Source organism: Pan paniscus, chromosome 1 (genome assembly GCF_029289425.2).
Source record: "Pan paniscus chromosome 1, NHGRI_mPanPan1-v2.0_pri, whole genome shotgun sequence".
Classification (NCBI taxonomy): Eukaryota; Metazoa; Chordata; class Mammalia; order Primates; family Hominidae; genus Pan; species Pan paniscus.
This window is the reverse complement of record NC_073249.2, coordinates 92,291,184-92,363,272: the sequence shown is the minus strand read 5'-3', so window position 1 is coordinate 92,363,272 and position 72,089 is coordinate 92,291,184. Positions and strand designations below refer to the sequence as shown.

Genomic DNA, 72,089 nt, shown 5'->3' with positions numbered 1-72,089 from the left:
AAAATTCTTCAATCAAAAAATACTGTAAAATTGATTATTAAAATTAATAACATATCAGAAATGTCTTTAATTGGTTGGTTCAAAAACCGATTTAAAATTCTTAAATGACCTAAAAAAGTTGGCCAAAACAAAACAATAAAACTGGACTTTAAAACACTTAGAAGGAGAAGGGCTGTTAGAACAGGTCTTTAGGTAAAATGGTCTTAGATAAATTGACCTGAAGGCCAGTTGGAGAGGTCTCAGGACAAAGCCTGTCTGAGGCCCAAGCTGAAGATGCAGAAGGTGACTCAGACCCTGTCTCCTGGATCTCTCAGGGCAATGAGCAAGCCAACATTCTCCCTGGGAAACAAGGAGCCCTAGGCAGAGAGTGCAGTGGAGAGAGCTGGAGAAGTGCGAAGAGAAGGAGCAGAGTCTGAGGGTAAACCAGAGTGCCAGAGCTCTCTCCTGTTGGTCCTCTCTACCTCCACCAGTCCTCTGACATCTCTGCATGGGTTGCCATGCACCCTCCTAACTGGCCTCCCTGTCTCTGCTGTCTTCCCCCCTCTCAAAGCACCTTCCACAAAGCTGCTGTTTTGAGCTTTTCAAATGCAGTTCTCTTCTGTTATCACCCTGCTTAAAACCAAACAATGCTCCCCACACCCATCCCCACATAATAAATCACACTCAGGAAAAGAAGTCCAGTCCCCCACAGGAACTGATCACTGGCTGCCTCTCCAGCCTCATTTCCTGATACTTTTTTCCCCATGTGCCTTGCTCCACATTTGCTACCCTTCACCTCACCCACCTGGTCCTTTCTATCCTCCTTGACATATCCTGGCGGCTCTCCAGGGACTACCCATCTCCCACACCTCCCCTGCACAACCGGCAATTCCTCACCTAGTGGGAGTGGGTTGTGGGTGAGGGACTCCAACATGGGAGATGGAAACGCTTATGAGAAGAGACAGAGTTGACTGAATTGAGTGTCCAAGACGAGGTTTCCAGTCAGTGAAAGATGGGGAACAAGCTGCCTCCCTGGCTTCCAGCTCCTTGTTCCTATCTTCTCTCTCCCCTCCCTTGGCTGATAAATCCATTGCATAGCTTTCTGAGTAACATCATAACACTATAGCCTCGTCCGATCTGTTTTGGCACAAGAAATGGAAGACTGTTCAAATTACATCAATAAAGAGGGTTTTCATCTTAAAGATACATAGAGCTCATAGGCGTGAAGATCAATGAAGGAATTCCTCTGGCCTTCATACTCGCAGGAACTAGATAGATGTTGGGCACTTTCCTTTCTCCATCAGGGGCCACATAGGCTGTCATCTTCCACTCTGTATGTTCGCATCTCTCTCTCTCTCTCCTGTCAGCTTTATTCCCTTGAGCTTCTCCACACCGTAGGGTACATGGCCTTCAGCAGCTATGGGCCCATCCAATTAGAGGGCAAAGGGGCTTTCCTGGTCCACTCCACAAGGACAATCCCAGAGAAGGACTCTTATTGGCTAGGCGTGGCTCACATGCCGACCCCTAGATGGGTCACTGGCCAGGGAATAGCATCCTCTGATTGGCAAGGCCAACCAGGGTCAGGGTGTGATCGTGTAAAAACACAAGGTTGGAGCAGAAGAGGAGTTGCTAGAAAAAGTAGAAGTACTACTAGCTGGTTTCTCTTCATCTTGCTTTCCATTTCCCAACAATCCATCAGTGTCCAAATGAAACCTTCCAACAACAATTGTCATTCCCCGCTGACTGCAGAACTAAGCACTCCTCTCAGCCCTGGGCGCCTCCAGTAAGTGATGCTGTCTTTTCCCCTTGTTTCTAGCTAAATGCATTGTTCCTCATGTATAAGCTCTTTCTCTCTTCCCTCTTGGCATTCGGAACTGTCATATCTGAAATAAAGATTTTTCTGATCCTGTCAAATGAGCCTTTCCATTTGGAAGTCTCAACATTCTTTTTTTTCTAATTTTTAATGGATCTTGTTTCTCTCTGTCTTGTGCTAGAGTATCTCTGTGTGGTCTACTTTCCACTTGTCAGCAGAATCGGCACCCTTGGTGGGGCACTGTTTGGTGTCCCCCAAGTATCTCATACAGCTCCCAGTAGGCATTCGGGAGTATCCTTTTAAACAAGTAGATTTAAGCAATATTTAAAGGATTCCTACAGAAACATACCTACTTTTTCTATGCTTTTTCTTATCCAAGCCTGACTAATATTCCTTCACCTATTGAAAAGAGCATATAATAAAATTTCATATAAAGCAATTGGTGTATGAATACTTTAAGTGCTAAAGAGCATAAGCTTTCTGAACACCTATGGGTGTTTCAGTTACAAAGTAATAGACATTCTTTTTTGGCTTTATATTTAAATTATTATCTATTCATTAGACCAGGTCTTTTAAAGAAGCTACTTAAAAATATGATTTTTCACCAGACACATGTTCAATGAGTCTTGGAATGGTCTGGTGATTTAGATTTTTAATAACTGCCCTAGAGAAGTTGTTGGCAAACTATGGCCACAGGTCAAATCCAGCCCAATGTATTTTTTTTTAAAATAAAGTTTTATTGAAACACAGCCACATTCATTTGTTTACATATTTTATTTGGCTGCTTTTGCACTATAAAAACAAAGTTGTGTAGCTGTGACAAAGACTTCATGGCCTGAAAAACTTAAAATATTTACTATCTGACCCTTTACAGAAAAGTTTGCCTACCACTCTCTTAGACAATTCTGCTGACACAGCTGGTCCATGTAACTTCGTAGGGTTAGGATGAGTATTAAATGAGTGAATGTAAAGCCCTCAGAGCTGTGCCTGGAAGCATGCACCTGCCAAATAATGCAAGCTATTGTTCTGTTTTCATCTGCGAATAGAATAAATGACACTAATACATTTCCTAATTATACCATCTTTGCACTCCCATAATAAACCAAACTTGATCATGATGTATTGTGAGAGTATATTTGCTAATATTTAATTTAGGGATTCTAAGTTCTCTATAACTGATGTTAACCATGGCTTTGCAAGTGTTTTCTCTTGTTTTGTTTTGTTTTGTTTTCGATATTCTCCTTGTCTGACGTGAGTATTAAACTATCCTTTCAGAATGACCTACTATATTAAACTATCCTTTCAGAATGACCTACTAACCGGGCATGCTGGCAGGCACCAATAGTCTTAGCTACTTGGGAGGCCTAGGTGGGAGGATTGCTTGAGCCCAGGGATTTGAGGCTGCAGTGAGCTATGATTGTGCCACTGCAGTCCAGCCTGGGTGACAGAGTGATACCCAATCACTAAACAAACAAACAAAAACCCTATTCTTTCCTTTTTCTCAGCTCTGGAACACTGTATATAACATAATAATTTTATTTTTCTTGGCCATTTAGGAGTCCTCACTCCTAAAACCGTATGTGCTCCATGCCCTTTATAAGGACAAATCTTTGGCTACCATTTTAATTTCTTCTAGGGTTATGGGTCCATCATACATGGACCTCCCACAGCTTAGTTTGAGAATCACTGACCTAGAATACACAAATAGGGGCACAGCAGGGATTGGAGCTGTCTGCCAAGAGGAACCCGCAGGGATTCTGAGCTCAGAGAGGCCAGGTGGGATGCAGGGTTGGGTGAGAAGTGGGGCTGAGACAGCCCCATCCCTTGAACCACAGAAGGCCGCCCCATCAGCCTCCAGTCTGCCCACCTGCACCCAGTCCCTGAGTAAGACCCTTCCCTGCTGTCCCCTGTCAAATGTCTGCTGCCCCTTCCACATGCAGCTCACATGGCCCTGGGGAGCTGGCTCTGACCTGCCCCAGATTAATTAGGGGCTCTGGGCTCCCCCAGTACTCATAGCAAGTTGTCAATCATCTGTGATGTAACCAGGTGCCCTGGCTCTGCCTGCCCTGTGCTGATGCAGGACCAGGCCCCACGAAGAGGTGAGGTGGGGAGGCCCTCACTCTCAGTATCTTAGTGAGCTCAGCTCAGGCTGCCACAGCAAAGACCACAGCCTGGGAAGCTTAAACAACATATGTTGATTTTCTCACAGTTCTGGAGGCTAGAAGAACAAGGCTAAGGTGCCGGCAGATTGGGTTTCTTGGAGGCCTCTGTCTTCCCCCAGTGTCTTAACCGGGTCTTCATGTGCGCCTGCTTAAACTCCCAATCTCCTGTTCTTATAAGGACACCAGGTGTATTGGATTAGAGCTCACTCATTTGACCTCAGTTTACCTTCCTCATGTCTTTAAAGGCCCCATCCCAAATACAGTCACATCCGAAGGTCCTGGTGCTTAGCACTTCCATCCCCAGCTGCATTCTGTGGGGAACAATTCAGTCTGTAACACTGAGGTTCACCCTGGTGCAGGGTGGGCACCTGAGACTGGGGGTTGTGCTGCCCCACCCCAGTTCCAACCCTGCCTGTGAACATCCTGGGGTTGTCAGGAACACACAGGAACAAGACAAGCAGCTTCCACCTAAGCTGCAGGCGGCAGCCTGGACTGATTGTCATGCAGCACATATTTACTGAGCACACCTGAGCCTGGCACTGGAGGAGACTTCCCTTCCTGTCCAGTCACCACCTGCTACTGTCACTGAGCCCCTAGGTGGCTTCACAGAGAGCACAGCCTCACCCAGCACCTCCCCTTCTGACAGACACCTCAGCCCACAAGGAGCCCAAGCCACATGTCCTGTGGTAAAATGAAGGAGAGCTCCTCTTCCTTAAATGTTATGAGGTGGCCCTGAGCAGTCAGGTGTGAGCTGTTGTTCCATAGCTGACAGCGCAGCCCACCCTGGCTGTGTGGTGCCCACCTCCTTAGGAGCCAGCAGGGCTCCAGCTCAGGGCTGGGCCCCAAGACACACTCCAGCATCAGCCATCTTGCTTGCCAGGGAAGGCACCTCAGGTGCAGGTTGAACTTCTCAAATGCAGTTTTTTACCCTCAGCAAAGAAAAATGAGAGAGAAAATAACAGTTTAAATCGTACGGCAATTCTGCCACAATAGAATCGACTTCGTTCAAATACCTAAAGCCTTGGAGCGAATATGGGTTGGGATTTGTAAATCCATGGTTCCCTTGGTCCATCTCTGTTCCCACCCACCTTTCTGGGTGCCCATGGTGTGCTTGCATCTGTTTAAAGGCCAGCTCTCAAGGAGCAAAGAGCCCTGGTTTCAAGCATTTGCCAATTTGTGTGTGGCTGATTTCAAGCTACCAACATCATGACTGTGAATATTGATTTGGGAGGAGATGCACAAAACCAGCTCACAAGTGGTTTGCAGCTGGCTCCAGCACACACTGTCTGTGGGTGGATCTAACATTTAAATATGAAGGACACATTTTTCACATAGCATGGCCCCTAAACACCAGCCAACCATTTCATCAGGAAGAAAATGCAGTCTCTTCTAAAGCAGGAGGAACTCTAAGGGATTCCCAAGAGTAATTGTATTTATTTTTCTATTTTTAAAATGTTATTTTTATTTAATTGACAAAACCATGTATATTTATTGTATATGACATGTTTTTAATACATGTACATTGTAGATGGCTGTATGTAGCTAATTAACATATACATTACATCACATACTTATGTTTGTGTGTGTGTGTGAGAGATAAGAACACTTAAAATCTAATTTCCTGTAAATTTCCAGGAATACAGTGTGTTACTATTAGCCATAGTCACCATGTTTTAAAATAGATCTCTTGGACTTATTATTCTTCTCTAACTGAAATTTTGTATCCTTTGCCCAACATCTCCTCCCACTCCCCTGCCTCTGGTAATCACCATTCTACTTCCTACTTCGATGACTTCAACTTTTTAGATTTCATGTTTAAGTGAAGTCATGAGGTATTTTTCTTTCTATGCTGGCTTATTTCAATTAACATAATTTCCTCCAAGTTCATCCATGTTGTCATAAATGACAGAATTTTCTTCTAATGGCTAAATTGTATTCCACAGTGTATAGATACTACATTTTATTTATCCGTTCATCATTTTATGCACACTTAGGTTGATTCCGTATCTCAGCTATTGGGAATAGTGCTGCAATAAACATGGAAGTGCAGCTATGTCTTCAACATACTAATTTCACTTCCTTTGGATATATACCCAGAAGTGGGATTGCTGGATCATACGGTAGTTCTGTTTTTAATTTTTTGAGGACCCTCCATGCTATTTTCCCTAATGACTGTACTAATTTCCATCCCCACCAAGAGTGTACTTGGGTTCTTTTCTTCCACATCCTCACCAAAACCTGCTGTCTTTCATCTTTTTGATAATAGCCATTCTAAGAGGTGTGGGGTGATAGCTCACTGGTGTTGATTTGCATTTCCCTGGTGATTAGTGACTTTGCGCATTTTTTCCTATACTCATAGGCCATTTTTATGTCTTCTGAAAAATGTCTATTCAGATCCTTTGCCTATTTTTTAATCAGATTCTTTGTTTTCTTATTATTGGGTTGTTTGAGTTCCTTATATATTTTGGATAGCAATCCCTTACCAGATGCATGGTTTGCAAATATTTTCTCGCATTCTGTAGATTGTTTCTTCATTCTGTTGTTTCCTTGGCTGCGCAGGAGCCTTTTAGTTTAATGTAATCCTATTTATTTCTTTTTGCTTTTGTTTTCTTCTAGTAGATTTATAATTTCAGGCCTTATATTTAAGTCTTTAATTGATTTTGAGTTGATTTTTGCACATGGTGTGAGATAAGGATCCATTTTCACTCTTCTGCATGTGGAAATCCAGTTGTCCCAACACCAGAGTAATTTTAACTGTATTTAACTTCCACCTTAAAACTTAATTCTTCCCTCCAGTAACCAAAGGAAAGGCATGGTTACTTCTCACCCGCCCTTCTTCTTCACTAGGCCGTCCAAGCCCAGGCTTACAGGAGTTCCCCTATCTACCTCCCCACCAGACTAAAATTTGAGGGCATAAAATGATTTTATATTTGGGAACCCAGGATGCTTGGAGGCAGGACTTGGGAACCAGCGGGACACTGATTCCATTCCTGCTTCTACCGCTAAGCTCTGACATCCAGCAGATCCTCAATGGCCTCATCTGGAAAATGGGATAATACTTCCTCTGCAGGGTTGCTGGGAGGACTAAATAGATAGAAGAAAGCCCCACGCGGACGGGCGCAGTGACTCACGCCTGTAATCCCAGCACTTTGGAAGGCCGAGGCGGGCGGATCACGAGGTCAGGAGATCGAGACCATCCTGGCTAACATGGTGAAACCCCGTCTCTACTAAAAAATACAAAAAATTAGCCGGGCGTGGTGGCGGGCGCCTGTAGTCCCAGCTACTCTGGAGGCTGAGGAGGGAGAATGGCGTGTACCCGGGAAACGGAGCTTGCAGTGAGCCGAGATCGCACCACTGCACTTCAGCCTGGGCAACAGAGCAAGACTCCGTCTCAAAAAAAAAAAAAAAAAAAAAAAAAAAAAAAAAAGCGCTACGAACAGCACAACACACAAAAAACAACAGGGGATCTTCTACTCCCTGCCTTCCCCCATTCTTCCTAGGAGAGACAGGGCTGAGCCATAGTTGGACAATATCGCCACTTAGTGGCTGTGGTCAGAATTGCCCAAAAGACCAACAGTTTCTGGATTTGAGGAAAAAAGGGAAAGCATTTAAAGAAGAGGTGTTGGGATTCTGAGAGGCCATTTGGCATGATGGAAAGTGACTGGGCACTGGTATCTGGAAAACCAGGTTCAGGTCCCAGCCTTGCCAAATATTAGCTGTTTGATCCTAATCAAGTTACGTAACTTCTCTAAGCATCAGTTTCCTCATGTGTAAAATGGAGACAAGAATTGTCATCTCATTAGATTAACTCTGGGTAAGTGTTTATTGCCTTTCTTTTGCTCCTGACCCTCTTCCAGCCCCCTCTCCCCATCCTGATAAACATCACCTTCCTGGCTCCTGACCCCCTCAGTAGTTCTCCTGGCCACATCTTTTCTACTTTATTTTTCAGATATAGAACCTAATTTCCCCCTAAACTCTTTACCCCTTATGGGGAGAACCTCAAAGTCTACAGTTTTTATCCTCAGTATCTTAGGTTTAAAAACTCTAAATTCTTATACTATTTAGTAACAGACTCCTGGTGACACAATTCTTATACTATTTAGTAACAGACTCCTGGTGACACATTCGTGGTGATAAAATTATGTGGACAATGATCTCTAAAGCACAAAGCAAGTTACTCATTTATAATAGAAAAGATACTCCTGTCTGGGGATGGGTACCAAGTCAGCAAACCAAGATACTCCCCATTAATAAGGGAGTATCTTCCAAATAAGAAGGGCTCTTGCTGGACACAGACTCGGAGATGGTCAGGGTGAGGGACTGTTTCTCCCACATTCAGGAACAATCTGAGACTCTGTGACCCCGGCTGGAAACACCTCCCTGGTGGGCTGATGCCTGTGATCCTGCCCCGAGGACACGTGTCCACCAGCCTCGCTTCTGCGCTGACCAGCACCTTCCAAGTATTGAGCCCTCCCTAGATGGGCTAAGCCATAGTCGACTGGTCTGGGAAAGCCCGGGCTTTAGAACTGCACAGAACTGGGTCTGAATCTCATCTTCCACTTATTATCTGAGTGACCCGGGACAGATTGCTGAACTTGCCTGAGCCTGTGACCTCATCACAATAGGGCACAAGCACCCACTTCAGGGAGTGTCTGCGCTGAGTAAGTGAGGCCCTGTGCTTGCCCAGTGAGGTCCCCGGCAGATGGTCAGCCAATGCTCCTGTTCTGAACTCAGCGTCTAGGAGATCCTTCCTCCACTCTGAAGGTGCTGGCTTTACCACCAGACCAGAGTCCAGGGCGCCCCCTCGTGGCGCTGCATTTTCCAATTTTTTTTTCTTCAAAATAAAGCTATTGGACCGGATCGGTGGCTCACACCAATCCCAGCACTTTGGAAGGCAGCAGAGGGAGGATGGCTTGAGCCCAGAAGTTTGAAACCAGCGTAGGCAACACAATGAGACCTCGTCTCCACAAAAAAAAAAAAAAAAAAAAAAAAAAAAAAAAAAAATCTAAAAATTATCTGGGCGTGGTGGTGCACACCTGTGGTCCTAGTTACTTGGCAGACTGAGGTGAGAGGATTGCTTGAGCCAGGGAGATCGAGGCTACAGGAAGCACTGATAGCACCACTGCACTCCAGTTGGAGCAACAGAGGGAGACCCTGTCTCAAAAAAAAAAAAATGTCCTTGAGGATAGGAAACCCCTGAGGATAGATACACACTAATTCTTTTAGTCAACTTATTTCTGCATTTTAAAGTATGAACCACTGAAAACCATTTACAATGAAAGAAAATTTTAAAAGTGTATATTTATAACACTTCCCTCCACACCCCCAGTGGATTCTTCACTCATCAGAAAGAAATGTCATTAAACCTAAGCAAATGGAAAAGCTGAATAGATTACGTATTTGTTTCCAAAGGACTAGAAATAACAGGTTATGAAAAAGGCAGTTATTTCAAATGAACATTAAGAAACCATGGCGAACTGTATAAATGTGTGCCTAGGGTCACAGTCTCTGGGGTAGAGTTAAGTGTGTGGCATGATCCCAAGAGCCTCACCAATAAAAATAACAATCAGAGATAAGAAAAGGCTAATAATGAGGCAGAAGCCCTCACTCCTGTCTGGGATTTGGTTAGAGAGTGCAGCCCTGTTCTTGCCAGGACCCTCACTCGGCACCAGCTCCATCAAGGAGTGGATGTTTTCTCCCCCACTGGCCTTCAGAGACCTTCATATTCTGCAAATGATGTTGGCTGCTGTTGCCAAAGTCCTCAAAACCTCCCTACACGGGAGATGGAAGAATTTCTCCTGTGCAGAGATGGCTGTCCCCGGGGCTGAACACTTCCATCTCCTGAGATCTACCCTGAGTGTCCTCGTGATCTGGAGGGAGATCTGGCCTCTGCCCATCACACCCATGTAACCACTCTGCTCTCTGCCCACCCCTTCTTTCCCCTGGACCTCCTGGTCAGGGAATGTGTAGAGGAAAGGAAGGAAGTCCACTGCCCCCATTCCCTGTAGGGTGGGGAGATGCAGGAGAGCCCATTTATTAGAATCTAACCATGCAAAGAGCATCCCCACTCCCACCCAGAAAAAATGTCTACTACTAATTGATTGGCCTGGGTGTCCCTATCCTTGGGGCTTTGAAATAGGTTTTATCCCTTTTGGAAAGCTGTCCCCACCAAAGGACAAAATCTGCTCCTCTAACAAATTTATTTGCAGGCTTCTGAATAATCTCTGGGGGCCCTGGGCATCTGCTCTACGTGTTTACATCTGGCTATGTGCTCCCTGGCATATTTCATTCAGTTAACAGTTATTTAGTGCCTACTATGTACAAGGCAATGAGGCTAAGCACTTGATATGCATTATCTCAATTCCCAAAACAACTCTTTGTGGTGGGTATAATCAATGTATTCACTTTATAGATGAGAAAAGCAAGGCTTAGAGGATCAAAGGAACTTAAGACCCAAGGCTGGTAAATACTGGAGCAAAAATTCAAACTCAGGTCAGTCTGGCCCCATATCACTTGTTCTATACTTCCAATACAATCTTTAAAAAGAAAACAGCTTTGATTGGACATAATTTACATACCATATATTTCCCCATTTAAAGTGTACATTTCAATACTTTTTAATGTATTCACAAATTTGTGCTGCCATCAAAAGAGTCCATTTTAGGACATTTTCATTACCTCAAAAATGTTTGTATCCTTCAGCCATCCACCCATTTTCTCCTATTCCACAGCCCTGCGTAACCACTAATCTAATTTCTCTCTCTATAGTGTTTCCTATTCTGGACTTTCCTCAGCCCTGGGTAACCACTAATCTAATTTCTCTCCCTATAGTGTTTCCTATTCTGGACTTTCATAGGAGTGGAATCAAATAGATGTGGTCTTTTGTGACTGGTTGCTTTAATTCAGCACAACATTTCAAGGTTCATCAGTGTTGTGTTATAGTTCAGTTCTAATATCCCATTATATGGATATACAATATTTTATTTATGTATTCACTCATCCATTGTTTGTTTCCACCATTTGGCTATTATGAACAATGCTGCTATAAGCACTCATGTGCAAGTTTCTGTGTGAACATGTGTTTTCATTTCTCTTGGGTACATGCCTAGAAGTGGAACTGCTGGATTATACGGTAAAATTCTATGTTCAATCATATGAGAAACTGACAGACTGCCTTCTAACACAGCTGCACTTCGCCATCAATGTATGAGGGCTTCAATTTCTCCACATCTTTGCCAGCACTTGTCATTATGAACTTTTTGATTCTAGCTATCCTGATGGATGTGAAGTGCTATCTCAAGGTTTTGGTTTGCATTTTCCTGATGACTAATGCTGCCAAGCATCTTTTCATGTGTGTACTGGCCATTTGTATATCTTCTTTGGGGAAATGCCTATTAGATCATTTGCCTATTTGTAAATTAGGTAATTTGTCTTTTTATTGTTCAGTTGTGAGAGTTTTTCATATATTCTGGATAAAAATACCTTATCACATATACAAATGCAAATATTTTCTCCCATCTGTGGATTATGTTTCCACTTCCTTTTAAAAAACTATGTCCATGTTTTATTGTATTGTTACATTCTCTACCTTTAAAAAAATAGTTTGAACCGAAAGGTCTTGAGGGCTTAAGATGGGGACCCTGGTAGGGACTGACCACAGGTGCCAGAAAAGGATTTGCTCAGAGTCTTCTTAGAAATCTTCCGTTTTTCACAATTCCAGGATGGGGTAAAAGGTGATAGTTTCACTCCATATTCCCAGATGGGCTCATCTGATGATGAGAAAACAGCCCTTCATGGAGCATATGTATGCAGAGAGAACCCCATGTTAAAAATAACTGACACACATAATCTTTAATTACAAACGATAAATGCTTGAGAAGCAAAACACTGCAGATCAGATGTAGTATGAAGGAGCTGGGAACTGGGAGGAAATGGACGTGACATTCCAGGCAGAGGGAGTGGTGTGTGAGAAGGTCTGAGATAGGAGGGAGCAAGTGTGATTCAGGGGCTGATGGCTTCTATTGAGGTCCAGTTTACATCCAGTACAATTCATCAGTTTAAAGTATATTAACAAAGTTTCCTTGTGTTTCTTAGAGAAAAATTTTAACTTTTCTACAACTGCATATTAGATTCACGTACTGTTTTTCTTCTTACATGGGAATGGGGGACAGTCTGGCCTGGTCTGTCATTTTTCTGATGATATCATGAGTCAAACCATGTCTCCCCTTTCTATTTGCATCTTCCCCCTGGAACTTAAGTTGAGAGAGACACATGTTGATGTTGATGTTCTCTGCTTAGCTACTGTGTAGACACAGGTGGGTTGAGAGGCTGAACTGTGGGTAGCTATATTCTGAAAGCTTAGTTTCTGCGGTCTTTCTCTGAATTTGTTGGAAACATTTGCACTTCACGTCAATCTCCAGGGCTTATGCAGTGTTTTCCAGTGATGGTAGTACCCCATTGATGTACATGTCTGTGAGTGTGCATGTGTATTTTAATTTCTGAAAGACCTACCACCTTGGTAACCAGTATTATTTGTGTTACTACTTCTGGGAGCAGAGCCTAAAGAAAACAGCAAGGGCTGGGTGCAGTGGCTCACGCCTGTAATCCCAGCACTTTGGGGGGCTGAGGTGGGCAGATCACAAGGTCAGGAGTTCTAGACCAGCCTGGCCAGCATGGTGAAACCCTGTCTCTACTAAAAAAACAAAAATTAACCAGGCATGGTGGTGCGCATCTGTAATCCCAGCTACTCAGGAGGCTGAGGCAGGAGAATCACTTGAATCCAGGAGGCGAAGGTTGTAGTGAGCCGAGATCAATTCACTGCATTCCAGGCTGGGTGATAGAGCAAGGCTCTGTCAGAAAGAAAGAAAGAAAGAAAGAAAGAAAGAGAGAAAGGAAGGAAGGAAGGAAACAGCATGCTCATTGCAAATCCTTCTGGGGTAAGGATGAAGAGCTTTGCAGAAACTACAAAGTTTGTTTCCTGAAACAAAAGGCAGAGCAGGGTATCTTGGCTGTTACAGGGCTGAGATTTGGGTTCACTTGGAATTGAGCCATTCTTCACTCTTGAGATGCTTACTCAATGCAGATCAGCTCCCACTGTAGATGTTAGAGAGACCTGTAATTACAATGGAATATTTGGAAATTTTTCTAACAGATGCCTAGCCACATCCTCACATTTCTTGTTGTGTGCAGCACCACTGTGGGAAAGAGCTGGTAGCTTGAGTGAATTAATGGGACTCTTCTCCTTATATGTTAATTTGCAGAGGCTAGGGAGGGATGGAACCCACACATGGATTCCCAGCTTCCCAGTTGTGCTCCCAGGATATGATGCTGTTCTGCTTAAGACTCCTTTCAGAGCTCGCGCCGGAAGGCCCAGACCTGTGATGGCTGAGCTGAGCTGAGCAGGGCAGGGCAGGGAGGGTAACCCACGTATTTGGCCTCATAGTTGAGATCCTGTGTCAGCAGCTGATGGTTCTGGGGTATGTTGCCTCTGATGACAAAGCTGGTGGAGGCAGGTGTGTTGGGGCCTTAAGACTACAGGGGCCTCCAGGGCAGGGGTAAAGCAGCTGCACCACTTGACCCAAGTTGCACGTGGTGGCAGTGTCAGGAAGGATGGAGCAGACCTGGTAGTTTCTGCTCCCCAAGGTCTGGCTAGCTCTCATTCACTGAAGGACACAAAGAAAATATTAATAGCTACTACAATAGTTTGTGTTTATATATAACTCCTTTAGGGAAATATTTCAAAGGTAATTAGCATTACAATGAATCAATACAGCAAGGGATTGTGGAAAATGGGGTATAAGTGAATTCAATTATTGGAGTTGTATTATTCAATGTATTGCCACATTAAAAGGATGGGTTGATGATTTTTAAAATAGCTAATTTTTAAGTAGGAGTTTTAAAAATTACTCAAATGATGATCCATCATGTGTACAGTAAATAGACTTAAGTCCATGACCAGTAGACCAAAAAGATGTGAATGCACATTAGTGATGTTAAAAAGTCCAAATCACCCATTTAGTTCCAGTAAAATAACATTACCTAGCACATTATATTAACTTGAATTTTATTGCTTTGTTTCTATTTCTATACTTTTAATTTTATTGTTTTGAGATAAGCATAGGGTGTATAGATTTTGTGTTTGTATGCCTTTGAGTAATGTGATAATAAAACAATTTAAGTCAAAATTGGGGTTCAAAGGGCATGATGTTTCACTTTTAACAGGGGACTCATTCTCAGCCCTCACGCTAGTGTCAGCCACGCATAGTGTCAGTGACACCTAGTGGTTCAAGCAAGAACTGCAACTTCATTGAATGGTAGACGATTTCAAAGAAAAACAGGTTCTCCCTTAGATAAGCCTCTGGATCCCTTTGATGAGGTGTTGAAATGAGGGCCTACCAGTCCCTGGTGTCTCCCATATTGGCCTGTTCCACACTGACTCGTCACCTATTTGAAGCAACTTTATGGAGGAGAGAATGACACTTCGTAAACTAGGAACAGAATGTAGATACAAATGATGACTTTTAGAGTGAGAAAGTTTTCAGGAAGACATTTCTAACAATTAGAGTGGTTCAACAATGTACACCACGAAAGCCACTAAGCCATGACTTTAGGATCACTTGGCAGCCTGCTGGGCTCATTCATTAGCTAAGCCATCTACATCACACCAACCTCACAGAACACACAATTCAATTTTTTTATATTTGTAAATTTATGAATTGCTACGTGCTACAGAACTTCAGGCAATTTATGAATGGTCAAATCCACTGATTACAGAATTCTAAAGGTCATCATGGTCTTTACAATGCTCTGTCCTCAGCAGCCTGTGCGTGACCCATTCCCATTACCATGCCTGCTTTCCCACCCAAGCTCAAGGCCATCCTGAAAGAGTTGCTTGCAGCATCATAGAGGCACCAACACCTCTGTATTCTCATAATTGTCTTTCTGAATCCTGGGATTGGGGACAGGGAGAGGAAGAGGGGAGAAGTGAAAATAAACCGAGCTTGCAGCACCTTCAGCACTAATCATGAGGTCTGCTGCTCTCTAACTGCTTCCCCACAGTTGTTTGGTGCCTATGGCCTCAGAATCATGTAGATCCTCTTATAAGATCATAGTTCCTATCAACTGTTCTATAAATAACAACTTGAAATGTTATGTTTTCCCTTTGAGATATCCCTTCAGGTCTTGCATACTGATGAAACTACTGACTCAGTGGGTCTGAATGATCCCAGGAGCTGCTGAATAATCAAAATATGCAGTTTCCAAATGCTGATTATTTCTCCCCCCTTACCCCAACCAATCAACACCACCAATTTTCTGGCCTCTCACCCTCCACTATATCCTTAAAAACCCCAGCCCAGAACTTCTCAGGGAGATGGATTTGAGGATCTTCTTCTATCTCCTCACTCAGTGCCTTGTGATCATTAAACGCTTTCTCTGCTGCAAACCCTGCTGACTTAGTGTAGGTACTATTAATATATTCATATTTCCATTTTAGAAAGATGTGAAACTACTTTTCATAAGTTGTCCAGGCACACCCAGTTAGAAAGTGACAGAACTGGGCATCTGTCTGCAGAGCCTGCACACTCAACTTCTGTTCTTAGACTGTGTCTCTAGATGGTGGTCACAGTTATGACCCACAAACTTGTCATCATTCCTAGGCCACACAAAACCCTTCCAATCTTTGTAGGATATTAGACCCACCTGTGTCTCCAGACAGACCATCCCTGTCTTCAAATGGAATGCCTGGAATTTCATTCAATTATGCTCTGCAGTGTTGCCAGAGGTTCCTCAGATTGGCTCAAAAGTCAGCATACTCTCAGGCAAAAAGGTTGCAGTGTCACTTGATTCCAAGGAAACTCTTGTCAAGTTTAGGCAGGTCACACATGGGCAGGAAATCAAACATGAAGAGGATGGTCAGGTTCCCCAGCACAACATGCCCAGGGAGAGAGCACCTGCCACAAACAGCTCAGGTCCAGGGGAATCATAGCTGAGAATCAAAATGCAGAAATCATTTGCATCTGATCTTTCCCAATTCTGGAAAGCCTGGAATCCAGAGCCATCATGATCCCCTTAATTTATTAGGCTGCCTCCTTCATTTAATGAGAATTGTCTTGTTAACCCCATTCTCAGGTCTGTAGAACCATGACAGTTGTTGTTTTCAAATATCTCCTTTGAATACAGGTTCTTCTTATCTCAGGATCACCATAAATCTCCTCTTTGTAAACAGGACTTTGGTCACAGTCATACTTGGAATGAATATCTCATAACCTCTTAACTGCATTTTGCCCATGACCTTGCTAATTTTATCACATTTGTCTGAAACAACTTTATATTGCCATCGCTCTTCTTCCTGGCCTCTGTGGATTTTTCCTGAGGTCATCATAGTTGAAGGGCTTCACCCTTGTGAGGGTGTTTGTGTGTGCTATGCCTATGTTATCATTGAGTTTGCTCTGTAAATCTATGGCTCAAACTCCTATGTCTCCAACTGCACATATTGTGACACATTAAGTACAAGGCCACCTTTGACTCCTTCATCATCACAAAGGTGCAATTCTTTCCCTATCTGTTTGCAATTTGGAGCACATCTGTTCTTTTCTCTAGGGCAATGACTCTCAAACTCCAGGATGCATCAGAATCACCTGGAAGGCCTGCTGAACCACAGATTGCTGGGCCCCACCCATAGAAAAAAAATAACAGAGAGGGGGGTGGGAGGGGATAGGACGAGAGGGGAGAAAAAAAAAGAAACAACTAGAGTTATCACATGTCATAGGGTCAGTGGTGAAATATGTACTTATTGTCTGTCAGTGGCAAAAGCTTTCAGGACTTCTGTCACTTCACTGCTAACAGTTCCTCCAGCCTCTGCTTGGTTAATTCCAGAGAAGGAGAAACCCACTGCTTCCCAGGATGGCACCTTCAGCCTTTGGGAGCTGAGATGAGTCACACCCCATGAGGGAGGCAGGAGTGACAACCTGGAAGTCAGAGTTACCTCTGACGACAACTCCTTCTCTTATGTCCTTTGGTTGTGAACCTCTTTTCCTACCATGGTCTCTGGCAGCCACTGATGTGTTTGCTGTCCCCACAGTTTTGTCTTGTAAGAGTGTCGTCAAAATGTAATCATGCAGTTTGCAGGTTTTTTTGAGAACAGCTTCTTTTGCTTGGCATAATGCATTTGAGAGTCATCCATGTGAGACAGCCAGGTGGGAGGGGGCTCCTCAGAAAAACTCCAACCAGCCTGCGCACTAGGGTGGAGCCACAGAAGTTTGTGCTCTTTCCAGTGGGGAGGAGTCAGGCCCCTCCTCTTCCTTTGTGGAACCTGGGATGTGAAGGGTGGGAAGGAAATGCTCCAGCAGGGACTCTGGCCTTCCAAGAGTTCTTCTTTGCCCCTTTTCTTTCTTTTTACCCAATGCAACCCTGTCTTACTCACCATTTAAATTGTCTGCAAGCCTGAATTTTCATGGCCATGGGACAAAGAACGCTGTTTTTAGCTGAACTAAGGAAAAGTTATGCAACATTTTTGGCGCACAACGTTGGGCCAGAAAAGCAGTGAGTGAAATGGGGACTCGAAATCTCTCAATGTTGCTCCTAAGCCTTTTCATCCTTGGACTTCTGAGGGTGGGGGAAAACATGCCCCCAACCCCCTTAGCTCCTGGGACTTTTCATGGCATTTCCCTTCCTTTTTCAGGACCTACTGGCGAGCAGCAGCTCCCTGCTGCTCTCCCCTCCCTGCCGGGGCTGGGATGCATGGCCCAAGGGTCCCGCACGGCCAGTTGGCTGGCATTTTCTACCATAAGCCGCTGGAGACTTCCCCTTCTCTGTCCAAGCGGTTCAACTCCATTGGACAGTAATTAAGCTTTTCTCTTCGTGGGGAAACCACTTGCTTAAGAATAAGAGGTTCCTCCCAAGATTTTTAAACTATTCTCTTTTTCCCTCTTCTCTACCCTATCAGCAGTTAAGTTTTAAGCAAGTTTTTTTTTGTTGTGTTTTGTTTTGTTTTGTTTTAGAAGACGTTTTACTAGGCTAAGTCCTCCAACTATCACTATCACTGTTTGTACTCTCCATAAAGTTTTGGTTGTGAAAAAGAATCTCATGGAGACTGGGTTTTCTTCTGCCTGTGTGTGTATTGTGTGTAATGTCTGTAAAAAGAGCTCTAATTAATTTGTCCTAAAGAAAGACAAGTGCTTGAATCAAGTATTTTTTTAAGGGAAGTTAAAAGTTGTGGTACCTTTCAGTTCATGTGACTTTAATCTTTGAGAAATAAAAGCAGCCTTAAAGATTATTGGTAAAATGCTTGTGTCATTAAAATGTAAATAGGTGAACTAAATTATGCAGGTCAGATGCAAGGTTTGCTAAGTGTTTTGAGGTTACAAACTGCTCTTTGGATTTTGAGAACTGTCTGTCTTTCCTGCTTTACAATTGGTAGGGCCTAGGCACATATGGAACTAACCATGCCCTTAATTTAGAAGGCAAACCTTGGCTGCAGTTAGCATACAATTAAAGCAATTTACCAAGTTTTACCTTAAAGTTAAAAATGTCTAGGAGTTAATTGAAACTACTAGAAATAGATTTACATGCAAGGTGTGTAAGAACAGTAAAATTTGTTTCTAAGTAAAAGGTTATAAGAAGGCATGGAAATGTAAACTTTTGCCTAGGATTAAAGGATTGTTTTGAGTTAGATATGAAAAGCTGAAAGTTCATAGAAGTGGTGGAAGAATTGTGGAAATTAATCTTGCAGAAGAGTTCTCTGTGTGAACATACTAATTAAATTCAAAGGGGTTATAAAAAGTTTCTGCTTCTTTAAATTTCTAAGTCATCATTTTGGCAAAAAGTTTATGGTAATCTAGAACTTTATTCAAGTGTTTTAAACACATTTAACAGCCTTCCCAAAATCAAACTTAAGTTTCAAAATTGTCTTTCCTGACACCTAACTTTTCAGATGTTTCAGAGGGCCCCTGAAGTGTCCAGAAAAGACAGGTAAACAGGATTATTTGACATGTTTAGGTACATGGGGTTGCCAAAATGATGTTCAATTTTCTTTAGGTTATATCTTGGAGAATAATGCTAATATATGTTCCAAAATTGTGTGGAATTTCTAAAATTCTAATTTCTGAATTCGGAGTATATGCTATCAAACATAATTAAGGTTTTTTATATTAAGTTATTGTGAACCACGGAGATAACCAAACCTCTTTGTCAATTATGTTTCTAACTATAACTGCCCTGGACATTTTGCTATTCACAGATAATTGTTGTTTTGTTTTAATCCTTTAAAAGATGGTTTATAATGAACTATAGAATTTTAACAGGTACTCTCAAATACAGGCTTCTGATAACTTTAGAGATTATAATACTGGAATAAAGGAAAACATACAGGATTCATGAAGAGCTGAAATGTTCATGAATGTCAAGCAAAACAAGAGTTAACTAAATGGACTGAACTTGGAAAGCTGAAGCAACCTTTTTGACTTTTGCTTAGAATATTGCTGGTCCTTGTTTTGTTTTTCAGAGTCAAGGAAACTTATTTTGATATAGTTATAGCCTTTAGTAATTAAGTAAGGTGTGTCGATGAAAAGAGTCGAACTCTGTAAAATATTTTAAGAGATTTATTCTGAGCCAAATATGAGTAACCATGGCCTGTAACACAGCCCTCAGGAGGTCCTAAGAACATGTGCCTAAGGTGGTTGGGGTACAGCCTGGTTTTATATATTTTAGGGAGGCATGAGACATCAATGAAATACATTTAAGAAATACATTGGTTTGGTTCAGAAAGGCAGGACAACTCAAAGCAGGGGCTTCCAGGCTATAGGTAAATTTAAATATTTTCTGGTTGACAATTGGTTGAGTTTATCTGAAGACCTGGGATTAATGAAAAGGAATGTTCAGGTTAAGGTAAAGGATTGTGGAGACCAAGTTTTATTGTGCAGAGGAAACTCTCAGATAGCAGACTTTAGAGATAACAGGTTGTAAAATGTTTCTTATTGGACTTAAAAGGGTGCCTGGCTCTTAGTTGATTATCTCCTGGGTCTGGGAAGCAAGGAAAACAAAGAGGAAAGGGGATTTTCTATAGAATGTGGATTTTTCCCATAAGAGACTCTGCAGGTCAATTTCAAGGTATGGCAAGAAAATATACTTTGGGGTTAAACATTTCGATTTTCTTCCTTGTTATGCCAGAGTCAGATTGGAAAGTAAGTCATGATATACAGGGTTAAAATAAAGCCCATCTGATGAGAATTTATAGTTTGTAGGGCATGACTCATTAGACCCTTTGGGTAGGAATTTGGGCAAGATAAAGAATCAGAGCTTAGTCCTCAGGTATATACATGTTTGTTTCTCTCTGCCTGGTTCCTCTAGACTTTGGAAACTATCTGTGAGTATTCTTATGGCAATATAGTTTTTTTCGTCAGTGCACGAAGAATCCGTTTTTCTTTTGCAACAGGACCCAATTAGAAAAAATGGTTATTCTACCAAGGGTTTGACTGGAAGGGCATACTTCCCTTTAAGGAGTCAAGCTTGACTTACAGAACCAATAAAAGCCTCATGGAAGTGTGGCCTCACACCCTCCCCTACACAGTCTCTGTACAAGGTTCCTGACCTGTGGTCAGTAAAGAATGTGACTTTCTAACAGGTCTAGGAGCTCCAAGTTTATCTTGGGATCTTAAAAGGAGAGGACCACTCAACTCACAGGTATTCGAGGATACAAACCCATGGCTGGTTTGGTTCAGCTTTAAAAGGTCTTATCTGAGATGCCTTGTGGAACAGAATTCCATCAAGTCCAATCCAAAAAGCCTATGTAGAAATAATTATTCTTGTTGTACTTTATGGAAATAATCAGGCCAAGTATAAAACCAAAGTCTATTTTGCAAACCCTCAGTCCTATGATGATTTGTTTTTTAACAAACATGAGGACTACAGAGAGAGAAATTATATTTCAAAGCTTATCATATATTTGTCATTAAATTCTAAACACACTAGTTGTTTGTAAGTTTTTGCCTACATTTTAGGATAACCCTGCTTGTTCCTGTGAACCAACCAGCAATCTCCAGCTGCAGCTCAGAAAGAACAAGAGGTATGGGTAATGTAGAAATCTGGATCGATATTCTAGTTCTGAGCAATTATCCTGCAAATCCCGCCAGGTGATGGGAATAAATAGGATGCCCATCACGTGAAGGTTTCTTTTTTGGGAAAGTAACACCAAGGGAGCTAACCAAAGCCAAGGACCATGCACCCAAATCCTAGCAAGCATAACTGTAGCCACCAGTTATCTAGGTGCGTCACAAGACATCCTTTTCTTTCCCTTGTTGGAGGAGGACTCAGTTCCACAGTTGCACCTTAGCATTTGGCTTATGATAAGGAGTCCATGCAACCCCCTGGGAAACATTTTTGTCCCAAACTCAATTCCAAGCTTCAGGTCAATGCTATAAGAAAGAGAACTGGGCCGGGCATGGTGGCTCACGCCTGTAATCCCAGCACTTTGGGAGGCCGAGGTGGGTGGATCACGAGGTCAGGAGATCGAGACCATCCTGGCTAACATGGTGAAACCCCATCTCTACTAAAAATACAAAAAATTAGCCAGGCTTGGTGGTGGGTGCCTGTAGTCCCAGCTACTCGGGAGGCTGAGGCAGGAGAATGGCGTGAACCTGGGAGGCAGAGCTTGAGGTGAGCCGAGATCTTGCCACTGCACTCCAGCCTGGGTGAGAGAGCAAGACTCTGTCTAAAAAAAAAAAAAGAAAAAAAAAGAAAGAAAGAGAACTGGATCTAACAGATCCAGAGGCAGGCAGCTACAAAGGTTAAAAGGCACAGCGCAGGTGAGCGTGGCTAATTTCTGCTGATTAAGCCAACCCCGAGCTTGCTATTTCATGGATAAAGGCCACGTTAATGTCCATGGCATAAATGAGATCTAGGGAACTCCAAGGCTACCAACAGCAAGGGAGATACGGCATACATGGGTAAGAGTGGATGATTCCCACCCCTAAGGGCCCCCTGCTTCATGGGTGCAAACCTCTTTTGCACTCATGCCAGACCTGCCTAAGTCGCCCGGACTTGGGGATGCAAGGACGGAAGAGGAAAGAGGACACTCTTCCTTCTCTCCGTCACATCCCCGGGTATCTGCTAGGAAGAGAAGGGAGCCAGGGATGTCTGCTCCCCTCTTTCTAGATGGGTAGCCATTCATCTTCAGTCTGTACCCCTTCCAAATGCATCCTGAACCTCTGGGACTCCTTTAACAGGTGCCTCTTTTTTTCCTTTCTCCTTCTCTGTCCTCTCTTCACTAATAGGTAATTGTGTCTCTGTACTACAAGACACTCCCTTCAGATGCATCCTACAAACTGGAAAGAGTTAATTTCCCAAACCTTAAAATGGCTGCCATAGGATTGGGCTCAGGGGAAGAGAACCCAGAAGCCCAACATGCTGGCAAAAGGGTAAAGTATTTTAACCAGTTGGGCTTTTGGCCTCCCTCTTCCTGTGCAAACTGGTAAAAGGCCTCAGAATTTTTGAGCTGTCCTTAACCCTCCCCTTGTTTCATTTGGATACATGTTTTCTAATAACATAGTTTGTCTCTTCTTGCCTTCAGGCCATCAAACTCCAAATAGTCATGCAGCTGGAGCCTCTGACAATGTCCCCTTCTGCTGGGAAACCTTAAATAGACCTTTGAGGGAGCTCGGACTGTTGTTCTCCCCAAAACAGCATCCCCTGTCAGCAGGAAGCAGTTAAGCTGGGTCTTCATCCTTATCCTTAATCTAACAAAAGTTTGATGTACTTCTTTAGAAAGGGGAACGAGACAGCCAGGCGGGAGAGGGCTCCCGGGAAAAACTCCAACCAGCCTGCACAATGGGGTGGAGCCACAGAAGTTCACACCCTTTCCCTTTGTGGGGAGGAGTTGGGCCCCTCCTCTTCCTGTGTGGAACCTGGGATTCCAAGGCAGGCGGGAAGTGTTCTAGCAGGGACTCTGGCATTGCAAGAGTCCCTGTTTGCTCCTTTTCTTCCTCTTTACCCCAAAAAACTTGTCTTACTCACCATTAAAATTGTCTGTGAGCCTGAATTTTCATGACCATGGGACAAAGAACCCCATTTTTAGCTGAAAGAAGAAAAAGTCCTGCAACGCATGTTCTTATGTGTTTCTGGAGTTTGTTCATTTTTTTAGTTGCTGAATAGGATTCCATTGTATAGAATTTGTCCAATTTGTTTATCCATTTCCCTATTAAGGGGTATTTGGGTTGTTTCCAGTTTTGGGTGACTATAAACAAAACTACTAAAAATATACTGTATAGGTTCTTCTGTAAATCTCAGCTTTCATTTCATTTGGGTAAAACCTAGGGGGGAATTTCTGGGTTGTATAGCAAGTGTATGCTTAACTTTATAGGAAATTGCCAAACTGAGAAGCAGTTTCTAAAATGTTTATGAATATTTTAGTCTTCAGAGCTGTGCAGGGTGGGCACTGCTATTATTCCACTCCCAGGTGCTCAGCTCTCCTGGTCTGAGCAGCTTGCTGCAGTCACAAAGTTGGCACGTGGTGGATCTAGGGAAGGTGTGCTCAGGCACTCTCACTTGATGCAAGTACTGCTCTCTGCTTCAGTTTCTGTTTTCTCACTGGCTTCCTTTGCTTTCTCACAGTCTCTGCCCTCCTAACGCAGGCTGGCCCAGCCCAGCCTTCTGTGAACCTCCTCCATCGGGACATTTTCCCCGTGGTGGTGCCATCTGGGGCTGCCCATGCCCTGAGAACTGCAGCTGTGTGCCGAATGCCGGCTCTGCTGCTGGCAAGCCACTGGCCTCCAGCTGCTGCCTCCCTTTGCCCCATTCCCTGTCAGGGTCCAAAAGAGACAGAGCAGTCAGCTCTCCTGGCTACTCTGCTCAGAGCCCCGCACAGCCCAGGGACCTAGTGACACCTATTGGCCATTTGTTAGAACTGTGGCTGCACTTGAGTTCAATGTGCAACAAGAAGTCTCTGACGCAGCTTCACATTGAATAGGCACATACGTGGCAAAAGGATACGTGCTCATGTTTAAAAATTCAAACAGCTGGTACAGACATACAATAAAAAGTAAAGTTTCTCCTCCCTATAGCTCGCGTTCACTCCTGTGATTAGTGTTTTCTGTTTTTAGTTATCTGGTCAGCACACAAACATAAATAACATGATAATACATGGAAATCCTTGATTTATCCACTTTAGATAGTGTGTTAGTCCATTCTCTCTTGCTATAAAGACATGTTTGAGACTGGATAATTTATAAAGAAAAGAGGTTTAATAGCTCACGGTTCTGCAGGCTGCACAGGAGGCATGACGCTGGCATCTGCTCAGCTTCTGGGAGGCTTCCGGAAACTTACCATCATGACCGAAGGCAAAGTGGGAGCAGGTGCATCACATGGCCATAGCGGGAGCAAGAGAGAGAAGGAGAGTGTAGGGGGAGGTGCCACACACTTGTAAACAACCAGATGTCACAATAACTCACTATTGTGAGGACATTACCAAGGGGGATGGTGCTAAACCATTCATGAGAAATCTGCCCCGGAGATCCAATCACCTCCCACTGGGCCCCACCTCCAACCCTGGGGATTAGATTTCAATATGAGATTTGGGCAAGAACACATATCCAAACTATACTAGATGGTGTCTATTACCTACATTGTAGGAAAGATGAAGAATTTAGGGCATTATAGGGCTTTCCTGTCTTCCTGTCCCCTTTACTTCCTGGTTTCAATCTATAATATGACTAGGTTTTTCTAATGGCTAGATTTATGCTTTAAAAAAAGGACCTAAATTTCAGTTTCTTTCTTTTTCTTCTTTTTCCTTTCTTTTTTTTTTTTCTTGAGACGGAGTCTCACTCTCTCGCCTAGGCTGGAGTGCAGTGGAGAAATTTCGGCTCAATGCAACCTCCACCCCCCGGGTTCAAGCAATTCTCCTGCCTCAGCCTCCTGAGTAGCTGGGATTACAGGCGCGTGCCACCATGCCTGGCTAATTTTTGTATTTTTATTAGCGACGGGGTTGTACCATGTTGACCAGGCTGGTCTCAAACTCCTGACTCAAATGATTCACCGGCCTTGTGAATCAATCCCAAAGTGCTGGGATTACAGCTGTGAGTCACTGCACCCAGCCAAATCTCAATTTTTTGATGTATTATTTTTAGAAAAAGTCTATATTGATTCTCCACTACACACACACACATACACAAAGTTAGTGCATGTAGACTTTCCTCTGCTTTCCACCTCCAGAGTTCTGTGAGCCATAATATCACTTTTGTGTTGCACATGTTTATAGAATTTGAATACTGAAGTAGCCATAATTAAGTGTTCTGTGCTTGAAGTTGATTCTAAAAATTGAAAACCCTTAAACAGTATTTAAGGCATTATTATTATGTAAACACGAGTCACTGCAGAACCAAGTACTGTGATTAGGCCCACGGAAAAGGAAATAAAATACTACGTAATTAAACCTTGAGCACTCAAAGGAGAATGTTCTATGAATAAAGGTCTCTTTTCTCCACTCCATTAATTATCCAGTTACCCACACTTCAGTTACTTCAAATTTGAACAACGACTTTCTTAGACTGCCTTGTTTTCCCTGGATTTCTAATTGTCATTCTATTTGCTGTAATTTTTATTGAAGAATAACATATCTCATCTGATTGTTTAGAATTGACTTAGACCTGCTTAGAATCTTTATTCTGTGTTCTTATTTCTATAATTTCTGGAGTGGAAGTGACTTCCTCTGGTGGAAGTGGAGCAATCTTCCCCAAATCCTCTGACTTTTTGGATGCATTGTTTTCTGGGGCAGCTGTGTAGCTGTCAGCTTAGAATTTTTTCTGGGACACCTGAGTACTACATTCTCATGGATCTCGTGACATTTTCTTTCTTAGATTTTATTTTTATTGCTGAAGTTTAGATTTGCTGGAACATGTGCTACATCAGTATAACATGGTGGTTAAGAGTGGGCCTTCTGAGTTTGAAACTGCTTCATATTAGTCCTGTGGCCTTGGATAACTGGATCTCAGCACTGTGGCATCTTCATCTGTAAAACGGGCACAATGCAGCTCTCTTATAAGTTATTTTGAGATGGAGTGAGACAATATATGTAGTACTGTTAGGACAATGACCAATAAATGATAAATCTAATATTTTGGTGGATTTTGCAAGGGAGAGGAGTAATGGGGTGTGTGCTCATTTGGCCATCCTGAATTGGCAGACAAGACATATTTCTGAAGTAGTCAAGAAGGCCCACCTCATCACTATGCACATCCTCAATGCCCTCATGCCATCCTCGATGCCAATGACTGACATGTACATCTCCAGAGCTCCCTCCTGAATCCAGTCTTCTGTCACTGACTGTCTCCTTGACATCTCCACCTGCATGTCCATTGCTCAAAACCAAACTTCTGATCCTCTCCCCTAACTTGTTCCACTTACAGTGTTCTCCACCTCAGGATGGAGCTGCCATCTTTCTAGAATCTCAGGCCAAGTATTTTGGAATCATGTTGATTCTTTTCTTTCTCTTGAATCTTCATTTAATCCATCAGAAAATTCTGGATACTTTAGCTTCAAGATATGCCCAGTATTCCATCACTTCTGACCCCACCACCATCACCCCATCTCAACTGTCATAATCTCTCACCTGGATGGTGTAGTGGTCTCCTAACTGGCCCCCCTGCCTCCACGTGGCTCTCTGCTGTCTAGCCCCAAACTTGCTGGGTGTGATCCTATTTTATGCCCTCTTCTTGGGGCACTCCTCCCTCTGACTCCTGTATGCTGTCCAAATGGCCATGGAACATTTCATGCCTTTGTTCAGATCACCGTCTCTGTGAGGACTTCCTCGACCACTCTTTATTGTTGCAGCCTCCTCTGGGCATCCTAACCCTCCTATTTGGCTCTATTTCTTCTTTTTCATGGCGCATGCCACCTTCTAAATCATGACATAAGTTACATACTTATCACGTTTAGCGTTCCCTGTCTGTTTCCCCTGCTAGAATGTCAGCTCCTTGAGGGTAGAATTTTTTTAATCTGCCTTGTTTACCAATGTATTCCAAGTACTTAGTACAGCAAGCACCTGGCTCTGTTGTAGGTACAGAATATGAATACATATGAATAAGAATTCTCAGTTGTAGGCAAAACTGAGGATGTGCATAGTGGCAAGGTGGGTCTTCTTGATGACTTCTCAACAATTCTCAGTTGTAGGCACTGAATATGAATTCATACTAAATAAGAACACATACTCAGTGAAGGAATTTGCAAATGATAGTGAGGAGCGTGGAGGAGCTCCCACACTGCCTTGCCCCACAGTTTAGCTACTGAAGGTGACATCTGAAGGAGGCAGTTTGGCTAATAAGTACAGGGAGCAGACTCTCCTTAAGGGTAAGAGTGACAGGGAGGTCACTTTCAGAGTGCAAGAAGGGTGACAGGAAACATGAGCATGAGCAGGGCCTGATGGTCTCAAGGGTCCCTTCCAGCTCTAACCTTTGGTGATTTCAGGCCAGGTGAGGTGCTGAGCTCCCTGGCCCCAGAAGCATTCCAGCATAGGCTGGCTGATGTCTCAGCAGGGATGCTGTAGAGGGGCCCAAGCATGAGAAAAGTACAAGAAGTGGATGCCCTTCAAGGCCTTCTCTAGTAATAAGACTTGAAAATTAAACAACTCACCCCTCCCTGACCACTCTCACACCCCAAAGCCTGAGGCCTGGAGTCCCTGGGCCAGCTGGGGAGGGTCCTCCTGAGCTATTCCCTCACCCTCCCTACGCCCCTGTTACCCCATGGTTATGGCCACAGCACCTCCTCCTTCTTCCCTTCCCATGCAGAGCTCATTCTATTTTTGGTGAGGCCAGGTGACAGTGACCCTGACAAAGAGCACAGCTTGGTCAGATGGAAGGAAGGCAAGTGAGGGGCACCTGCCTCTAAGCCTTATTCTCCCATGTCTTCCCCCAGCTCTCCTCCATCCACCAACATGGCCACAAGGCCGCCTCTGGACCAGATCTATCCATCGGGTTTGCTCTGTGGTGCCCCACTTGGAGACACAGGTGGACGTGGTGTTCAGAGGTGTGGGACAAACACATAAGATGGACGAGAGCAATGGTGGAGAGATGGGAAGGGAGGCTGAGGCCGGGCGTGGAGGACACGTCCCTGAGGCACCCAGCAGCCTGAACACTCTCATTTTATCTCTTTTCATCAGAGTCCTTAATCTCTTAAACTGCCTGATGCCAAGAAACGTAGAGCTGCAGGATATGCTGGGCCCCACCCACGAAATTTGTATTTATTCACAGCCTTCTTATAAGCAAATATGTTCTTTTGTCAATAAGCCACCTGGAAGAGTGTCTCTGGGGACATCACCCCTTTGCTTTTATTTCTCTGGAAAATGATTAAAGAACATTCAAATCAGAAAGATTTTATGAATTTATGTAATCCCTGAAATGTTGAGTTTATGCATTCCCACACCTCCCATCTAATTATCCCATTCCCCTCACATGAAAAAGAAGACCAGATTATTTTCCATCATTTTCTTCTGAAGTATGCTTTTTTTGTTGTTGTTTTTTGTTTTTTGAGACGGAGTCTCGCCCTGTCACCCAGGCTGGAGTGCAGTGGCGCAATCTCAGCTCACTGCAAGATCTGCCTCTGGGTTCATGCCATTCTCCTGCCTCAGCCTCCCGAGTATCTGGGACTACAGGCACCCGCCACCACGCCCGGCTAATTTTTTATATTTTTAGTGGAGATGGGGTTTCACCGTGTTAGCCAGGATGGTCTCGATATCCTGACCTCATGATCCACCCGCCTCGGCCTCCCAAAGTGCTGGGATTGCAGGCATGAGCCACCGTGCCTGGCCCTGAAGTATGTTTTTGCAATTCAGCAGCTGCTCCACCGTAATGATGGGGGAGGGACCAAGAAAGGCAAACAGAAAGCAATGCAAACTTGGTAACAAACACAGGCACCTCCCCACCTGCTTCCGTGAACATCTGCATAGCGTTCTCAAACCTTACCTCCTTCCATATGTAATTCAGTCAAGCAGCTGTTATTTCTTTTCCAGTTTTATAGATGAGGTAACCAGAGCTCAGAGAGGTTAAACAGCAACGGGCAGTGGCCTGTACAGGAGCCAGGCCTTCCGGCTCCAAGTCTTGTGTGCTCTTTTCCTGCTTCACAAATGCCTCTCCCCAAATAGGACTCTGTGACCCACGATACTCACTGAGGACATTTGGTGAAGCGACTAAGCATGGACTCCAGGGATGCACAGTTCTAGCTCTAACTTACTATTGTGTGATCTTAGTCTAAACTAATTTCTTTAAGTCTCAGTTACCTCATCTGTAAAATAGGGATGTGGCAGGCCAATTCTCCCTGATAGTCACACAGACAGGACTGCATGACAGTCACACAGACAGGCCTGCATAGCACCCCAGCTACACAGACAAATTTCCACAGCACTGCCTTAACATTGAGCAAATAGTTAAACCTAGGGAAATCGGTGCCCAGACATCAAAGCTGGAAATGAAACATATGGTCAGTAGGAGCCTTGCATGGGCTTCTCCCTAACCTGGAGCAAGCCAAAATAATAGAGACAGTCACAGATTCCTAGTGCCAGGACCTGTCTCTGGTCAATGAAATCTGAGACTAGTCAAGGTAACAGAGGCAGCTGTTTGAATAGATTCATTGGAGAGTCTAAGACAGCTCTCCGGACCAAGCCGTAAAGGAGATAAGAGAGAAATAATTACTCCAGTACCACAGTAGACAGGCCTTGAAGGTATTGGAGGCCTTTTAATTGGACTTAGCAAGCTTTTTTTTTTGCCTCTGACCTTCTAGTTGAAACAAAATTAGTTACCAATAGACTTAGGTGAATGCTATACTGCACAGAGGCACATAACCCCAACCTATATAAGCACTGAGAAAACTGTAACACTTTGAGTTGGACTGATAGAATTATCTCTGACCTTCTCACTGTATCTGGTTACAGCAATAAATTCCCTTCTTTCCTAGTTTGTCTGCTTCTCATTATTGGGCCTTGAGAAAACACAGCCGAACTCAGCTTGGTTCCAGGAACAGGGACAGTAATGAATAAGTATTGCATAGGTCTGTTATGCACCCTAAATAAGATAATTTATGCAAAAAGCTTAGCATAAGGTATGACACATTAATTCCTCAATAAGTAGTAGTTATTCTTATGGCAAGCTCTCTGTTGAGTGGGCAGTATTAATCAGAGGAGATTGGAAGAGGGCAAAGACAAAGTTGGTTAGTTGAGGTAAAATTAGGAGACATGAAACAGGTCAGCTAGATGTCAAAGAGACAGGTGGACTTTGAGAAGTGACAAAAGACAAAACAAAAAGAGGAAGTGGGCATAATCTTAGAATATTTCTTTTAACCACAAATGTGAGGGAAGCCGAGCCTCTCTTCTCTTTGAGGAGACCCTAAAAGTAACAGCTCAGAGATCTGAACCAACAGAGAAACAACCCCCAAAAATGTGTGCAGCCAAGAGACCACCTTTGTGATTGTGATGATTAAGTTTATGTGTCAACTTGACTGGGCCACAGAGTGTCCAGATACTTGGTCAAACATGATTCTGAGTGTTTTGTGAGGGTCTCTCTGGGTGAGATGAACATGTGAATAATTAGACTAAATAGAGCAGATTGCCCTGCCTAATGTGGGTGGGGACCATCCAGTCTGTTGAAGGCCTGAATAAAACAAAAGGGCTGATTCTTCTTCTAGTAAGGGGGAACTCTTCCTGCCTTGGGCTGGGACATTAGTTTTTCAGCCTTCAGACTCAAACTGAAAAATGGCTCTTCTTGGGTCTTGAGCTTGCTGGCATTTGGACTGAAAGAAACTGTACTATTGGCTCTCCAGCTTGCTGACTGCAGATCTTAGGATATGTCAACCTCTACAGTCACAAGAGCCATACTGCTCTCCTAATATGTGGGGCTGTCCCCTCAAAGAAACATTCTGCCTCTGTGGAGCCTCCTAAGACCACTGCTGGGCAGTTGAGATTTTGTCCCTCAAGAACTCGAGTCCACTCCAGGCCACACTATATTCGAGGCTGAGGTTTGCTCTTTGCCCATTCTAAATTATAGATAGACCCATTTCACTGGGTCTGTCCTATCCCAGGCTAAAGCATGGGGGAATTTCTTCACTTTCTCCTTCCTCTTCACTCAAGACCAGCACAAGGTTGCAAACTAGAAAAATGTATCTGTTCTAAAGACGGAAGCCTTCCCTCTCATGGAAGTCCAGCCTCGAGAGCAGATGCTTAGCCCGCCCATTTGGTTCTCACACCCTTGTTAATCATTGTGTTTGTCAGTGTTCTCTAGAGAAACAGAACCAACAGGATGTGTGTGCTTGTGTGTGTGTGGTTTTTTTGTGTGTACTCACATGCACCCATGAGGTAAGCACACAGATATACACCTATCTGTGTACACAAATGCATATACATTTATACACACACATACACATGCACACATACAGAGAGATTGGTTTATTAGAATGAATTAGCTCTTGTGACTGTAGAGGCTGACATATCTCAAGATCTGCAGTCAGCAAGCTGGAGATCCAGGAGATCCAATAGCGTAGTTTCTTTCAGTCCATATGCCAGCAAGCTCAAGACCCAAGAAGAGCCATTTTTCAGTTTGCGTCTGAAAGCAGAAAAACTTATGTCCCAGCCCAAAGCAGGAGTTCCCCCTTACTTGAGGAAGAATAAGCCCTTTTGTTATATTCAGGCCTTCAACAGACTGGACAAGGTCCACCCACGTTAGGGTGGAGTTTGTTCTGCCACTGTGCCGTTATCATTCTGGGACGGGGGGACCTTACTCTCCCAATGAGAAATTCTAAATTTCCTCTTTTGAGCCTGGTGCCTCCACCTTCTCAGAACTGCATAGGGCGTGAGTTTTGTTGGTGATGTGACCTCCAGAACAGACTGTGAGCAGATTTTTTTCTTTAATCCTGAGCCTATGCTTGCTGCTGTCCTTCTTGACTTTCAACTAGGCCTAAAAAAGCGGCCTCGGTGGGAATGCATTTCTCTTGCTCCATGTCTATTTTAGTTGCATATCTGTAGTGATGACAAATGCCTCCAGCCTTGTGCTCTGCAAGGCTGCACTGGGCTGCATACAGGCTTCTGTCTCAGGTGTCTGGTTTCCTCCTTGAAAGGTTGGGGCAGCAGAGCCAGCCCTGTCTATCTGGGCAAGGCCCTGACACTTGGAAGCATGAAAAGCCATGTGGCAGGTGGAGTGAGCTTCCAATGCCCTTGGAAGGATTTTATTTCAGGGCCGTGGGGCTTAAAAGTCATCACTGTACAATCCACTGGGAGCAAAGATCAAGATAAGATGTGATGGATATCATAAAAGCGGAACAGAACATCCCATTGCTCAGAGATGGGAGAACAACTCTGAATGGAGAAGGCTCAGGTTATATACATTCACCCTTTTCATGGGAAAGTGTGAGGCCTGAGGTGGGGAAACAAAGATAGTGGCAGCTACTTTCCGCTTCCCAGGGTGGCTGATGAAAGCCAACATGTCACAGAGAAGAAGCTCTCTCAGCAACAGCAGCTGGTGGTGCTGTGGCCAAAGGCTGGCCAGGGAGCAGCACGATCCGTGTGAACCGAGTTGGGCCCTGGGCAGCCAGAGCCACACATTGCCTCTCCATGGGCCTCTGCTGAGACCTACAGGGCCTCACATGCATGCAGTGCGGTCCCAGGACCAGCAGCATCAGCATCCCCTGGGAACATGTTAGAATGGCAGTCTCAGGCTCTACGCAGACCCACTGAATCAGTATCTGTATTTTCACAGGATCCTCAGGTGATCCACAAACACACGAAAGTGTGAGAAGCCCTTCCTCTTGCTGAACAGTTTCCTCATCCAAGCTCCTTCTCTTCCATTGTTTCTTAGGGAAGCCAGAATACCTCCCGGATTTCCTAGGGAGCGCACTGGATTTTATGCCAGTTTGATTACCCACAGTTTTCTTCCTCATTCATTCATTCATTCATTCAGTCAGTCAAATAGTAATTGAGCACCTCCTGTGTTCCAGTATGTGTTCTGTCTGCACCCCTGGTCCTCCTGGCCTTGACTTGCTGGGTTACTTCTGTTAGGATGGGAAGTACTTGGGACTTGGTGTATGAAAGCCACTTACTTGGGCAGGTAGACACTGACACATGAGCAGGAGAGAAGTTACCTTGGTGTCAAGTGCCGACCTTAGAGTTTGAGACAGGTGGAGGAGTGTGAAATGCAGCCCCCGTGGGGAGACCCATTACATGTCCCATGTGCACAGGCTGTGTGCTGTCCCATTTGGCAGCACACTGCAGTAACCCCACCAGGCTGATGACAATTGAGAAATGCATCCACCCAAAGCAGGAACTCTGTGTCGGAGTTTAGGAGCACCTGAGCTGTTAGGCCAGCCCGGCATCTCCTGAAGGCCCATTCTCCCTTTGTGTGGTAAGACCCCCTCTGTGGGGGTGTGATGAGAGCAGTACTCAGAATAGCAACCACAGCTGAAGCCCACTAAGGAATCCAGGAGATGTGCTGGGCCCTGGAGTGGGAGCACCTTGCCACTGGATTAAAAAACCTGCCAGTCAGGGCTGTAACTGGGAAACAGGTGACAGTCCAGCAGGGCCCTGCATTCTGGTCAGACTGAGAATGAGGACATGTGAAACAAAGGCCAGTAGATATGGTCTGGGGCAGCCTAAATCTTCCCACTTCAATGCTGCTTCTCCCCCAAGGGGAACTTTGGGGTGCAGAGGCTGAAACAGCAGTTGGAGAGACGTGTGGACTCATCTGTGAGGAGCTGAGGAAGCCAAGAACAGGGATCCGGAAACCGGGGTTGACGCCACCTTAACTTCAGAGTAGATGATAGGGGAACCCTAGGAGGCAAGAGCACATGCGTGAGGACCAGGGTGGGCCTGGGGGTGCGGGAGGGCATGCAGAAGGGGAGACTCACCTTGTTCCTGAGATGCCTGGGGTCAGAGGCCACTGTGGAAAGAGGAAAGTGTTCAGTTGTGGAAGACTGGCATGGGGCTCTTCCCTTGCGCCTGCGCTGTGGGGCCAGCCCTGAGCCTCCTGGAGGCCTGCTCTCCCTCTGTGTGGTGAGTAGCCATTCCTCTTAGTTGGTGCTCACCCAGTCCCGCTCCATTCCCAACTCCCTCAGCCTCTCAGCACTGACAGACCCTCTCTTCAACTCCCTTCACACATTGTGGCCCACTCTGAGCTGCCTAGAGGCCCTCAAGAGAAAGTCATTTGTCTTTTATCTTGTTAGTTATTTGAGCATAATTGGTATTATTGTTCTGGGAAGGTGTGGTGGGTTCAAGTTTTAGAGAGCACACTCCATCAGGGTCTAGGCCACCTGAAACTGAGCCTGCCGCCTGTCTTGTCACCTCCGTGGTTGGGGGAAGTCACTCAACATCTCTTGCCTCAGTTGCCTCATCTATATGATGGGAATAAAAATATCCTCTGCCTGTAAGGTTGTGGTGAAGCTATATGAGTTTACACATATGTGTGAGCACATGTATCTGTGTGTCTGTGCATATATTATTTCTATCATCTGTCATGTGTTGAGCAGTTTCTATGTGTCAGGTACAGTCCTGATTGCTATATTCAATACATTTTCTCTCTCTCTATTATCATATGTATGCATGCCATAGTTCTATATAAGTGCTACAGGTATAGTTCTAAGAGCTATCCATACAAATATAGTGTATTTATTTATTGCACTTATAGAACTATACCCAGCACATAATAGGAACTATTCAGCACATGATAGATATTATAAATTATTATTGTTATATTAGCATCAAACTGGAGAGAAATATGACATTCTCCAGACAAGGCTCTGCCCTTTTGGCTTGGAATGAGCATCAGGACTCCCTGGAATTGCAAGAAGAAGCAGAGTTTGGTCTAGAGTTTGGACTCTGGAGAAGACTGTTTGGTGATTGACTATAAGATTCCAGGCAAGTCATTTAAGGTGTCTATGCCTTGGTTTCCTCATCTGTAAAATGGGAGTAGTAACAGCGCATACCTCAAAGGGGCTTGTAAGAGTGAATGAGTTCACATGTCTCAGAGGGGTGCTATAGAACCAAGAATGAGGCACAAACACAATTCACTTGACTTTATATAAGAAAAATTAGAAAACCAGAGAGGGAAGCACACTGGCTAAAATCGCGCAGCACTTTTTATGAAGCAGAGGTAGAAAGAAAAGCCTGCCCCGAAGGACTTTGTTCCTCTTTCCTGCTCCGAATAAGGAGGCAGCCGGGCTGGGATTCCCTCATTTCAAACCACCGACTGTGAGTGAGGGTTGATGACACAGCCAGACCTCCAGCATGTAGTCATCGTCACAGCTGCTCAACCCTCTGCAGTTTCAACAGCATTTCCACACCTATTTTCTCATTTAGTCCCCACAGTTACCCCATGAAACAGCATGGTAGCTGTAATAATGTGCCCCCAAAGATGTCACGCCCTAATTGCTGCAACCTGTGACTATATTACCCTAAATGGAAAAGAGGACCTTTCAGATGTGATTAGGATTACAGACCCTGAGATAGGGAGATTATTCTGGGTTATCCAGATGGGCCCAATATACTCATATGATTCTCTAAAACCCAAGGACTTTTCTCAGGTGAGGTCAGAAGGAGGCCTGTGTATGGAAGAATGGTTAGAGAAATGTGACTTTGCTGGCTTTGGGAAAGGAAGGGGACATGGGCGCAGGAAAGTGGATGGGCCTCCAGGGAGGAACACAGCCCTGCCAACACCATGATTTTAGCCTAGTGAGACCGGCGTCAGACTTCTGACCCACAGAGCTGTAAGATGATAAATTTGTACTGCTTCATCCCCCCAAATTTATGGTCATTTGTCACAGCAGCAATCAGAAACTAGTACAGGTAGGTAGGTGCTATGAACTAAATATTTGTGTTGCTCTACAAAAGTATGGGTTAAAACCTAATCCCCAATGTGATGGCATTTGGAGGTGGAGCCTTTGGGTGACAATTATGTCATGATAATTATCATGATGAGACATGAAAGATGATCTCTCCCTCTCTCTCTGCTGTGTGGGGGATACAGCAAGGAGTCATCTCTCTGGAAAATGGGAATAGGGCACTCACTAAGAACCTGACCATGCTGGCACCTTGATCTTGGATTTCCAGCCTCCAGAATTGTGAGAAATAGATATTAGTTCTTTAAGTCACCTAGTTTATGGCACTCTGTTACAGGAGCCAGAACTGACTAAGACAGTAGGGAAGTAGTCACAGTTTATGGATAGGGATACTGAAGCTCTGAGAGGTTAAGTGAATGCCCAAAAAGATAGTTTTGTTATTCAGGTTATACTGGGGCCCTCTGCAGAGAATAGGGAAAGGAGAGTGCAGGGGAGGCTTGGATTCACCTGAAGCAGCATAGGCACAAATAAAGAAGCCCCATGACCCAGTGGGAGGGGCGGCTCTATGCCTGTCTGGCTCAGATCTGCTGAGTGGGTAGAAACTGAGCTATACTGTCTAAGCTGAGGGTGGGCCAGAACAGAGACATCCTTGGGTCTTACCTGCATGTTTCTTTTTCTCTTGGATGATCCGTACTTCTGAGTAAACCACATTTTCTCCTCTAGGATTTGCTTAGAAAGAAGTTGAAGTTTCAGAGGATGCTGAGGTTCTTGCCTCTTGTTAGAGATACTTCCTCCTCCCCCAGCCAGAGTCTCTTTTCTGGAAGGACTAGAGCCCTCTAGGCCTCGGCATAGTCCCTCCCCATCTCCTGCCCCACCGCTTTCCCACACCAGCCCTCCGGCTTCTGCCAAATGCAGGATCCTCGGGCCTCACCATTAGTGTACACTGGTTGCAGCTCTTCCCAGGCTGGTACATTGTGATAGGTGGGCTCTTGGGAGTCCGAGTCTGAAGGGCTCCTGCGAGACAGAGAAATGTGAATGTTTCTTAGGAATCCAGACAAAGGAGCTATAATGATCACTCCTAGTGAGTGACTTCTTACTGCAGGGTGGCTGCCAGGCCTGGAAACATGAACAAGTACATAATGAATTGCCCATGGGCATTCTATTATGAATCATAATCATATTATATATGTTTCCAGGCTTTATGGTCATCTAGTATGTAACAGGCATGGTGCTGATGCTTACAGCAATACGATGTTAGTTCTATTTCATCCTCGTTTTAGCTGAAACAAATGGAGGCTCCAAGAAGTGACTTATGAAGATCATTAACCAGAAAGGGGATGAGCCAAGGCTCAAAGCTGGCTCCGAAGCCTGCATGCTCAGAGAGATCAGTGACCAGAAGGCTCCGAGGTGCTCTACATGGTTTGGATGCTGCTATCGTGGGCTTGCCCAGGGATAGCTGTGAGCCTTTGTGTGGCTCCTAAAGTCAGCCTTAGGGATACAAGATGGTGGCCCCTTCTTCACAGGGACTACCTCCTGCTGGCAGAGTGACCTCTCTGGGTGGCCAAGTTGTGTGGCTCCATCTTCTCAGTTGTTATCACAAGAGGTGTTGATGAGATCAGCATCTCCAGAGATTTCTAGGTTGACTGAGCTAAGGTCATCTCAAGATATGGAAAGACTTGGTGGTCATAGTGGTCATTCAGACAACCAAGCCAACAATGGTCCAAGGATGTGGGTTAATAAATGAAAAGGCAATTAATACTTGATGAGATAACAGCCTATACAGCTAAGGGGGTGGGTGCAAAGGTCCTGGGAATTGCCTTGAGATATCCCCAGGGACGTACAACAGGTAGTGGCCACACCCCAGCTCAGTAGCACCTGGCAGAAACTGTGCTCTTGGTAATCATCAGATTCAATTCCATTTTTCCACCCTGTGGACATTTCACTAATCACACAGGAATGCAGCTCAGCTCTTACCTGGCGGGGTCAGAGGCAGGCTTTCTCCCTGTAAAGGAAAGCAGAGGAGCATTGGATTCAGGAAGATGAGACCCTCAGTGGGGCACAGCTCAGGCAAGGCTCACTTAGAAACTGCCAGGAGTTGCTGTCACTGAAGGTTGAATCCTTCTTTGTTATGTCCCAGGGAGGTAGCAGATTGGGCAAAAACTACTGACCCTGCCAGAGGGGTTTGCTATGATGTGAAACGGGAGTCCACAATCCGTAATCCTTTAACTTGGAGATTTTAAAGATAATCTCCAAGGCAGGAAAACAGACTTGATCAACTATAAAAATAGTGTATATTTAAAAAATCAGAAAATTACTGAATCCTATCTGGTTCTATTTTCATTTCTATTTCTCTGAGTTTTTCTCCTCCTCTTCCCATTCGTTGGGGGGGTCTTATAAGGGTTGAGAGGAAGACACTCTGTAGTTTATGATGTTGGATAAACTACATCTCATCAAGACATCTCCCACCTTATAGGTCTGTTTTGAAAACTGTGCATTTGGTACAAGCAATTCTGGAGGACCCAGCGGGAAAGGAAGAGGATTGAGGGACAGAGCGGATGAGCTCTTGCGAGCCTGGGATGGTCACAAAGGCAGCGTGAGGCCCAAGGGAGCGTTGCTGGGAAGGGCATGAACTCAAGCCAAGGTGTGCCCAGAGTCACCCACCTGCTTTTCTCGAGAGCCAGCAGTAGAGCAGCAGTGCCCCCGCAGCAAGGCCTGCTATGCTGAGCAGGCCCCCGGCGACTCCTGTGGCAAAAGGGCCACTTCTGTTCGCGGTCAGCCCTGAGGGGGAGACCCTGTGTGTGAGCCAGAGGAGAGGCTGTGGTCTGGAACTGCCCGCTCCCGGAAGCTGCTGCCTGGGCCTGAGGGTGAACCTAGGTGAGCAGGTCCCCGGCAGCTAAGCAGGGGCTGGTGTGGCACAGAAGATGGCTCCTGTCTTTGTGAGGAAGCCGTCTCTGCGCCTGAGACAAGTGTCCAGGGTCAGTGTGGCCGGTGGCCAGTGAGAGAGGAGGCAGCCAGGTGAGGAACTCTAAAGTCAGTGGCGCTCTTGCCCCCCGCCCGCCAACCCGCGCTCTCAGCCCCAACGCCATCACTTCAGAAGCACTTCAGGAAATATAGCAGTTTAGAGAGCTGCCAGCTGTGTTACTTCTCCCTGAGGAGTGCCTTCCTGATCAAGCACTGTGAGGGTTATCAGAGGGTCCGCGGAGGAAACATTTTGTCCGCATCTGTGGCCCGGGCACGGGAAACTTACCTGTGATATAAAGTGTCACTGTCTCACTGCGCTGGGCCCCGAGGCCATTGTCGGCCTCACAGGAGTAGCTTCCAGAGTGCTCTGCAGTCAGAGAGAGGTTTAAGGACGCTCCTCCAGAGGGGGACGACCTATTTCCTAGGGTGACATCCTCATGAAAAAACCGGTACAGGATCAGGGAAGAGCCTCTCAGGGCCTCACAGTGAAGCTCCAGCAGGTCCCCCACCGCAGCATGGGCCCCGGGAGCCCTGAGGGTGAGGACGGGGCGAGACACCGGAACTGAAAGAGAACAAAAAGTCAACAGCAGTTTCTGCTTCTAACATATTTGTAAGAAACAAAAGGTATCATAAAAAAATGTAAAAAGTCATATCTCAATCTTGGAAAGTAGATTAAAACATAGATGATAAAGCTAATTACTTTGACCTGCTAATAGTTTTCTGGGTACAAAAATATCCAATAGAAAACTGTAAAAAGTGTATAAATCACTGAAAACTTCAAATAGACAATAAATATATAAAAAGATTCTCATCTTCATTACTAATTAACTAAACACAAAGACAACCATACAATACTATTCTTTTTTCTATTTTTCAGGTTGGCAAAGCTTAAATAGACTGATCATACTGATTAGCTTGTAGATAAACAGGCACCTACATGTGCCCTTGGTGGTAATACAAATTTAACACACTTCCTTGAATGGCAACTTGGCAATATCTACAAAATTTAAAGTGCACATAAACTTTGACCCAACAAATCTGCTTCTAGTGGGCCAGGTGTAGTGGCTCACGCCTATAATCCCAGCGATTTGGGAGTATGAGGCAGGAGGATTACTTGAGCCCAGGAGTTCAAGTCCTACTTCTAGGGCCACCTCCTTTAGGGATACTGACATAAAATATGCCAATATATTTCTACAAGAATTTCTATTGTAGCATTTTTACAAGAGCTAAAAATTAGAGACAACCTACTGGATTGGGTAATGAAACATGAATGATATCCAAGATGCATTTCTTAAACAAAAGTCAGGATGTATTTTAAGTTAAAAAATGCAACTGGCATAACTATATGTGTAATATTATTCTAGCTTTCTAAAAATTATCTACCTTTAGGTTTGTAGATTATTTCTAGAAGCATACACATGAAACAATTAACAGTGGTTATGTCTGGAGAATATGTGCGTAAGAAGTGATATGAGCAGGTAGAAAGAGACCTTTACTTTTCAATATTGGCCCTTTTGTATTATTTGATCTTTTTCCTCACAAACATTCATGTGTTCTTTCAGAATAACAAATTACTAAAAACTAAAATGTTGTGTTAAAAAGTGGTGACAATGGATGAGAAAATGTCATCATGTATCAGACTAATGTGAAGAGTTAGAGAGGACCATGCTTCAACCTGGCTTTACCCTGGCTAGCTGTGTGTCTGCAAGCTAGTTATTTCATTTCTCTAAACCTCAGTTTCTTTTCCGCAAATAGGGGATACAATAGCTTAAAATTTATCCTCACAGGTTTATCTTAATAATTAAATGAGATATTGCCTATTAAACATTTAGCACAGAGCCTGGAACCTGGTGAAGGCTCAGTGAGTGTTGATGATGATGACACTGGTTATGATGATAATAAGAAATAATATTTCCTTTTCTGGCAGCTCCTGGTCTCTATGACCTGGGTCCTAGTTTCAGGATTCAGACACAATTCATTCAGGCTGGGCAAGAAACCCTTTAGCTGTGATAACAGCAGCAAAAATAACATGCATTTGCGACAGGGAATTATAGAAACAAGGGAGTGAGGATGAGCAGCAAATCATGAAATCATAAGTATAGAATGTAGGAGGTATGATGTGTTGGCTTGCTGTATTGTGAGGAAAGATGGAGCAGCCCTCGGTCCGTGGTACATGCCTGTGTGCTGGCTCTAAGGGATAGGTGTGTAAACTGTGTGGGGAGAGCCCCTGCAAATCTCAGGAAAATTGGATGAGGTTGGTGCTGCTGGTGGGGGAAGAAGAACCAGCTGACTGAATGGGAAAACCCAAATCTGAAGTCATCACCTCCTGGATAACAATGAGATGGTTGCACTGGCTACTTTGTGAGATGCTGGATCCTGGGTTAGCATGCCCAGATCAACCTGCTTATGTGACTCTGTCTATTCCTTATGATACCCAGGCACCTTGCCAAAGGGAATAAGAGCATCAGTGTATATTTTGATTTACATGACTGGAATGGTGATTGCATACCATTGTATGGTCTCGTGTTTCTCCAGGATATATTCCAGGGGCAGGTACAACCTGCTTTTACTTTTGCACATCTCCTTCTAGGAACCTGTACGTCTGCATAATCCATATTCCCTGTCTACCAAAATCATAGAATTCTAGGACAAAGGATGATCATGATTTTCATCTAGTCTGATTTTCCCACTTCATGGGTGTGGAAATTGAGGTCAGTATGGGAAAAGGTGCTTGGCCAATGTCATACAGCTAGTTATCTTCAGAGCCAAGTCTAGAAGATTCATCTCAACACCCCTTAGCATACTTTTGCTAAACACCAGGTCTCTCTAAACAGAGGTTTCAAAGTTTGGCTTGTAGGAGGTCATCACCAAAAAGATTCAAAGCTCACTAGAAGCAGCTTTCCTTGGGTTACTACACTTAATTGAAAGAGACCAAAGAACAGCTTCGAGAATAGAGGAATTTGGGTGATGGATGTCCATTTCCATTCCATGTCATCCTGCTCCCCATTCTCCGCCCTGGTCACCTGTGTCCCTTGCTTTAAAGATCGCTGAGTGTGTCTCCTGAAGGGCTGTACACATAGCTTATGTTAACATAGGATTTTTAATGTGGAAATGTAAGGAACATTTACATCCCCAGTAATGAAAGAAACTCAAGAGTAGAGGCTTGTTAGAAGTCAATGAGAGAAGAATCTGGACAAGAAACAGCTTAATCTTTTCTACGGAAGAGAAACATATACTCAGAATTCTTTGGTTTCATTTTCATGTAATAATTTCAGTTCAGAATATAGTTTATGTTCTAAAAAAGTCTTATTTGCATTTTTAGTGAGGTGCTTTGATCATCTTCAAGAAGACTGCTGGGAAACATCAGATTCCTGGAACCATACCACAAAGGATCCGAGACTTTCACAGGGAGGTTCTGCAGGCAGGAAGTGTGCTGGGATGCCACACAAGCAAACAGCCCTGAGGAGCTCTGTGGCTCCATTTTCAGCTGCAGGGAGAGCAGGCACAGTCAGTTCTCAGATGTGCTGCTGGTGGGCAGGGCCCACTCACCTGCAACTTTCAGTGTCACCATCTCACTGCGCTGGGCCTCCAGACCATTGTCCGCCTCACAGGAGTAGATTCCAGAATGTTCTGTAGTCAGAGAGAGGTTGAAGGAGGCTCCTCCTCCAGAGGGGGCTGAGATCTTACCCAGGGTGACATCTTCATGATAAAACCAGTACAGGATTGGGGAGGAGCCTCTCAGGGCCTCACAGTGAAGCTCCAGCCGGTCCCCCACCACAGCCTGGGCCCTGGGAGCCCTGAAGGTGAGGATGGGACGAGACACTGGAACTGAGGGAGGAAAAACGTTATGTATCAGCTGCTTCTGCTAAAATATATTCCTTCATGCTAAAGACATTTCAAATGGAAGAATGTTTTTCTCAGTTTTTAATGCCCTTGTGACATTACTCAAAACTCAGCAACATTTTCAGATCTCCAGAAAGAACAACATTTGTGTAGTGCTATAAACAGCTTGGAATACTGGAATATACAAACTCAAATGTGTTTGAAGAATGTGAAAACAAAGATTAAACTGAAACTCAGGTGTCTTAGAGGTAAAAAGACAGTTGGAGAGTGGAGAAATCAGTTCAACAGAAAATGAAGAACAAGAGAGACTTGCTGCTTACATCACCAGGGATGTAATTGCATCTGGGCTGCATCAGAAATAGGGCCCACAAGAGAATGAGTATTGTCAAGTTATTTGCTCATTTTTACATTCATTTATCCATCAAAAATTAATTGAACAAAAATTTTCAAAAAAATTGAGCAAAAATAAAAATTAATTGAGCATTTAAAAAGTCCCCAAAATGGCATGACATGCTAGGGAATCAGTGATGAGAAAGACATAGTTGCTGCTCTCATAGAGCCTACAATCCAGAAGGATGAGAGGCAGCAATTAAATAAAAATACAGTAAATTACAATTAAAACTTTGATAATTGATAAAGGACAGGGTACTATGAAATGTATGTGTTAGTCAAGGAAAGCTTCCTCACAAAATGACCTTTGAAATTAACATTGAAATTAACCAGTTGATGATGGAGGTGGAGAGTGCACCAGGCAGGCAAACAGTATGTGCAAAGGCCCTGAGTTGGGAATAAGACTGGCACATTTGAATTATTGAAATAAAGTAGCATCACACTGAGAAGAGTCTGCAAACTACCATGAAATAGGAGACTGGAGATCTAGGCTGGACTTCATAAGCCATGAAAGGATTTTCATCCTTCTTCACAGAGCAATGGGAAGTCTATCAGTCTATCTATGCAGGGCTGTGAGATGATCAAATTTGTCCCTTTTAAAAGACCATTTTGACCTCTGTGCATGAAATGGACTGTGGTGGAATGGAAGTGGAATTGAGGGATAGATGAGTGGCACCGCAGTAGTCAAAATGATGGTGGACTTGTCTAGATAGAGGTGGTAGAGATAGAGACCCAAGAAATATTTAGGAAGTCAAATCAACAGGACTTAATGATTAACTGGCTGTGAGGGGTGAGGAAGAGAAATGTTGAGGAAGACTCCCCTGTTCCTGCTTTGTGTATCTGTTGAGAAGAGATGTGTTTCACAGAGGTAGGAACCCTTGAAAGAGGAAGGGAATGTCAGCAGTTCAGTTTTAGAAATGCTCAGATTGATGTGCTTTTGAGATATTTGAGTGAAGATATGTCATGTGCAGATGCTCAAGTGGGAGGTCCCTTTTAGAGATAGAAGTTTAGGAATCATTATTTATAGATGACAAGGCCATTTATACATGACATACCCAGGATCATCCAGAGAAAGGATTTAGATAAGAGAAGAGGGCATAAGTCAAAGTTCTGGAACATGCCAATGCTTAAAGGTTTTCTATAAAAGGAGGAGCCAGTAAAGAAGACTGAGAAGAAGTGGCCAGGGAGAGAAGAGAGCCAGAAGAAGATAGATTCACTGAAGGGAGGGTTTCAAGCAGGAAGAAATGGTAAACAACATGTAATATATCTGAGATGTCAAGGAAGATGAGGATTGAAAAATGGCCATTGGATTTAAAGCCTTGAAGGTCATCAGTGACCTTTGTGAGAAACATTTTGGTGGAGAGGTTGGAAAAACCTAGTAGATTGGAGCCTAGTGGATAATGAGGACATGGAGACAGTCTGGGTAACTGACTGTTTTTGGAAGTTTAGCCATGAAGGGGTAGTGTATGGAGGTATAAGTGGGACCAAGAGAGAGTTTTCCTTGGATATGGGAGAGATATACCATGTTACATGCCAGTGCAAAGGATCCTACAGAGACAGAGATGTTGGGGGCCACAGAAGAGAAAGGGATAATCAGTTACATAGCTTCTGAGAATGCACAAAATGATGAAATCTGGAGACCAGATGGAGATGTTCACCTATGGGGAGGGAAGTCCTCTCCTCTATATTTTAGGAAAAGGACAGATGAGTTACTGGGTGGATACAGAGCTAGACACTCAATTTGGTGGTGGGAGTGGAGGGGGTTATTGTCTAGTGTAGTAGGAATTAGTGGAGGTATTAATGACCTGGGAGTTCTGTTGAGGTCTGAGAACAATAGTGATAGGAGGAGCTGACGCAAGCAGAAGGCCAGGGGGTGGTTGTCAGATAATAAGGGCTTAAAATTGTCCTTTTGGAGATGAAGTAGTGTATGTATGTGGGAGTGGCTGACTGGTGTGGAGAGGACAGGCCATGGTGTTAAGGGGGTTATACATGTGACCATGAGAGTCATGAAATGATGGCAGATTGTGGAGTATGGAGAAAGACTGAAAGTACAGTGCCAAAGCCTTCACTGAGAGTGAGCATAACTAGGAATCTGCCTGTGACAGGGATGCATGGAAGATCTTGATGTTGCTGAATGGAACAGGAGCAGGTAAGGAGGCAGAAGAATTATGTCTTCTAACAAGGGTCTTGGGTGGGAACCCAACCCACTCTGGGACAGGGGCAGGAGAGGCTAGAGAGAAATGTGTGAGCCAATAAGAGAATTGTGTTGGCCTTTTTATTGATTGGCAGACAGAGAAAACCACAACTAAATCTCTTCCAAGGTGAAGCACACAGAACTTTATAACTTTCTTTCTTACTATCACTGTTGGCCAGAATATAGTTTGTATTTTGAAAGCCTTTACTCCTATGTTAGGGGAATTTTGGTCGTGGTGGCTTGACTGCTGCTAGCAGGAAAAGTACAGCAAGGGAAGGGAAGGTGCAAGTTCCTGAACGTGTAGGATACAAAACTCAGAGATGGAGGCTGTGTAGGCACCAAGCCTGACAGGATGTCACACAGCAAATAACTCTAGAAACTGTACCTCTGATCTTGGCTACTGGTAAAGTTAGGGGAGATGGTCTTTTTATTTTTGTGCTGCTGGTTAGGTCAACTTACCTATAACACTGAGTGATATTGTGTCACTGTGCTGGGCCACTAGGCCATTGTTGGCCTCACATGAGTAGTTTCCAGAATGTTCTGCAGTCAGAGAGAGGTTGAAAGAAGCTTCTCCTCCAGAGGGGGCTGAACTGCTCCCCAGGGTGACATCCTCATGATAAAACCAGTAAAGGATTGGGGGAGAGCCTCTCGGGGCCTCACAGTGAAGCTCCAGCAGGTCCCCCACCACAGCCTGGGCCCTGGGAACCCTGAGGGTGAGGATGGGGCGAGACACTGGAACTGAGAGAGAAAATGAGTTAAGGACACATGTATTTTTAAAATTAAAAACAGCTCTTTGTCCTAGCCAGAACAATCAGACAAGAGAAAGAAATAAAGGACATCCAAATTGGTAAAGAGGAAGAAGTCAAACTGTTGCTGTTCACTGATGACATGATTGTATACCTAGGAAACCCTAAAGACTCATCCAAAAAGCTCCTAGATCTGATAAATGAATTCAGTAAAGTTTCAGGATACAAAATCAATGTACACAAATCACTGTGTATATTGGGTATATAGTAACACTGCTATACACCAACAGTGACCAAGCTGAGAATCAAATAAAAAATTCAAACTTGTTTATGACACCTACAAAAAATAAAATACTTAGAAATACACCTTCACAAGTAAGTGAAAGATATCTATAAGAAAAACTACAAAACACTGGTGTAAGAAATCGCAGATGACACAATCAAATGGAAACACATCCCATTCTCATGGATGGGTAGAATCAATATTGTGAAAATGGCCATCTACCAAAAGCAATCTATAAATTCAATGCAATTCCCATCAAAATACCACCATAATTCTTCACAGAGCTAGAGAAAACAATCCTAATATTCATATGGAACAAAAAAAAGAGCCTACATAGCCAAAGCAAGACTAAGCAAAAAGAACAAATCTGGAGGCATCACATTACCTGACTTTGAACGATACTACAAGGCTATAGTTACCAGAACAGCATGGTACTGGTATAAAAACAGACAGGTAGAACAATGGAAGGAGAGAACACAGAAATAAAGCCAAATACTTACAGCCAACTGATCTTTGATAAAGGAAACAAAAACATAAAGTGAGGAAAGAACACCCTATGCAACAAATGGTGCTGGCATCATTGGCAAGCCACATGTAGAAGAATGAAACTGGATCCTCATCTCTCACCTTACACAAAAATCAACTCAAGATGGATCAAAGACATAAATCTGAGACCCAAAACCATATAAACCCTGGAATATACTTAAAAAAACTCTTCTAGACATTAGCTTAGGCAGAGTTCATGACCAAGAACCCAAAGCAAATGCAACAAAAACAATAATAAATAGATGGGTCTGAATTAAATTTAAAAACTTCTGCACAGCAAAAGAAATAATCAGCAGAGTAAACAGACAACCCACAGAGTGGGAGAATATATTCACAGACTATGCATCTGACATGGGACCAGTATCCAGAATCAACAAAGTACTCAAACAAATCATCAGGAAAAAACAATCACATCAACAAGTGGGCAAAGGACATGAATAGAATATTTTCAAAAGAAGATACACAAATTGCCAGCAAACACGTAAACGTGCTCATCACTATCAAGGAAATTGAAATCAAAACCACAATGCGATACCACCTTACTCCTGCAAGAATGGTCATAATTACAAAAACAAAAAATAATAGATGTTGGCATGAATGTGGTGTAAAGGGAACAGTTTTACACTGTGGTGGGAATGTAAACTATTACAACCACTATGAAAACAGTATGGAGATTCCTTAAAGAACTAAAAGCAGAACTACCATTTCATCCAGCAATCCCACTACTGGATATCTACCCAGAGGAAAAGAAGTCGTTATATGAAAAAGACACTTGCACAAACGTGCTTATAGCAGCACAACTCATGATTGCAAAACTATGGAACCAGCCCAAATGTCCATCAATTAAGGGGTGGATAAAGAAAATGTGATACATACGTGTGTGTGTGTGTGTGTGTGTGTGTGTGTGTGTACACTATGGAATACTACTCAGCCATAAAAAGGAACAAAATAATGGCATTCACAGCAATCTAGATGGAGTTGGAGACCATTATTCTAAGTAACTCAGGAATGGAAAACCAAACATTGTATGTTCTCACTTATCAGTGGGAGCTAAGCTATGAGGACGCAAAGGCCTAAGCATAATATAATAGATTCTGGGGATTCAGTGGAAGAGTGAGAGTGGGGTGATGGATAAAGTACTACACACTGGGTTCAGTGTACACTGCTCTGGCAACGAGCGCACCAAAATCTCGGAAATTACTACTAAAGAAGTTACTCATGTAACCAAACACCACCTGGTCCCCAAAACTACTGAAATTTTTTAAAAAATGAAAAACCCAGCTATTCATTTAATAAAATCAAAATTTACAGAATTATCTAAGTAAAAATAAAAAGTTTTACCATTTTCTTTATTTTTTCAGAAATTACTTCTGTTGAGTATTTGGTGATACTTTCTAGATCTTTTCTATGTATAAGTACACTCATAGACACATAAATAAATACATTAAAAGCACACACGTGCATGGGATCACAATAACATACTGGTCTACAACCTGCTTTTTCCCCTTAGCTATATATTATGGGCATCTTTCTGTGGTATTACTTAAAAAATCTACATCGCTAACTTTTAAAACTCATCTTTATTAAAGCATAATTTACACACAATAAAGTATAACTTTTACATTTACAACTTGATAATTTTGGAAATATATTACCTGATTTTATTTTATTTTATTTTATTTTGAGTCAGAGTTTCACTCTTGTTGCCCAGGCTGGAGTGCAATGGCGCGATCTTGGCTCAGCACAACCTCCGCCATCCGGGTTGAAGCGATTCTCCTGCCTCAGCCTCCTGAATAGCTGGGATTACAGGCATGCACGACCATACCCGGCTAATTTTGTATTTTCAGTAGAGACAGGGTTTCTCCATCAGGCTGGTCTTGAACTCCCAGCCTCAGGTGATCTGCCCGCCTTGGCCTCCCAAAGTGCTGGGATTACAGGCGAGAGCCACCATGCCCCGCTTACCTGATTATTCTATAACAATGACAAAGTATTCCATTGTATAGATATGCTATAATACATTTAAGCATTTTCCCATTAATGGATGTTTGGGATGTTGTTGTTTCTTAAATGTCAAGTAATGCTGCATTAAGTAATTCTGTAGATATATTTTTGTATATTTACACATGCATTTCTTAGGATAAATTCTTAGACATGGAATTCCTGGGATGAAGTATACAAACATTTTAAGTAATAACATATAATGTCAAATTGTTCTTCTAAAAGACTGGACCTTTTAAAATACAAAAGTACAGGCAACAAAAGCAAATATTAGACAAGTGGGATTACATCAAGCTGAAAAGAATTTGCACAGCAAAGGAAACAATTAACAGAGTAAAAAGACAACTTATAGAATGGGAGAAAATATTTGCAAAGTTTATGTCTGACAAGGTGTTAATATCCACAATATATAAAGAGCTTAACAGGAAAAAACCAAACAAGCTGATTAAAAAATGGGCAAAAGACTTTAACAGACATTTCTCTAAAGAAGACGTAAAAATGGACAACAGGTACATGAAAAAAATGGTCAATATCACTAATTATTGGGGAAATACAATTAAAACGCCAATGAAGTATAACCTCACTCCAGTTAGAATGACTGTTATCAAAAAGTCAGAAGAAAACAAGTGCTGGTTAGGTTGTGGAGAGGAAGGAACCCTTACATTGCTGGTGGCATTGTAAATTAGTACAGCCACTACAAGAAACAGCATGGAAGTTTCTCAATAAAATAAAAATAGAGCTACCATATTATCCAGCAATTTCACTGCTGGGTGGATATTCAAAGGAAATAAAGTCGCTATGTTGAAGAGATATCTACACTCTCAAGTTTATTGCAGCCCTGTTCACAATAGCCAAGATATAGAAGCAATCTAAGTGTCCCCCAGCAGATGAATAGATAAATAAAATGTGGAATATATACACAATGGAATAGTATTCAGCCATAAAACATAATGAAATCCTGTGATTTGCAGCAATATAAAAAGACCTGGAGGATATCATATTTAATGAAATTAGCCAGGCACAGACAGACTGATACTGCATGATTTCACTCATATTTTGAATCTAAAAAAATACAAAGTTGATACTATAGAAGCAGAGAATAGAACTGTGGTTATCAGAGACTGGGGAGGGGAGAGGGAAGAGGAGGATAGGGAGAAGTTGATCAATGGGTATAAAGTTATAATTCGACAGGAGGAATAAATTCTGTTCTATTGGACAGTAGGGTGATGATGGTTAATGGTCAGTTATAATATATTACAAAAAAGCTAGAAGAGAGGCTTTTGAATGTTTTTATTCCAAAGAAATGATAAATGCATGAGATGATGGGTACATTAAATATCCTAATTTGATCGTTATATACCATGTATGTATATCAAAATATCAAACTGTGCTTCCATAAATATATACAATGTGTCAATTAAGACGAAAAGGTTGAACCAATTTACACTTGTAATAATGGTGTATAAGAGTTTCTGTTTCCTCTTTCCCTGATCATTTGTGATCATATCAATGCACAGGTTTATTTTTATTATTTTTTTTTTTGTCAGTCCTAACATCTATGGTTGCGCCACCCAAAGAATTCACTTGTTCTCTCCTATGTGACCCTACAGGCTTCTAGTTGGTTTTCCATGGAATTTTAGTGAAGTATAAGCCATTAATGATGAGTAACTGTTGACAAAGTATTCAGAAACGATTTACAAAATGGACATTTTGAAATCTATTACTAATTTTTTAAAACAGTACATTCTTTTTGAATTGTGAAATAACTCACAATTTACTCTGAAATAATAATAATCATGAGAAAATGATTGTTCCTTTACTTCCTCTCCTTCCTCTGACTAACTGATTTTTCTTTGTTACATTTTTTTTACATTTTCAGTGTTCATAACAGTTACTTTCTATTCTGTGACCATAATTCTCACAGTTGATTAGCCTTTGTTTCTATATCTAAATCAGTGGTTTCCAATCTTGTCTACACAATATTCTCACTTGAGGTTGTGTCAAAAAATATTGATTCTGTGGCCCCATCTGTGAGATTCTGAATTGAATTAGTCTGGAGAGGGGCTTAGTAATGTGTCTTTTACAAAGGTCTTTGACGAGTCTAATGTGCAGCCAGGGTTGAGAGCCAGTCATAATGCGGTTTCCTCATTATGAGTCCTTTATATTCATTTACATCTTGTTGGGCTAGATTTTGTCATTAGGTGGTTTTTCCAGAAGGCTTAGTGCATTCTCAGTTTCCTGAATCCCTGTATTTTTGACAATGTCTTTTTGAATTGATATAAAATTTTCAGTTATTATTCTTCCCTCGCAGGTCCAAGTCTGGACATCACTCCTCTCTCTTTGGTATTGAGTGTGCTGCAAAGTCTAAGACTAACTTGATGTTTTTCTTTCTGAGATGACTGCTTTTTTCCCCATAATCATATGCACATATATATATTTTTAACCTCAAAGGTCAATAACGTCATCAACATATATGTTCTGATCTACATATTCAAGTTTTCTTTACTTCCCAACAATTTCTACTACATTTTTGAGTTTCATTTTACTCTTTGGTTCAATTTTCTGAGGGTCTCCATTTTAATTATCCACATAACTGGATAATGGGGGGGCTCCATTGTCTGATTTCCATATTATAATTTTTGCCTTTATTTCTGTATCTTTCTACTTTGCATTCTGTATTGTTTTCTCAAATTGGTTCTTCATTCAGTTAACGGTTTTCAAAGGTATCCATTCTATTCTTACTGCTTCAAATTGGTATTTCATTTCTAAAATAGCTTTGTTTTTTTTTCCTCTTGGGCTTTGCTCAATGATTTTTTTAAATCCCCTCTTATCATCTTGTCATATCATCTGTCCACTAAATTACAAATGTTGACTGAGGACCTACTGTGTGCCAAACACTGAGTAGGCACAGGGATGTTGTGAAGACCAAGATGGATGCAGTTCTGTTCTCATGAAGCTTACATTCTACTGGCATTAAGGGTGACAGTCAAGAAACAGAAAATAAAGAGGCTTAGGATGCTGCTGAATATGAGAAGAAAGTAAAACATGGATAAAAACATAGTAATGGGATGCAGAATGAGTGAAGTCTAGAAGCATCCTAGATAGATTTGGCTCTGACTTTGAAGTAGTCTCAGAACATTCACATTTTAAAAATAACCTCTTTACTCAACAAGTTATGCTAGGGGCATGTCTGACACATCAGGCTCAAGATTTTTCTATCATACCATTTGGCTTCTCTGAAAAGAAAGTAAACTTTCCCCCAGTTTCTATAAACAAAGATTCAAGTAAAAACAGAAGCAACTTAGCTCCTAAAAAGACACCAAATCGTACACATACAATTTGCACACGTTTCTTAAATGTATGTCATACTTCAACAATAGTTTTTTAAAATAATGCAATAAAATGATACTGATTTTAGCAGGTTAGAAAACAAGGGATCATAAAAACTCCAGAAGTTTGAGGAGTTGGTTCCTAGGGAGCCATTTCCTCCTTTGTTCACCAGCAGCTTTCTCCAAATCTACCATAAGATTGGAAATCCTTTGGAGAATTTAAGGTCTTGACGAATATTTATCTATAAGACCGTGCTTGTAGCTAAGTTAATATGTAAATGTCAGTAGAGAAGTAGGACACGCTCCGTGCATCAAGAAAAATTGGCGTACTGTTAGGACATACAAGGAATGAGGAGAAAATACAATAAATAAATTCTTTTGGTAAAAGCTGGGGAATCTACTGAGCTGTTTTAGGGGTCTGGCTGAGCCAGGACTTATGAGTATGGAAAACCCCAGCTAGTTAGTTGAGGAGGAAGCCAAGAAGGGGATTAAGTTGATTAGGGGAGGAAACTGGACAGTGCAAACAGATTTTTAAAGGAATGGGTGAGAGAGAACTCAGCCAGGGGTGGGTGACTGGCAGGAACCCAGCACTTACCAGTGACAAAAAGGCTCACCACCTCACTGCACTGGGGACCAAAGCCATTGTCAGCTGTGCAGTAGTAATTCCCTGAATGTCCTTCAGTCAGAGAGAAGCTGAAGGACACTCTTCCCACAGAGGGTGTTGAGCTGCTCCACAGGGGCATGTCCTCATGATAAAACTGGTATAGGATTCGTGGGGAACCTCTCTGGACCTCACAGTGAAGTGTCACAGTGGCTCCTTCAAAAGTCAAGGCCTCAGGAGAGCTGAGGCTGAGGACAGGACGAGACACAGGGACTGAGGAAGAGAAAGATTGAGTCAAGAGTTGCTTTTGCCTCTTACTGTAGATTTCAACACTTGGCCAGTGCAGATGCCCAGTCTCCAGTACAGGATCTCCAGACTTCACCTACCTGGAGGGCAGCCAAGCAACTTCTCAGGTTTCTGTGACCAGCCCTCCATGCTGGTCTTTCCCTATCTGTTCATTTTTCCAGCAGACCAATAGTCTCTTCTCTCATGGCTCCTCTTGTAGTGTGACCTGCCTCCCTTTTGCAGAGGAGATGATGCTTTCAAGGAAGAAATTCCTTGTCTTGCCACCACCAGACTCACTTGCACCCCTCCTCACTTCTTCCTGCAACCATGCAGGCTTCCCTGCAACCATGGAAGAGCCATGCCTGGCCTGCCCAAGGGGGATTTTCCTATGTCTCTTGACCTTGTGCACATCTGCCTCTGTCCTAGACATAAAGTCCTTACCTCTTTTGGCTTCTTCTAAACTACATTTTGGTGTGTTTAACTATCTCCATATAAGAAAAACTATCAGACAATTCAAAAACAACTTTATTTGTATTTGAAGTTCCTCACAGTTGGTTCCTCCACTTTTCTGTGGACAGACTTCTGGAAGAAGTGACCTACATTTATCATCTCTACTTCTTTATCTCATATCTCATATGCATATTCTGTCCATTACAACTCAGTTTTTACCCCCAATAATCTACTAAAGCTGATTTTTCATGTTTATGAATATAGTAATGATGATAATGATAAATATAAAAAAGATATTTGTTATAATGACATTATAGTGCCTTTAAGTTCTGGTGTGTGTATATTTGTCAGATGTAATTTGTGAATATCTATATGTATAAAGACACTAAGTTAATCATCAAAACAATTCAATGAGGTAGGTATTATTGTTGTCCCTATGTCACAGATGAAAATACTGAGGCCCCGAGTGGTTGAGTCACACAGCTAGTAAGCGAAGAGGCAGCAGTCAAACCCAGGTATTCTGGTTCTAGTCTGTGTTCTTCTGCCAAAGGGTACTTTGTGGTTAAATTCACTGGATGTGACTCAGTTTTTTTTTTTTTTTTTTTTTTGAGATGGAGTCTCACTGTATCACCCAGGCTGGAATTCAGTGGCATGATCTCAGCTCACTGCAAACTTTGCCTCCCGAATTCAAGCAATTCTCCTGCCTCAGCCTCCTGAGTAGCTGGCGTTACAGGCGACTGCCACCACATCTGGCTAATTTTTGTATTTTTAGTAGACACAGGATTTCACTATGTTGGCCAGGCTGGTCTCAAACTCCCGACCTCAGGTGATCCACCTGCCTCAGCCTCCCAAAGTGCTGGAATTACAGGCATGAGCCACCTCTCCTGGCCATGACTCAGTATTTATCTTTCATCATCTCTTAGCTTTGCCTTATCCAAACTGGCTCACTATCATCTGCTTAGAACATGTTCTACCCTTGGTGACAGTGGGGCACACTCTCATAGTGAGTGCCTTTTCCCTCGGCCAGAGTCGTTCCTTCTCATGTCCCATTTCCTCTACTGGGACTAGACTGGGGGTTCTGTCCAACTGGACACTCCCTTGTTGGGCTCCCTCCTTCACGCCTGGCTACTCCTCAAACAGGTTGCTCTATGACCTGATCCCCACTGTACTGCTGGAGTGGTTTTCCCCAACATTTAAAACCTTCATGGAGCCCAGATTGCCCTGCAGAATATGGCCCAAGCCCTTACTCTGCTTCTAAGTAGGTTCTAATGATGTTGTCTTCCCCAACCTTATCTTGTGGTTCTCCACTGTTCTGTCTATGGTTCAGTCATCAAGAACTGACCACTTTCCAGTTCCTTGAAAGTGTCCTCCCTCCCTCACCACAATCCTCTTCTCCATCAGGTCTCATCTTGTTGCGGGAAGTCAGGGACCCCGAATGGAGGGACCAACTGAAGCCATGGCAGAAGAACATAAATTGTGAAGATTTCATGGACATTTATTAGTTCCCCAAATTAATACTTTTATAATTTCTTATGCCTGTCTTTACTGCAATCTTTGAACATAAATTGTGAAGATTTCATGGACACTTATCACTTCCCCAATCAATACCCTTGTGATTTCCTATGCCTGTCTTTACTTTAATCTCTTAATCCCATCATCTTTGTAAGCTGAGGATGAATGTCACCTCAGGACCCTGTGATAATTGTGTTAACTGCACAAATTGTTTAAACAATATGAAATCTGGGCACCTTGAAAAAAGAACAGGATAACAGCAATGTTCAGGGAACAAGGGAGATAACCTTAAACTCTGGCTGCCTGTGAGCCGGGTGGAACAGAGTCATATTTTTCTTCTTTCAAAAGCAAATAGGAGAAATATCACTGAATTCTTTTTCTCAGCAAGGAACATCCCTGAGAAAGAGAATGTGTCTCTAAGGGGAGGCCTCTGAAATGGCCGCTTTGGGGATGGCTGTCTTTTATGATCGTTGCTGAGGGATGAAATAAGCTCTGGTCTCCCATAGTGCTCCCAGGCTTATTAGGACGAGGAAATTCCTGCCTAATAAATTTTGGTCAGACTGGTTGTCTGCTCTCAAACCCTGTCTCCTGATAAGATGTTATCAATGACAATGCGTGCCCAAAGCTTCATTAGCAATTTTAATTTCGCCCTGGTCCTGTGGTCCTGTGAGCTCACCCTGCTTCCATTTGCCTTGTGATATTTTATTACTTTGTGAAGCATGTGATCTCTGTGAGCCACACCCTATTAGTACACTCCCTCCTCTTTTGAAAATCACTAATAAAAACTTGCTTGTTTTATGGCTTAAGGGGCATCATGGAACCTGCCGACATGTGATGTCTACCCTGGACACCCAGCTTTAAAATTGTTCTCTTTTGTACTCTGTCCCTTTATTTCTCAGACCGGCTGACACTTAGGGAAAATAGAAAAGAACCTACGTAAAATATTGGGGGTGAATTTCCCCCGATATCATCTCAAATTCCAAGAATTGTTTTCTCACTTCCCAACTCAGATTGGCATGCCTTTCATCTGCTCCTGCAGCCACCAGGTACTTCTAAACTTAGGTTGATGTTTTCTCTATTACTTGTCTGCATTTGCTATTAGCCCCTGTGAACTGTGTGGGCAGGGCCAGGTTAGTGTAGTCTTAGATGCATCCTTAGATGTCACTACATCTAGGTGTACATATACAATCAGCATTTAGTAGGTGAAGAAGTGGGTCATTTAATAGGACTTTAAACATCTCTGAGTGTGTTTGATCATGATGTCCCTGTCTCCACTTTCCTTGGGCCTCTGAATGTTAGGAGTACTGTTCTTTTTCTACATCATTTGATGTCTCCCCCTGGGTTCCCTGGCCCTCTCCTTTATAATCACACACATCCATGTGGGAGGGACTGGATTCTTGCTTGTCTTCCAAGCTGGTATTATTGTTTTACAGGAAAGGAAATTGAGGCCGCTTCCAGGACCAACCAAGACTGGACTCTCTGTCTCCAGTATAGGCCCAAATCACACTGTCTCCTTCAACATTGAACCTGGCCATTTAGCCACAAATGGATGGTTCAAAACTGAGATCCAAAGCTCAAAGGAAACCTTTTTGATGTCATAACTATTTGACAGCTACCTGAGTAGCCGTGAGGGCATTAAGCCAAGCAAGCAGAGGTTAAGCTGTCTCCTGACCTGCCCTCAGCCCACCGCTGTCTGTGCCTTTCTTACCTACTGCCCAATCAACCCTAAAAAAGGCTTGAGCAAGGGAGACATGTTGGGTTAACTATGATCCAGCGACTTGTCTTTGTGTCTTACATGACTTTGCATCTGGTTATTCATTGATGTCTGATGTTAACTGGACAGGGGACATTTCTGTGCTCCTGAGAACTGAGTCTGAGTCTATATCTACTAAGAATAATTTAGTAAACAAAAATCAGGCATCTGGCAGATCTACAGGACAAGTGGAGAGCACGAGAAAAGCAATTGGCTGCTCAGAATTTGAGAAGCAGGGAAAAGAAAGCTGCTGCATCATTAGGCAGGGGTGGGAAGGCACCCAGACTGCAATGAGATGAGGCTCAAGGGGCAGACAGCTGGTTCAGTGAGCTAGAGAGTGGAGGAGGATATTAGGTTGTTCCAAGAAAGAAACAGAGGATACTGGAAGGTACACGCTGACTTCTGAAGGGCTGGGTAAGAGAGGACTCTTGGCCAGGGGTGGGTGATTGGCAGGAACCCAGGGCTTACCAGTGACGGAGAGGCTCACCGCCTTACTGCGCTGGGGGCCAAAGCCATTGTCAGCTGTGCAGTAGTAGTTCCCTGAATGCTCTGCAGTCAGAGAGAAGCTGATGGCCACTCCTCCTGCAGAGTTGGCCGACCTACGCTCCAGGGCAGCATCCTCATGATGAAACTGGTACAGGATGGGGAGTGAACCTCTCTGGGCTTCACAGTGAAGTGTCACCTTGGCTCCCTCAAAAATCAGGTCCTCAGCAGAGCTGAGGTTGAGAACAGGATGAGACACGGGAACTGAGAGAGAGAAAAAATTAGTCAAGATTTGTTTCTGTCTCTTGCTGTAGTTTTCATAAAAGGAAAATAAATCTTGGGAACCCCAAATCACTAAGCCAAAGGGAAAAGTCAAGCTGGGAACTATTTCAGGCAAACCTGCTTTTTATTTTATTCCTTAATAAGATAACTTCAAAGACTTTTCTAAAAGCTACATACCTCCCTCAAAATTTGTCCACTGAAATATTTCTTTGTGGGCCCCAAGATCTTTACCCTAAAATGGTTCTGTTTTAAATGGTTCTGTTTTACCCTAACAGTGTAAATTGATAGCTGATTTTCACAAGTGCAGGACAAAAGACAGAACTTTAAGTCATTGCTGCTTACAGGAGACAAATGCATATCTGATTGTTTCCCTGACTTAAATATGCAGACTCACTGGGCTAAAGGAAGACAGAAGTGACTATTCTTCTGCCCCTCTCTCACATGTAAATTGTGTATTCTGCTAAAGGTTGATCAAAGACTCAAAAGAATGCAACTGTTTGTCTGTTATTTACACATACTTTTAAAAAAATTTCTTCCTTTTTCTCCAGTATCTTCCCTTTCACCTTTAAATATTGAAACCCTCAAAATCATCTTTGGAGAAGGCAGGGAGCTGAATCTGGGGCACATGTCTTTAGCCATGGCAAAATATACTATCCAAATTGATTGAGACCTGTCTCAGATAGTTTTTGGTTCACAGATTCAATGTTTCACCAGTGCAGTTGTTCAGTCTCCAGTCCACAGGCTCTACCCACCTGCAGGGTGACCCAGCCACTTCCCAGGCTACTCTCACCAGCTCTCCTGTCCTCCATCCTAGTCATTCCCTGTCTTTTCCTTTTCCACCAGACCTCTTGTCTTTTCTCCTCTCCCAGCTCCCCTTGTTGTAGGACCTGCCTCTGTTGTGCAGAGATGCTGCTCTCAAAGAAGAATTCCCTTGTCTTTCTACCAGCAGAACCACACCCTTACCTGCATCAGCTCCTCACTCTGACCTGGGCCCTGAGGCTATGGAAGAGCCCTCCTTGGCCTGCCTGGGGGGATTTTCTTCTGTCTTTTCATCCTGTGCTCACCTGCCTCTGTCCTAGATAAAAGGTTTTTACCTCTACTGGCTTCTTGCAAACACCATTTGCATGTGTTTAACCCTCTCCATGTTAAAAAAAAAAAAAAAAAACCATCAGACAATAGAAAAACAACCCTATTTGCATTTGCAGTTCCTCATAGTCGGTTTCTCCACCTTTCTGTAGTCAGTCTTCTGGAAGAAGTGACCTACCTTTAACATCTCTACTTCTTTATCTCATATCTCATATGCATGTTTTGTCCATTACAACTTGGTTTTAATCCCCAACAATCTACTAAAGTGAATTTTCATGTTTCTGAATATAATTATGATGATAAAGATAAAAATAATAAAATAGATGTTTGTTATAATGACACTATAGTGTCTTTAACTAAGTTCTGGTGTTTGTATATTTGTTGGATGTAATTTGTAAATATTGATATATAGAGAGACACTAATTTAATTATCAAAGCAATTCATTGAGGTGGGTACAATTGTTGCCCCTCTTTCACAGATGAAGATGCTGGGGACCCAAGTGGTTGAGTCACACAGCTAGTAAGTGAAGAGGCAGCAGTCAAACCCAGGTATTCTGATTCTAGTCTGTCTTCTGCCAAAGAGTACTTTGTGGCTAAATTCACTAGATGTGACTCAGTTTTTATCTGTCATCATCTCTTAGCTTTGCCTTATCCAAACCAGCTCCCTCTCTTCTGCTTAGAACACATTCTGCCCTTGGTGACAGTGGGGCACACTCTCACAGTGCCTCTTGCTTCAACCAGAGTCCTTCTTTCTCAAGTCCCAACTCCTCTACTGGAACTGGCCTGGGGGTTTGGTCCAACAGGACGCTCTCTTGATGAACCCTCTCCTTCACTCCTGGCTGCCCCCCAAACTGGCTGCTCTATGACTCATTTCTCACTGTGCTGCTGGAGTGGTTTTCCCCAAGATTTAAAGCATTCATGGAGCCCAGATTGCCCTGCAAAATATGGCCCAAGCCCTTACTCTGCTTCTAAATATGGTCTAAACATACCTTCCTCTCCAACCTTATCCTACCTTTCTCCACTGTTCAGTCTGTGCTGCAGTCGTCAAGAACCGACTACCCCTCCAGTTCCTGGAACATGCCTTCCTTACCTCACCACAATCCTCTTCTCCTGAAATGTTCCCACTCATCCTCAGGTCTCAACTCACACATGAGTTCTTCCAAGAAATTTTTTCTCACTTCCCAACTCAGATTGGCATGCCTTTCCATCTGCTCCTGCAGCCACCAGGTGCTTCTATCCTCAGGTTGATGTTTTCTCTATTACTTGACTGCATTTGCTATTAGCCCCTACGAACTGTATGGGCAAGGCCAGGTTAGTGTAGTCTTAGATGCATCCTTAGATGTCAGTACACTCTGGTCCATGGAATATATGCAATCAGCATTTATTAGGTGAAGAAGTGAGTCATTGAATAGGACTTTAAACGTCTCTGAGCATGTTTGATCATGATGTCACTGTCTCCACTTTCTTTGGGCCTCTGAATGTCAGGGACACTGTTCTCTTTCTACGTCATTTGATGTTTCCCCCTGGGTTCCCTGGTCCTCTCCTTTATAATCTCACACATCCATGTGGGAGGGACTGGATTCTTGCTTGTCTTCTAAGCTGGTATTATTGTTTTACAGGAAAGGAAACTGATGCCGCTTCCAGGACCAACCAAGACTGGACTCTCTGTCACCAGTATAGACCCAAATCACACTGTCTCCTTCAACGTTGGACCTGGCATTCAGCCATGCATGGATGGTTCAAAACTGAGATCCAAAGCTCAAAGGAAACCTTTCTGATGTCATAACTGTTTGGCAGCTACCTGAATAGCTCTGAGGGCATTAAGCCAAGCAAGTAGAGGTGAAGCTATCTCCTGGCCTGCCCCCAGCCCACCATTGCCTGTGCCTTTCTTACCTGCTGCCCATCAACTCTAAAAAAGGCTTGAGCAAGAAGGACATGCTGGGTTAACTATGATCCAGCGACTTGTCTTTGTGTCTTACATGTCTTTGCCTTTGGTTTATTGATTAATGTCTGATATTAACAGAACAGGAGATACCTCTGTGCTCCTGGAAATTGAGTCTGTGTCTACTGAGAATAATATAGTGAATGAAAATCAGTCATCTGGGGAGCCACAGGACAAGTGGAAAGCACAAGAAAAGCACTTGGCTTCTCAGAAATTGGGAACCAGGGGATAGAAAGCCACTGCACCATCAGGCAGGGGTATGAAGGCACCTAGACTGCAATGCAACGAGACTCAAGAGGCAGACAGCTGGTTCAGTGAGCCAGAGAGTGGAGGAGGACATTAGGTTTTCCCAAGAAAGAAACCGAGGATACTGGAAGGTATATGCTGACTTCCGAAGGGCAGGGTGAGACAGGACTCTTGGCCAGGGGTAAGTGATTGGCAGGAATGCAGGGCTTACCAGTGACTGAGAGGCTCACAGCCTTACTGGGCTTGGCACCAAGGCCATTGTCAGCTGTGCAGTAGTAGTTCCCTGAATTCTCTGTAGTCAGTGAGAAGCTAATGGATGCTCCCCTTTCACAGCGGACTGACTTGTACCTCAGGGGGACACCGTCATGATAAAACCTGTACAAAGTGCGCAGAGAATCTTCCTGGGTTTCACAGTGAAGTGTCACCTTGGTTCCCTCAAAATTCAGAGCCTTTTCAGGGCTGAGAGTGAGGACAGGATGAGATGCAGGGACTGAGCAAGAGAAAAAATTAGTCAAGAATTGCTTTTGCCTCTTACTGTAGATTACAAGTCATGGCCAATGCAAATGCCCAGTCTCCAGTCTCCACCCTTAACTTGCTGCCATCAGAACCACACACCCTTACCTGCACCTGCTTCTTGCTCCTTCCCTCTGCCCTATGACTATGGAATGTTGCACCTGAAGTGCCCAATTATTCTGAGTCTTCTTTCCTGTTCCTGTTCATTTCTCCTTCACTTGCATTGGCCTCAGGGATTTATTTGCCATTGCTAGTTTTTCCTTAAATATTAGCATAGTCTTCTAGAGCTTTTTCTTCTGTTCCTACTCTCTCCCTTGGCCCAGACTGACCTTCTTTATTTACAGGTGAGAAAACTGAGTCAGGGAGAGACTAGGAGACCTGCCTGTGTAGGCTGTTTTCAGGGCCAGCCAGGGCCAGAGTTGGTGTCTTGACTCCTAGTCTGGTGATGATCACATTGTCTCCTTAGAAGTGAGTCTGGAGTTTGCCATGAGTGGAGGGGTGACACAGGGCTCTACAGAAGCTGTTTTTCCCTCATCACTGTAACTACCACAATAGCTTTGAAGGAAGGATGGTGCTGTATACTAGTAAGGGAGGTGATGTAATCTGGGGTGCATATTTATACTCATAACTAGGGAATGGTAAACCTCCAGAGTTACATATTTGGAGTAACTATGATGTTGCAACCTGTCTTTGTATCCTACAGAAATTTTCACTTTGGTTATTGTCAACAAGTAATGTTAATTGGGACAACAGATACCTCTGTACCCCAGAGTCAGAGAGCTATGCCACAGCCCATGGCTTATCCCTATGGGCCTAGAAGAAAAAAAAATGATGTCAGGGAAGAGAACCCTGTGAGAGAAAAGAAGAATTGTATTTAATGGCATTGAAAGAAAAAAATTAGACCTTTTTTTCTTGGATTTTCCTGGGTCTAAGCTCTTCTAAGATGTTCACAAGAGTAGAGGTCTCTTTGCTTGCACAACTCCCATTCTCACAGGTACGAGTTTTTTCTACAGAGACTGGTGACCCACGCTGATATGCAGCCCTGTCCCACTTTTCCAGCCCTCTCTGCAGCAAATCTCAGGTTCCACCAACACTTACTCTGCACCTGTATCCAGGATCTCGGGCTGTCAGATATGATGCTGTAAGTCATTGTTGCTGCCTTACACCAGTAGAACCCTGAATCTTTACTCCACATGGCAGTAATCTGGAACTTCGGGGAGAGACTCCAGCCTAATCCCAGGATCTGGTCATCTCTGAAGAAGCGGAAACGGAGCGGGACATCTGACCTCTCTAGAGAGAGCCGGGTCTCACAGGTCAGGGTCACTGGGCTCCCGCTGATGGGCTGGAAGGAGCTGGCTCTCAGCACTGGACGTGTAAATGGCTCTAGAGAGAAGAATCACAACAGTCCCAGAGCAATGAGGCTGGAACTGCTTTGGAGAAAAACACACTTCAAGCAGCAGCACATCCAAAAGCAGGCAAAGAAAGGAATGCCATTGATCCCTAGCTTCCTTCGGCCCAAAGCACTACTATACTTCCTCTGCTCCTTGCAGGAATGTGTCCTGTGGTTTAGTAGTATTCCAGTCCACCCTTTTCCTCCTGTTCTATCTCTATGACCCCAAGGAATCTCCTTTTGACCAACTCACTTCACAAAATAATGAACGCTTTACCTTGGACTTGGATTTTGACTGTATTGGAAGAAACAGGGCAACAACTTTCCTTGTATCCAGTACAGCGATATGCACCATTGTCCTTGAGACGTGCATGAGGAATACGGAAGTCAGTTCTTTTATTAAGGAATGCCAGGACATTATCATTCTTGTAAATAGTATTATTCAGTGTTACTTCCACCTTTGCCCGGCACCTCAGAACCACAGAGTCTCCTTCAAACACAGAAAGTGGAGCTTGCAGGATCAGCGAAGCTATGAGAAACACAGTAGAGTTATTTGGTTCATCTTATTGTTTCCCCTTTCTTTTCATTGTTTTTCCAAGTAGATTTTATTTAAAAAAAAATGGGTTGGGAAAAAGAACTCTTAAAATAATTATCATTTCTTTTTTTCTGATTTAAAAATGAACACATACACCTTGAGAAAAGTTGAAAAGCAGAAATGTAGGTAAAATCACCTACCATCTCACCACCCATGTTTTGGCATATGTTTTTCCAGTTTTCTCTTCCACTTTCAAGTACTTAAGAGCTCATGCGTATTTCTTTTATGGAATAATAATAATATTTGTAGATTTGATAACTTTCCTTTCACTTACTATGCTATGAACACTTTCCTACATCATTAGTATCATTATTGAACCTGATTTTTAATGTTTGCAGTTTTCCTTCAATGGCAGTAATGTAATTTCTTTAATGAGTTTTTTTTTTTTTTTTTTGAGACGGAGTCTCACTCTTTTGCCCAGGCAGGACTGCAGTGGTTCTATCTCGGCTCACTGCAAGCTCCATCTCCCGGGTTCATGCCATTCTCCTGCCTCAGCCTCCCGAGTAGCTGGGACTACAGGCACCCGCCACCAAGCCCGGCTAATTTTTTGTATTTTTAGTAGAGACGGGGTTTCATCGTGTTAGCCAGGATGGTCTCGATCTCCTGACCTCGTGATCCGCCCGCCTTGGCCTCCCAAAGTGCGGGGATTACAGGCGTGAGCCACCGCGCCTGGCTAGGTATTCTTTTTCTAAACCATGTTAAGGTCTGCCATTTTCAGGGATGGACATCTGTGATTGTTTCAGTAGGCAAATTCTTAAGAGACGGATTGTTAAGTCAAAGAGTATAAACATTTTTGTTTATTCCTTGCTAGTACACTGCTTCCACTACATTAAAAAATGATATAACTTCAACTTCAAAACAGGTGGCTTTAGGACAAGGAAGGAAATGTCTCTTCCTTTATCTTTCTTTCTCTGTATATTTATCTACCTATGCATTATCTACCCATAAGTATGAACAATTCTCCTGCCACTTATTATTCCAAGTAAATAATGTGACTTAAAACTATACATAGAGGCCGGGTGCAGTGGCTCATACCTGTAATCCCAGCACTTTGAGAGGCCTAGGTGAGCAGATCGCTTGAGCCCAGGAGTTCAACATTAGCCTGGGCAGCATGAGGAAATCCCATCTCTGCTAAGAACACAAAAATTAGCCAGGTGTGATGGCGGGCTCTTGTAGTCCTACTTACTAGGGATACCGAGGTGGGAGAATTGCTTGAACCTGGGAGACAGAAGTTGCAGTGAGCCAAGATAACGCCACTGCACTCCAGCCTGGGTGACAGAGCGAGACTCCATCTCAAAAAACCAAACCAAACCAAGCCAAACCAAAAAGCTATACATAGATTCAGGGACCACTCAAATAAATTAGTCCTCAGACTTTCTGGTACCGGAGAGGCTTGTAAAAAATACAAATTGCTGGACCCCACTTCTACAGATTTCTATTGAATAAGCATAGGTAGGTCCTGAGTATCTGTATGGTTGATAAGCTGCCCAGGCTTTCTGACTCAAATCAAACTTTAAGAACCACAGGTTTAGAGACATTAATCCACTCAAGTAAAAATTCTATTTATTTTAATGTTTAAAATTAAGCAGCTAACCCCATTCCCTGTCTGGTTGTATTCTGAGCTTTTTACTCTCTCTCTGTCTTACCACAGTGTGAAATAAAATTGTCCACTCATGAAGGGTCTGAGGTAAACAGTAATAACAGCTAGAGAGAAACATGGGCTGAATTGATTTCTAAAGTTGGTGCGTCTTTCACGCTCTCTCACCTGAAGAAAAATCCAAGTGCGCAGGGCTACTGAGAGGGGAGCCCTGGGCCTGGCATCTGTACTCTCCAGATTCCTGAACCTCAAGGGTATTGTCTGGGGTTTCTCTTAGTATTTCTTTCCCAAGGTACTGATGGTACCATTTTGTTTTCTGTGGTGAGTAGAAGCGAAATCCCTTGCAAGTGAGGGTCACTCTCTCTCCTTGGAAGACTGTGGTCCATGGAGGCTGGAGGAAAATAATGGGCCTGGGTGTCCTTGCTGAAGAGGAAAGAGAAAAGGAGTCTGAGATGGAGGTGCCTGCAGACCCAGCCTCAGGGCCTCCTGCTGCATAGCCTGAAGGACCTGAGTTTGGAGGATCTGAAAGAGGTCCTCCGGGAGGGTCACTGATAGCTCAAAGCTCCCTGTCAGTCTGTGGCCCTCACCTCACCCAAGGGAGAAATTGCCCAGGGGATGGCAATGAGCAAAATGATTTCAGGAGGGTGACACCAGCAGGATTCGCCATCAAATATCACAGTTAGGTAGCCTTACATGGAAGTGGGTCCCAGAGAAAATCAACGCTGTGCTGCCATTTCATCATGTTCATACACTCATAAGAAACCCCAAAGGTTATGTTAAAATCACGATTTTGCACTTTCCCTAAGAGAATAAATCATATTATCTTAAGATTTGTCCCTGAGAAAACCTTGAGAGCTCAACTTACCTAATATCTTCATTTTGTGGATGATGATTCAAGTGCCCAGAAGAATCCCATCATAGCTAATTGTGGCAGAGCAAGGAAGGGACAAGTCACTCACTGACATCCAGAGGTGACCAGGACAAGGTTACAGCTGGGGCCACTGATTTGGACAAGGAGAGGGGTTGTAGAGGGTTCTTGCTATTCATGGGCTCTCAATTATCCACTCAGAGCCAAAGGAATGGCAGTAAGAGCCAGAACTAATTAAATGTGGGATGCAGATAACTTGTCTTCTCCCCATCTCCCCTTTCTGTGCCTTTCTTTTTTGTAAGGACCCAGTTATTGGATGTCCTGGAGGATTTTACTCCAAAGTGTAGAGAATGCAGCATTCCTGTTGGCATCAGCACAGTGGGATATTTTCAGGGTATTTTTCTGGCTCGCTGATTGACAGGATCCTATCCTGAGTCCAATACACTTGCCATGGAGTTGAAGATGTCCTGCCTGGCTAAATGGGGTCTGTTGGCAATAATAGTAAATGCAGGGCTTAGCAAAGGCCGGGAGCTGCTTGGGCATTCACCCCTTCCCCCAGGGAGGGTCAGAGGGTGACCATGAAGCTATCCTGGCCCTTGGGCGATGCCAAAAAACCAGGCATCACTTTGAAATCCCTGCTGACCTCAGCAAGAAAACAGGAGATATTGTTTTAGGTCTAACATTTAAGTCTTTAAGAAAACCTAGGCAATACCATTCAGGACATAGGCATGGGCAAGGACTTCATGTCTAAAACACCAAAAGCAATGGCAACAAAAGCCAAAATTGACAAATGGGATCTAATTAAACTAAAGAACTTCTGCACAGCAGAAGAAACTACCATCAGAGTGAACAGGCAACCTACAAAATGGGAGAAAATTTTTGCAATCTCCTCATTTGACAAAGGGCTAATATCCAGAATCTACAATGAACTCAAACAAATTTACAAGAAAAATTCAAACAACCCCATCAAAAAGTGGGTGAAGGATATGAACAGACATTTCTCAAAAGAAGACATTTATGCAGCCAAAAGACACATGAAAAAATGCTCATCATCACTGGCCATCAAAGAAATGCAAATCAAAACCACAATGAGATACCATATCACACCAGTTAGAATGGCGATTATTAAAAAGTCAGGAAACAACATGTGCTGGAGAGGATGTGGAGAAATAGGAACACTTTTACACTGTTGGTGGGACTGTAAACTAGTTCAACCATTGTGGAAGTCAGTGTGGCGATTCCTCAGGGATCTAGAAGCAGAAATACCATTTGACCCAGCCATCGCATTACCAGGTATATAACCAATGGACTACAAATCATGCTGCTATAAAGGCACATACACACATATGTTTATTGCCACACTATTCACAATAGCAAAGACTTGGAACCAACCCAAATGTCCAACAATGATAGACTGGATCAAGGAAATGTGGCACATATACACCATGGAATACTATGCAGCCATAAAAAATGATGAGTTCATGTCCCTTGTAGGGACATGGATGAAGCTGGAAACCGTCATTCTCAGCAAACTATCGCAAGGACAAAAAACCAAACACTGCATGTTCTCACTCATAGGTGGGAATTGAACAATGAGAACACTTGGACACAGGAAGGGGAACATCACACACCAGGGCCTGTCGTGGGGTTGGGGGAGGTGGGAGGGATAGCATTAGGAGATATACCTAATGTTAAATGATGAGTTAATGGGTGCAGCACACCAACATGGCACATGTATACATATATAACAAACCTGCACGTTGTGCACATGTACCCTAAAACTTAAAGTATAATTAAAAAAAAAGGAAAGAAAACAGGAGATATTGGAGATCTCAGGCAGCCATCACAAATGTTTTCTATTTATTAGGAAGAGACACTCTTAACCAGAGACGCTGAAGAGCCAAAGACAGGAGAACTCACCAAACTGTCCACTGACAGGAGCTGCAAAAAATAAGAGCCAGAGATGAACACAGAACCATTATTATTTTGTTTTAAGAAGATAATTCCCTTTTTTACCCATGCATGTATTACCGGTCCCTTTAAAAAATTCATTTAAAAACTCTAATAATTATTCATCAAATGTATATATATATACACATAAATATACATATATATGCATATATATATGGCATGGTATTTGGACTTCTACAGTGAATTTAAAAAATGGTATCTGCCATCAAGAAGTTGACTAGTGGAAAAAAAGAAACACGATTTAAAATAATATAACACAGGGTGTAAGTGCAATAACAGAAATACACATGGGGTATGTTGGGGGCAGAAGGGCCACTAGCCCAGTGTGTAGGATATGTGTGTGTGTGTAGAGTGTGTGTTTGTGTGTACATGTGTTGAACAGGATGGGTGGATCCTTGAAGGTACCTGAAGGAGATGATACTTCACAAAACTGTGAGTGAGAACATGAGTCTGCAGGTGGATGTTAGCATTTGTGTGTGGTAAGAGGCGATTTCTACCTTTCAAGGTAGAAAGGGCACAGAAGTGGAGAAATGACATTGGTGCTCAGGAACTGGGAGTGTTGGGGGAAATAAGACCAGAGAAGCATGCAGGGCCTGAGTAAGTGGTTCTAATTTTATTATAAAAGTGATAAGGAGTAATGGAATGGTTTCAAGGAGGAGATTGACAAGGTTAGAATTTCAGACTTTGATGGAGCACTCTGTCAGTGGACAGAATTTAATGGGACAATACGAAGCAGGGAGACTGATTAGAAGGCAGGGCAAGGAAATGGACATGAATTAAGCCTCCCTTGGGCACCAGACTCCAGGCTATACTCTTCATGAGATCATTGAATCCAAGGGCTCATTATCATCATGCCTAATTTTTAAACAATCAACTGATGCTCAGATTATTTACACCTGATGCTCAGCCCAAGAGATGGTAATGTGTAAGTTTTGTCAGAGTATTTATCCAAATTATCTTCATTATCTGCTTGTTTATTTTCCCTTCTCTATAATGCAAGCTCTATGAGACCTAGGACTTTTCTTATGTTCACCATATATCCTCCAGGACCTATAACGGTGAATGGCATATAAAAGATATTCCTTTAATATTCACTAAATATATTTTTGTTGTATAATGAATTAATTAAAGAACTAGGTTAATAATATAGGAATAGAAGGATAGAGATTTGAGAAATGGGTAATGAAGAGAGAGAGGACACAAAACTGGCAGGTTTATCAATTGAGTAGATATTCTGCATATGGGTTGATTTATTTATTCAACAGATTTTTGGAATGCCAATCATACTCCAGAGCAAGGCAATAGAAATCCAGGAGTGCGTGAGAGACAAATCATCCCTGTCCACATGAGGCTATTGGAGACTTATCCAAACTTAAGTGTTTTACTGAGAACAACAAATTATTCACCATTCACCTGAATATTTTGGCTTCCTTCATCTTTGCATTGTTTTAAATGAAGCTAATATTTTTGTGAGTGGTTTCTATATGGTCTGCATTTACGTAGGTTATTTCATATAACCATGTCAATAATCCTGTGAGGTAAGCACTAGGATTAACCGCATTTTGTAGACCAGGAATCTGGTAGCCAGTAGGTGGCAAGATGAAGTTTGAACCTAGATCCTGTTTGACCCCAGAGCCCATGTTACAAACTTTGCCCTCTCATGCTCAGGACCTGGCCATTACCCACATTGTGTGGGGCCACATTGAGATGTATTCCTACTTCAGGAATTATAGTCCATGCACCTTCCGACTGTGAGGTCCTCTTTTCTTATATCACGCCTGCTCCATTTCTGCTCCTCTAGCTCCTACTCACCTCTAAGTTTCATGAAGTCTTTACTAGCTATTTTGAATACAGTTTATTATCTGCCTACAGCATTCATTGGTAACTTTGCCTGGACAATTATTTAACTGGGATCTTGTTGCATAGCTGCTTGAAAGTACATTGGCCTTGCTGGGAGCCCTTCTATGTCATGACTTTCCAGAACATAGACGTAGTGTCTCCTATGGACTCTAATTGCTCAGCACCTGTGCATAGATATTACTAAACACATTTGCTGAACAAATAAATAAACATATTTAATTCTAATATTTAAACTTTAGTAAAAATCAACCAGTTCGCACATATGAGTTGATAGAGACTTACGCACACCCACAGGGACAAAGAGAAAGTCATGTGCTTTAGATTTATCCTTGCTTTGTCCACCTATGCCTCTGCGACCTCCTCCACCCCATGTTCTTAACCAGCCAATTGCTGCAGTGGTTTGTAATTATGTGCAAGAGAAAGACCTGTCTTTCCCGTTAGAAACCTTCCCTCTTATGCTCGGGACCAGGATCTGGCCTTGTCATACAAGGAATAAATACATCTCCTCTGCAGAGAGGAGAGTGGGCTCTTCTATGAATAAGACAATATGAACAAACAAACATGAAACATTTTCTGGACTTTAAGAAGTACTTTTTAAAGAAAAAAATAAATGAAATTTTAATTGTCGTGGTTATTGTGGTTTCCTACTCTGTAAGATTGAAAATTCCTTCCAGCTGTGGCCATTTTCTTCAGCCTCAAGAGAAAGCCCTGAGCTACAGAGTAAAGTTCAAAAATACAGTCTCCTAATGTAGGAAAGAGTCTCTCAGCAGGGGCTGAGCCCCAAGAAAGGACCAGGCCTGCGGTGGAGAGAGAAGCTGCCCCGATCCCACCCAGGGCCCATGGTGAGCCCTTTTACTCACCCAGGACCAGTAATATCAGCCACAGCAGCATGAAGACCTGGACCACCAAGGGCTGAGATCAAAAGAGAAGTTTCCTCAAGTCCAAAACAGGTTTGGACTTGATCTTACAGTCAGGACACTGCACACCAGCTCCAAGGAGAACATCTGAGAAGCTGTGCTCTCAAAAAGAGCAGAATGCATTAGTGAATTGAAAAAAGGAAGTGGGAGTACCCGTCTTCAGCTGCTAATCACAGTTTCCTACCCGATGATCAAAGAAAAAAAAAAGTTAAGGTTTTAAAAAATCAAATACCCTTGACCCTACATTTTTGCTATTGGGAAATTACCCTGAAGGAAGTATCTGAAGAGAGTTCTATAAGAACGTTTATTGTAGCATTCATTATTGCCTAAACACTGGAAACAAAACAAAAAACCATGATATGGGGACTGTTTAAGAATATTCTGATTCATCCGTACGATGACAAGCAATCATTAAAGAATAAGGTAAATCTGAACATGCCAAGAAGGGAAGACCACCTTGTTTGATGTGAAGAGAATAAAAGTGACATATAGATTGGTTTTGTAGTATTATCCCATTGGGTAAATATAAAAAATAGGATATATATGTACATCAACTCTTTTAAGTATACTTTCTTCTTTTCCTGGAAAGTACACACAAAAATATTGATTATGTTTGAGGAGCAATAGGTGGGAAGAACACAATTTATTTTATGTATTTCTGTACTGTTTGATTTTTTAAAAAATTACCAGGTGAATGTATAGCTCTTATGATTTTCTAAAAGTCAAGTTTCCATCCTGGTATACTGGTCAACAGAGGTTCCTAAGACATTAGCTGCCACGAGGAGTGCCAGTTTCTTTCTTTCAAATATTTTCTCACCCTTTCTCTCTGGGCCCATACCTTGGTTTTCCTAAGGGCGCATTTAATTTTATATCTACAAATGCACATCACCTTAGGTATATTATGTCACATTTGACCCACTGCACCCTGAGGCAAGAAAACCATACAGGGGTTACAGGGGTGAATAGAGATTAAGAGGAGAACTTCAAAGGGAACACAGAATCTTTACCTACTTTTGGTGCTAAAACAAATAGTGCTGCTATGAACATTCTTGTATACATTTATTGAGGCATATGCGCACATAATTCTGTTGGGTATATACCTGGGAGTGGAAGTCCTGGCTCATAAGGTATGCATATATTCAGTTTAGGAAGTATTACCAAATTATTTTCCAAAGTGGTTGTGCCAATTCCCACCACACCCACCAACCAATGTATGAGAGTTATCATTGTTCTAAAATTCTTGCTGATATTGGTATTGTCATCTAGTAAAATCTGGCCATTCTGCTAGAATTATCTCAATGTGGTTTTAATTTGTATGTCTCTGGTGAATTTGAGAATGAGCATTTTTTCATAGTCTAATTGGTGATGTAGATATCCTTTTTATGTGCAATCTCTGTTCAAATATTTCCTCATTTTTCTCTTAACTTTCAGTCTTTCTTTTCCTGTTTTGTAGTTATTTTAAACCCTGAATATAAACCTTTTGTTGGATATATGTATTGCAAATGTCTTCCTTCAATCTGTGGCTTGCTTCTTTGCTCATTGATAGTGCCTTTTGATGAACAACCATTCTAACTTTGACATAGTCCAGTTTATCAGTCTTCTCCTTTGTGGTTAGAGATTTTTGCATCCCTTCTAAGAAAGTTAGTCTACTCCAAGATCATAAAGATACTCTCCCAGGTTATCTTCTAGAAACTTTATTTTTT

General features: G+C 43.0%; 1 protein-coding gene across 2 annotated transcripts; it reads right to left on the bottom strand.

The window, feature by feature from the left end:
* Positions 1 to 31,356: 31,356 nt before the first annotated feature.
* FCRL5 (Fc receptor like 5) lies at positions 31,357 to 70,771 on the bottom strand. 2 transcript variants are annotated; one of them, XM_003821014.6, is made up of 17 exons: positions 70,330 to 70,771; positions 67,559 to 67,579; positions 64,939 to 65,193; positions 62,856 to 63,107; positions 62,287 to 62,571; positions 60,887 to 61,165; positions 57,105 to 57,383; positions 52,631 to 52,909; positions 45,593 to 45,871; positions 42,256 to 42,534; positions 38,993 to 39,268; positions 38,407 to 38,523; positions 37,720 to 37,747; positions 36,677 to 36,759; positions 36,406 to 36,474; positions 33,820 to 33,851; positions 31,357 to 33,742 (listed from the first exon to the last, which is right to left on the bottom strand). In XM_003821014.6, exons 1-17 carry the CDS (start codon positions 70,358 to 70,360, stop codon positions 33,653 to 33,655), a joined length of 2,934 nt encoding a protein of 977 aa, XP_003821062.4. In that variant the 5' UTR covers positions 70,361 to 70,771; the 3' UTR covers positions 31,357 to 33,652. The 2 variants fall into 2 exon arrangements, with proteins under 2 accessions (XP_003821062.4, XP_008972742.4); XM_008974494.5 differs by having other exon boundaries at positions 33,520 to 33,742; positions 36,406 to 36,464.
* Positions 70,772 to 72,089: the final 1,318 nt, after the last annotated feature.

Coding starts and splice junctions, on each gene's coding strand:
- FCRL5 (XM_008974494.5), bottom strand. CDS start 70,360: ATGCTGCTGTGGCTGATATTACTGGTCCTGG. Junction 67,580..70,329: donor GCTGATATTACTGGTCCTGG/GTGAGTAAAAGG, acceptor TATTTTTTGCAG/CTCCTGTCAGTGGACAGTTT. Junction 45,872..52,630: donor GGTGAGCCTTTTTGTCACTG/GTAAGTGCTGGG, acceptor TTTCTCTCTCAG/TTCCAGTGTCTCGCCCCATC.